At 47.4% G+C, this 70,950-nt stretch overlaps 1 protein-coding gene across 1 annotated transcript; it reads left to right on the top strand.

Moving 5' to 3' along the window:
• The first annotated feature begins 42,774 nt into the window (after positions 1 to 42,774).
• LOC144484537 (uncharacterized) lies at positions 42,775 to 64,773 on the top strand. The gene is made up of 4 exons (XM_078203052.1): positions 42,775 to 42,864; positions 45,162 to 45,656; positions 53,463 to 53,591; positions 64,411 to 64,773. The coding sequence occupies exons 1-4, from the start codon at positions 42,775 to 42,777 to the stop codon at positions 64,741 to 64,743; spliced, it is 1,047 nt and encodes a 348-aa protein (XP_078059178.1). The 3' UTR covers positions 64,744 to 64,773.
• Positions 64,774 to 70,950: the final 6,177 nt, after the last annotated feature.

Raw genomic sequence — 70,950 nt, 5'->3', positions numbered from 1 at the left:
GTGTGTCACTGTGTGTGTATGTGTGTCAGTGTGTGTGACTGTGTGTGTATCAGTGTGAGTGTCAGTGTCCATGTCTGTGTCAGTGTGTATCACTGTGTGTGTGTGGGTCAGTGTGTCACTGTGTGTGTGTGTATCACTGTGTGTATGTGTGAGTCTGCCAGTGTGTGTCATTGTGTGTGTGTGTGGTGGGTCAGAGTGTGTCACTCTGTGTGTGTGTGTCAGTGTGTGTGACTGTGTGTGTGCATCAGTGTGTGTGAGTGTCAGTGTCCATGTCTGTGTCAGTGTGTATCACTGTGTGTGTGTGTCTGCGTCAGTGTGCGGCACTGTGTGTGAGTGTGTATCACTGTGCGTGTGTGTGAGTCTGTCAGTGTGTATCACTGTGTGTGTGTGGTGGTTCAGTGTGTGTCATGTGTGTGTGTGGGTCAGTGTGTGTCACTGTGTGTGTGTGTGGGTGGGTCAGAGTGTGTCACTGTGTGTGTGTGTTGGTCAGTGTGTGTCACTGTGTGTGTGTGGTGGGTCAGTGTGTGTCACTGTGTGGGTGGGTCAGTGTGTGTCACTGTGTGTGTGTGGGTGGGTCAGAGTGTGTAACTGTGTGTGTGTCTGTGGGTCAGTGTGTGACACTGTGTGTGTGTATCACTGTGTGTGTGTTTGGGTCAGTGTGTATCACTGTGTGTGTCAGTGTGTATCACTGTGTGTGTGTGTGTCAGTGTGGTTCACTGTGTGTGTATGTGTGTCACTGTGTGTGACTGTGTGTGTGTATCAGTGTGTGTGAGTGTCAGTGTCCATGTCTGTGTCCATGTGTATCACTGTGTGTGTGTGGGTCAGTGTGTGTCACTGTGTGTTAGTGTGTATCACTGTGTGTCAGTGTGTATCACTGTGTGTGTGTGGGTCAGTGTGTGTCACTGTGTGTTAGTGTGTATCACTGTGTGTGTGTGATTCTGTCAGTGTATGTCAGTGTGTATCACTGTGTGTGTGTGTGGGTCAGTGTGTGTCACTGTGTGTTAGTGAGTATCACTGTGTGTGTGTGAGTCTGTCAGTGTGTGTCACTGTGTGTGTGTGTGTGGGTCAGTGTGTGTCACTGTGTGTGTGTGGGTCAGTGTGTGTCACTGTGTGTGTGTGAGTTGGTCAGAGTGTGTCACTGTGTGTGTGTGTGTGGCTCAGTGTGTGTCATGTGTGTGTGTATCACTGTGTGTGTGTTTGGGTCAGTGCGTATCACTGTGTGTGTCAGTGTGTATCACTGTGTGTGTGTGAGTCAGTGTGTGTCACTGTGTGAGTGTGTATCACTGTGTGTTTGTGAGTCAGTGTGTGTCATGTGTGTGAGTGTGTATCACTGTGTGTGTGAGTCTGTCAGTGTGTGTGTGTGTGACGGTCAGTGTGTGTCACTGTGTGTGTGTGGTGGGTCAGTGTGTGTCACTGTGTGTGTGTGGGTGGGTCAGAGTGTGTCACTGTGTGCGTGTGTGTGGGTCAGTGTGTGTCTGTGTGTGTGTATCACTGTGTGTGTGTGTGTGGGTCAGTGTGTATCACTGTGTGTGTATGTGTGTCAGTGTGTGTGACTGTGTGTGTATCAGTGTGAGTGTCAGCGTCCATGTCTGTGTCAGGGTGTATCACTGTGTGTGTGTCAGTGTGTATCACTGTGTGTGTGTGTGTGGGTCAGTGTGTCACTGTGTGTGAGTGTGTATCGCTGTGCGTGTGTGTGAGTCTGTCAGTGTGTGTCATTGTGTGTGTGTGTGTGGAGGGTCAGCGTGTGTCACTGTGTGTGTGTGGGGGTCAGTGTGTGTCACTGTGTGTGTGTGGGTGGGTCAGAGTTTGTCACTGTGTGTGTGTGTATCAGTGTGTGTGAATGTCAGTGTCCATGCCTGTGTCAGTGTGTATCACTGTGTGTGTGTGTGGTGGGTCAGTGTGTGTGTGTGTGTGCATCAGTGTGCGGCACTGTGTGTGAGTGTGTATCACTGTGCGTGTGTGTGAGTCTGTCAGTGTGTGTCACTGTGTGTGTGTGTGGTGGGTCAGTGTGTGTCATGTGTGTGTGTGGGTCAGTGTGTGTCACTGTGTGTGTGTGGGTGGGTCAGAGTGTGTCACTCTGTGTGTGTGTGTCAGTGTGTGTGACTGTGTGTGTGTATCAGTGTGTGTGAGTGTCAGTGTCCATGTCTGTGTCAGTGTGTGTCACTGTGTGTGTGTGGGTGGGTCAGAGTGTGTCACTGTGTGCGTGTGTGTGTGGGTCAGTGTGTAACACTGTGTGTGTGGGTGGGTCAGAGTGTGTCACTGTGTGCGTGTGTGTGGGTCAGTGTGTGTCACTGTGTGTGTGTATCACTGTGTGTGTGTGTGTGTGTGTGTGGGTCAGTGTGTATCACTGTGTGTGTATGTGTGTCAGTGTGTGTGACTGTGTGTGTATCAGTGTGAGTGTCAGTGTCCATGTCTGTGTCAGTGTGTATCACTGTGTGTGTGTCAGTGTGGATCACTGTGTGTGTGTGGGTCAGTGTGTCACTGTGTGTGAGTGTGTATCACTGTGTGTGTGTGTGAGTCTGCCAGTGTGTGTCATTGTGTGTGTGTGTGGTGGGTCAGCGTGTGTCACTGTGTGTGTGTGGGTCAGTGTGTGTCACTGTGTGTGTGTGTCAGTGTGTGTGACTGTGTGTGTGTATCAGTGTGTGTGAGTGTCAGTGTCCATGTCTGTGTCAGTGTGTATCACTGTGTGTGTGTGTGTGCGTCAGTGTGCGGCACTGTGTGTAAGTGTGTATCACTGTGCGTGTGTGTGTCTGTTAGTGTGTATCACTGTGTGTGTGTGGTGGGTCAGTGTGTGTCATGTGTGTGTGTGGGTCAGTGTGTGTCACTGTGTGTGTGTGTCTGTGGGTCAGTGTGTGTCACTGTGTGTGTGTGGTGGGTCAGTGTGTGTCACTGTGTGTGTGTGTGGTGGGTCAGTGTGTGTCACTGTGTGTGTGTGGTGGGTCAGTGTGTGTCATGTGTGTGTGTGGGTCAGTGTGTGTCACTGTCTGTGTGTGTCTGTGGGTCAGTGTGTGTCACTGTGTGTGTGTGTGGTGGGTCAGTGTGTGTCACTGTGTGTGTGTGGGTGGGTCAGAGTGTGTAACTGTGTGTGTGTGTCTGTGGGTCAGTGTGTGACACTGTGTGTGTGTATCACTGTGTGTGTGTTTGGGTCAGTGTGTATCACTGTGTGTGTCAGTGTGTTTCACTGTGTGTGTGTCAGTGTGGTTCACTGTGTGTGTATGTATGTCACTGTGTGTGACTGTGTGTGTGTATCAATGTGTGTGAGTGTCAGTGTCCATGTCTGTGTCAGTGTGTATCACTGTGTGTGTGTGGGTCAGTGTGTGTCACTGTGTGTGTGTCAGTGTGTATCACTGTGTGTGTGTGGGCCAGTGTGTGTCACTGTGTGTTAGTGTGTATCACTGTGTGTGTGTGTGAGTGAGTCTGTCAGTGTGTGTCAGTGTGTATCACTGTGTGTGTGTGGGTCAGTGTGTGTCACTGTGTGTTTGTGTGTATCACTGTGTGTGTGTGTGTGTGTGTGAGTCTGTCAGTGTGTGTCAGTGTGTATCACTGTGTACGTGTGGGTCAGTGGGTGTCACTGTGTGTTAGTGTGTATCACTGCGTGTGTGTGTGAGTCTGTCAGTGTGTGTCACTGTGTGTGTGTGTGGGGGGGTCAGTGTGTGTCACTGTGTGTGTGTGGGTCAGTGTGTGTTACTGTGTGTGTGTGTGTGGCTCAGTGTGTGTCATGTGTGTGTGTATCACTGTGTGTGTGTTTGGGTCAGTGTGTATCACTGTGTGTGTCAGTGTGTATCACTGTGTGGGTGAGTCAGTGTGTGTCACTGTGTGTGTGTCAGTGTGTATCACTGTGTGTGTGAGTCAGTGTGTGTCACTGTGTGTGAGTGTGTATCACTGTGCGTGTGTGTGAGTCTCAGTGTGGGTCACTGTGTGTGTGTGGTGGGTCAATGTATGTCATGTGTGTGTGTGGGTCAGTGTGTGTGACTGTGTGTGTGTGGGTGGGTCAGAGTGTGTCACTGTGTGTGTGTGGGTGGGTCAGAGTGTGTCACTGTGTGCGTGTGTGTGGGTCAGTGTGTGTCACTGTGTGTGTGTATCACTGTGTGTGTGTGTGTGGGTCAGTGTGTATCACTTTGTGTGTATGTGTGTCAGTGTGTGTGACTGTGTGTGTATCAGTGTGAGTGTGAGTGTCCATGTCTGTGTCAGTGTGTTTCACTGTGTGTGTGTCAGTGTGTATCACTGTGTGTGTGGGTCAGTGTGTCACTGTGTGTGAGTGTGTATCACTGTGTGTGTGTGTGAGTCTGCCAGTGTGTGTCATTGTGTGTGTGTGTGGTGGGTCAGCGTGTGTCACTGTGTGTGTGTGGGTCAGTGTGTGTCACTGTGTGTGTGTGGGTCAGTGTGTGTCACTGTGTGTGTGTGTGGGTGGGTCAGAGTGTGTCACTGTGTGTGTGTGTATCAGTGTGTGAGTGTCAGTGTCCATGTCTGTGTCAGTGTGTATCACTGTGTGTGTGTGTGGTGGGTCAGTGTGTGTGTGTGTGTGCGTCAGTGTGCGGCACTGTGTGTGAGTGTGTATCACTGTGCATGTGTGTGAGTCTGTCAGTGTGGGTCACTGTGTGTGTGTGTGTGGTGGGTCAGTGTATGTCATGTGTGTGTGTGGGTCAGTGTGTGTCACTGTGTGTGTGTGGGCGGGTCAGAGTGTGTCACTGTGTGTGTGTGTGTGTGTTTGGTCAGCGTGTACCACTGTGTGTGTGGGTGGGTCAGAGTGTGTCACTGTGTGCGTGTGTGTGGGTCAGTGTGTGTCACTGTGTGTGTGTATCACTGTGTGTGTGTGTGTGGGTCAGTGTGTATCATTGTGTGTGTATGTGTGTCAGTGTGTGTGACTGTGTGTGTATCAGTGTGAGTGTCAGTGTCCATGTCTGTGTCAGTGTGTATCACTGTGTGTGTGTGTCAGTGTGTATCACTGTGTGTGTGTGGGTCAATGTGTCACTGTGTGTGAGTGTGTATCACTGTGTGTGTGTGTGTGAGTCTGCCAGTGTGTGTCATTGTGTGTGTGTGTGGTGGGTCAGCGTGTGTCACTGTGTGTGTGTGGGTCAGTGTGTGTCACTGTGTGTGTGTGGGTGGGTCAGAATGTGTCACTGTGTGTGTGTGTGTGTGTGTGTCAGTATGTGTGACTGTGTGTGTGCATCAGTGTGTGTGAGTGTCAGTGTCCATGTCTGTGTCAGTGTGTATCACTGTGTGTGTGTGTGCGTCAGTGTGCGGCACTGTGTGTGAGTGTGTATCACTGTGCGTGTGTGTGAGTCTGTCAGTGTGTATCACTGTGTGTGTGTGTGGTGGGTCAGTGTGTGTCATGTGGGTGTGTGGGTCAGTGTGTGTCACTGTGTGTGTGTGTGGGTGGGTCAGAATGTGTCACTGTGTGTGTGTGTTGGTCAGTGTGTGTCACTGTGTGTGTGTATGTGGTCGGTCAGTGTGTGTCACTGTGTGGGTGGGTCAGTGTGTGTCACTGTGCGTGTGTGGGTGGGTCAGAGTGTGTCACTGTGTGTGTGTCTGTGCGTCAGTGTGTGGCACTGTGTGTGTGTATCACTGTGTGTGTGTTTGGGTCAGTGTGTATCACTGTGTGTGTCAGTGTGTATCACTGTGTGTGTGTGTCAGTGTGGTTCACTGTGTGTGTATGTATGTCACTGTGTGTGACTGTGTGTGTGTATCACTGTGTGTGTGGGTCAGTGTGTCACTGTGTGTGAGTGTGTATCACTGTGTGTGTGTGTGAGTCTGCCAGTGTGTGTCATTGTGTGTGTGTGTGGTGGGTCAGCGTGTGTCACTGTGTGTGTGTGGGTCAGTGTGTGTCACTGTGTGTGTGTGGGTCAGTGTGTGTCACTGTGTGTGTGTGGGTGGGTCAGAGTGTGTCACTGTGTGTGTGTGTATCAGTGTGTGAGTGTCAGTGTCCATGTCTGTGTCAGTGTGTATCACTGTGTGTGTGTGTGGTGGGTCAGTGTGTGTGTGTGTGTGCGTCAGTGTGCGGCACTGTGTGTGAGTGTGTATCACTGTGCATGTGTGTGAGTCTGTCAGTGTGGGTCACTGTGTGTGTGTGTGTGGTGGGTCAGTGTATGTCATGTGTGTGTGTGGGTCAGTGTGTGTCACTGTGTGTGTGTGGGCGGGTCAGAGTGTGTCACTGTGTGTGTGTGTGTGTGTTTGGTCAGCGTGTACCACTGTGTGTGTGGGTGGGTCAGAGTGTGTCACTGTGTGCGTGTGTGTGGGTCAGTGTGTGTCACTGTGTGTGTGTATCACTGTGTGTGTGTGTGTGGGTCAGTGTGTATCATTGTGTGTGTATGTGTGTCAGTGTGTGTGACTGTGTGTGTATCAGTGTGAGTGTCAGTGTCCATGTCTGTGTCAGTGTGTATCACTGTGTGTGTGTGGGTCAATGTGTCACTGTGTGTGAGTGTGTATCACTGTGTGTGTGTGTGAGTCTGCCAGTGTGTGTCATTGTGTGTGTGTGTGGTGGGTCAGCGTGTGTCACTGTGTGTGTGTGGGTGGGTCAGAATGTGTCACTGTGTGTGTGTGTGTGTGTGTCAGTATGTGTGACTGTGTGTGTGCATCAGTGTGTGTGAGTGTCAGTGTCCATGTCTGTGTCAGTGTGTATCACTGTGTGTGTGTGTGCGTCAGTGTGCGGCACTGTGTGTGAGTGTGTATCACTGTGCGTGTGTGTGAGTCTGTCAGTGTGTATCACTGTGTGTGTGTGTGGTGGGTCAGTGTGTGTCATGTGGGTGTGTGGGTCAGTGTGTGTCACTGTGTGTGTGTGTGGGTGGGTCAGAGTGTGTCACTGTGTGTGTGTGTTGGTCAGTGTGTGTCACTGTGTGTGTGTATGTGGTCGGTCAGTGTGTGTCACTGTGTGGGTGGGTCAGTGTGTGTCACTGTGTGTGTGTGGGTGGGTCAGAGTGTGTCACTGTGTGTGTGTCTGTGCGTCAGTGTGTGACACTGTGTGTGTGTATCACTGTGTGTGTGTTTGGGTCAGTGTGTATCACTGTGTGTGTCAGTGTGTATCACTGTGTGTGTGTGTCAGTGTGGTTCACTGTGTGTGTATGTATGTCACTGTGTGTGACTGTGTGTGTGTATCAGTGTGTGTGAGTGTCAGTGTCCATGTCTGTGTCAGTGTGTATCACTGTGTGTGTGTGGGTCAGTGTGTGTCACTGTGTGTTAGTGTGTATCACTGTGTTTGTGTGGGTCTGTGTGTGTCACTGTCTGTAAGTTTCTATCACTGTGTGTGTGTGTGAGTCTGTCAGTGTGTGTCAGTGTGTATCACTGTGTGTGTGTGCGTCAGTGTGTGTCACTGTGTGTTAGTGTGTATCACTGTGTGTGTGTGTGAGTCTGTCAGTGTGTGTCACTGTGTGTGTGTGTGTGTGTGTGTGGGTCAGTGTGTGTCACTGTGTGTGTGTGTGTCAGTGTGGTTCACAGTGTGTGTATGTGTGTCACTGTGTGTGACTGTGTGTGTGTATCAGTGTGTGTGAGTGTCAGTGTCCATGTCTGTGTCAGTGTGTATCACTGTGTGTGTGTGGGTCATTGTGTGTCACTGTGTGTTAGTGTGTATCACTGTGTGTGTGTGGGTCTGTGTGTGTCACTGTCTGTAAGTTTCTATCACTGTGTGTGTGTGTGAGTCTCTCAGTGTGTGTCAGTGTGTATCACTGTGTGTGTGTGGGTCAGTGTGTGTCACTGTGTGTTAGTGTGTATCACTGTGTGTGTGTGTGAGTCTGTCAGTGTGTGTCACTGTGTGTGTGTGTGTGTGTGGGTCAGTGTGTGTCACTGTGTGTGTGTGGGTCAGTGTGGGTCACTGTGTGTGTGGGTTGGTCAGAGTGTGTCACTGTGTGTGTGTGTGTAGCTCAGTGTGTGTCATGTGTGTGTGTATCACTGTGTGTGTGTGTTTGGGTCAGTGTGTATCACTGTGTGTGTCAGTGTGTATCACTGTGTGTGTGTGAGTCAGTGTGTGTCACTGTGTGTGTGTCAGTGTGTATCACTGTGTGTGTGTGAGTCAGTGTGTGTCACTGTGTGTGAGTATGTATCACTGTGTGTGTGTGAGTCTGTCAGTGTGTGTGTGTGTGTCGGTCAGTGTGTGTCACTGTGTGTGTGTGGTGGGTCAGTGTGTGTCACTGTGTGTGTGTGGGTGGGTCAGAGTGTGTCACTGTGTGCGTGTGTGTGGGTCAGTGTGTGTCACTGTGTGTGTGTATCACTGTGTGTGTGTGTGTGGGTCAGTGTGTATCTCTGTGTGTGTATGTGTGTCAGTGTGTGTGACTGTGTGTGTATCAGTGTGAGTGTCAGTGTCCATGTCTGTGTCAGTGTGTATCACTGTGTGTGTGTCAGTGTGTATCACTGTGTGTGTGTGGGTCAGTGTTTCACTGTGTGTGAGTGTGTATCACTGTGTGTGTGTGAGAGTCTGCCAGTGAGTGTCATTGTGTGTGTGTGGTGGGTCAGCGTGTGTCACTGTGTGTGTGTGCGTCAGTGTGTGTGACTGTGTGTGTGTGGGTGGGTCAGAATGTGTCACTGTGTGTGTCAGTGTGTGTGACTGTGTGTGTGTATCAGTGTGTGTGAGTGTCAGTGTCCATGTCTGTGTCAGTGTGTATCACTGTGTGTGTGTGTGCGTCAGTGTGCGGCACTGTATGTGAGTGTGTATCACTGTGCGTGTGTGTGAGTCTGTCAGTGTGTATCACTGTGTGTGTGTGGTGGGTCAGTGTGTGTCATGTGTGTGTGTGGGTCAGTGTGTGTCACTGTGTGTGTGTGGGTGGGTCAGAGTGTGTCACTGTGTGTCTGTCTGTGGGTCAGTGTGTGACACTGTGTGTGTGTATCACTGTGTGTGTGTTTGGGTCAGTGTGTATCACTGTGTGTGTCAGTGTGTATCACTGTGTGTGTGTGTCAGTTTGGTTCACTGTGTATGTATGTGTGTCACTGTGTGTGACTGTGTATGTGTATCAGTGTGTGTGAGTGTCAGTGTCCATGTCTGTGTCAGTGTGTATTACTGTGTGTGTGTGGGTCAGTGTTTGTCACTGTGTGTTAGTGTGTATCACTGTGTGTGTGTGTGAGTCTGTCAGTGTGTGTCACTCTGTGTGTGTGAGTCTGTCAGTGTGTGTCACTTTGTGTGTGTGGTGGGTCAGTGTGTGTCACTGTGTGTGTGTGTGGGTCAGTGTATGTCACTGTGTGTGTGTGGTTGGGTCAGAGTGGGTCACTGTGTGTGCTTGTGGCTCAGTGTGTGTCACTGTGTGTGTGTATCACTGTGTGTGTGTGTGTGTGGTTCAGTGTGTCACTGTGTGTGAGTGTGTATTACTGTGTGTGTGTGTGAGTCTGCCAGTGTGTGTCATTGTGTGTGTATGTGGTGGGTCAGCGTGTGTCACCGTGTGTGTGTGTGTGGGTCAGTGTGTGTCACTGTGTGTGTGTGGGTGGGTCAGAGTGTGTCACTGTGTGTGTGTGTGTCAGTGTGTGTGACTGTGTGTGTGTATCAGTGTGTGTGAGTGTCAGTGTCCATGTCTGTGTCAGTGTGTATCACTGTGTGTGTGTGTGCGTCAGTGTGCGGCACTGTGTGTGAGTATGTATCACTGTGCGTGTGTGTGAGTCTGTCAGTGTGTATCACTGTGTGTGTGTGGTGGGTCAGTGTGAGTCATGTGTGTGTGTGGGTCAGTGTGTGTCACTGTGTGTGTGTGGGTGGGTCAGAGTGTGTCACTGTGTGTGTGTTGGTCAGTGTGTGTCACTGTGTGTGTGTGGTGGGTCAGTGTGTGTCATGTGTGTGGGTGGGTCAGTGTGTGTCACTGTGTGTGTGTGGGTGGGTCAGAGTGTGTCACTGTGTGTCAGTCTGTGGGTCAGTGTGTGACACTGTGTGTGTGTATCACTGTGTGTGTGTTTGGGTCAGTGTGTATCACTGTGTGTGTCAGTGTGTATCACTGTGTGTGTGTCAGTTTGGTTCACTGTGTATGTATGTGTGTCACTGTGTGTGACTGTGTATGTGTATCAGTGTGTGTGAGCGTCAGTGTCCATGTCTGTGTCAGTGTGTATTACTGTGTGTGTGTGGGTCAGTGTTTGTCACTGTGTGTTAGTGTGTATCACTGTGTGTGTGTGTGAGTCTGTCAGTGTGTGTCACTGTGTGTGTGAGTCTGTCAGTGTGTGTCACTTTGTGTGTGTGGTGGGTCAGTGTGTGTCACTGTGTGTGTGTGTGGGTCAGTGTATGTCACTGTGTGTGTGTGGGTGGGTCAGAGTGGGTCACTGTGTGTGCTTGTGGCTCAGTGTGTGTCACTGTGTGTGTGTATCACTGTGTGTGTGTGTGTGTGGTTCAGTGTGTCACTGTGTGTGAGTGTGTATTACTGTGTGTGTGTGTGAGTCTGCCAGTGTGTGTCATTGTGTGTGTATGTGGTGGGTCAGCGTGTGTCCCCGTGTGTGTGTGTGTGGGTCAGTGTGTGTCACTGTGTGTGTGTGGGTGGGTCAGAGTGTGTCACTGTGTGTGTGTGTGTCAGTGTGTGTGACTGTGTGTGTGTATCAGTGTGTGTGAGTGTCAGTGTCCATGTCTGTGTCAGTGTGTATCACTGTGTGTGTGTGTGCGTCAGTGTGCGGCACTGTGTGTGAGTATGTATCACTGTGCGTGTGTGTGAGTCTGTCAGTGTGTATCACTGTGCGTGTGTGTGAGTCTCAGTGTGGGTCACTGTGTGTGTGTGGTGGGTCAATGTATGTCATGTGTGTGTGTGGGTCAGTGTGTGTGACTGTGTGTGTGTGGGTGGGTCAGAGTGTGTCACTGTGTGTGTGTGGGTGGGTCAGAGTGTGTCACTGTGTGCGTGTGTGTGGGTCAGTGTGTGTCACTGTGTGTGTGTATCACTGTGTGTGTGTGTGTGGGTCAGTGTGTATCACTGTGTGTGTATGTGTGTCAGTGTGTGTGACTGTGTGTGTATCAGTGTGAGTGTGAGTGTCCATGTCTGTGTCAGTGTGTTTCACTGTGTGTGTGTCAGTGTGTATCACTGTGTGTGTGGGTCAGTGTGTCACTGTGTGTGAGTGTGTATCACTGTGTGTGTGTGTGAGTCTGCCAGTGTGTGTCATTGTGTGTGTGTGTGGTGGGTCAGCGTGTGTCACTGTGTGTGTGTGGGTCAGTGTGTGTCACTGTGTGTGTGTGGGTCAGTGTGTGTCACTGTGTGTGTGTGTGGGTGGGTCAGAGTGTGTCACTGTGTGTGTGTGTATCAGTGTGTGAGTGTCAGTGTCCATGTCTGTGTCAGTGTGTATCACTGTGTGTGTGTGTGGTGGGTCAGTGTGTGTGTGTGTGTGCGTCAGTGTGCGGCACTGTGTGTGAGTGTGTATCACTGTGCATGTGTGTGAGTCTGTCAGTGTGGGTCACTGTGTGTGTGTGTGTGGTGGGTCAGTGTATGTCATGTGTGTGTGTGGGTCAGTGTGTGTCACTGTGTGTGTGTGGGCGGGTCAGAGTGTGTCACTGTGTGTGTGTGTGTGTGTGTTTGGTCAGCGTGTACCACTGTGTGTGTGGGTGGGTCAGAGTGTGTCACTGTGTGCGTGTGTGTGGGTCAGTGTGTGTCACTGTGTGTGTGTATCACTGTGTGTGTGTGTGTGGGTCAGTGTGTATCATTGTGTGTGTATGTGTGTCAGTGTGTGTGACTGTGTGTGTATCAGTGTGAGTGTCAGTGTCCATGTCTGTGTCAGTGTGTATCACTGTGTGTGTGTGTCAGTGTGTATCACTGTGTGTGTGTGGGTCAATGTGTCACTGTGTGTGAGTGTGTATCACTGTGTGTGTGTGTGTGAGTCTGCCAGTGTGTGTCATTGTGTGTGTGTGTGGTGGGTCAGCGTGTGTCACTGTGTGTGTGTGGGTCAGTGTGTGTCACTGTGTGTGTGTGGGTGGGTCAGAATGTGTCACTGTGTGTGTGTGTGTGTGTGTGTCAGTATGTGTGACTGTGTGTGTGCATCAGTGTGTGTGAGTGTCAGTGGCCATGTCTGTGTCAGTGTGTATCACTGTGTGTGTGTGTGCGTCAGTGTGCGGCACTGTGTGTGAGTGTGTATCACTGTGCGTGTGTGTGAGTCTGTCAGTGTGTATCACTGTGTGTGTGTGTGGTGGGTCAGTGTGTGTCATGTGGGTGTGTGGGTCAGTGTGTGTCACTGTGTGTGTGTGTGGGTGGGTCAGAGTGTGTCACTGTGTGTGTGTGTTGGTCAGTGTGTGTCACTGTGTGTGTGTATGTGGTCGGTCAGTGTGTGTCACTGTGTGGGTGGGTCAGTGTGTGTCACTGTGCGTGTGTGGGTGGGTCAGAGTGTGTCACTGTGTGTGTGTCTGTGCGTCAGTGCGTGGCACTGTGTGTGTGTATCACTGTGTGTGTGTTTGGGTCAGTGTGTATCACTGTGTGTGTCAGTGTGTATCACTGTGTGTGTGTGTCAGTGTGGTTCACTGTGTGTGTATGTATGTCACTGTGTGTGACTGTGTGTGTGTATCACTGTGTGTGTGGGTCAGTGTGTCACTGTGTGTGAGTGTGTATCACTGTGTGTGTGTGTGAGTCTGCCAGTGTGTGTCATTGTGTGTGTGTGTGGTGGGTCAGCGTGTGTCACTGTGTGTGTGTGGGTCAGTGTGTGTCACTGTGTGTGTGTGGGTCAGTGTGTGTCACTGTGTGTGTGTGGGTGGGTCAGAGTGTGTCACTGTGTGTGTGTGTATCAGTGTGTGAGTGTCAGTGTCCATGTCTGTGTCAGTGTGTATCACTGTGTGTGTGTGTGGTGGGTCAGTGTGTGTGTGTGTGTGCGTCAGTGTGCGGCACTGTGTGTGAGTGTGTATCACTGTGCATGTGTGTGAGTCTGTCAGTGTGGGTCACTGTGTGTGTGTGTGTGGTGGGTCAGTGTATGTCATGTGTGTGTGTGGGTCAGTGTGTGTCACTGTGTGTGTGTGGGCGGGTCAGAGTGTGTCACTGTGTGTGTGTGTGTGTGTTTGGTCAGCGTGTACCACTGTGTGTGTGGGTGGGTCAGAGTGTGTCACTGTGTGCGTGTGTGTGGGTCAGTGTGTGTCACTGTGTGTGTGTATCACTGTGTGTGTGTGTGTGGGTCAGTGTGTATCATTGTGTGTGTATGTGTGTCAGTGTGTGTGACTGTGTGTGTATCAGTGTGAGTGTCAGTGTCCATGTCTGTGTCAGTGTGTATCACTGTGTGTGTGTGGGTCAATGTGTCACTGTGTGTGAGTGTGTATCACTGTGTGTGTGTGTGATTCTGCCAGTGTGTGTCATTGTGTGTGTGTGTGGTGGGTCAGCGTGTGTCACTGTGTGTGTGTGGGTCAGTGTGTGTCACTGTGTGTGTGTGGGTGGGTCAGAATGTGTCACTGTGTGTGTGTGTGTGTGTCAGTATGTGTGACTGTGTGTGTGCATCAGTGTGTGTGAGTGTCAGTGTCCATGTCTGTGTCAGTGTGTATCACTGTGTGTGTGTGTGCGTCAGTGTGCGGCACTGTGTGTGAGTGTGTATCACTGTGCGTGTGTGTGAGTCTGTCAGTGTGTATCACTGTGTGTGTGTGTGGTGGGTCAGTGTGTGTCATGTGGGTGTGTGGGTCAGTGTGTGTCACTGTGTGTGTGTGTGGGTGGGTCAGAGTGTGTCACTGTGTGTGTGTGTGTGTTGGTCAGTGTGTGTCACTGTGTGTGTGTATGTGGTCGGTCAGTGTGTGTCACTGTGTGGGTGGGTCAGTGTGTGTCACTGTGTGTGTGTGGGTGGGTCAGAGTGTGTCACTGTGTGTGTGTCTGTGCGTCAGTGTGTGACACTGTGTGTGTGTATCACTGTGTGTGTGTTTGGGTCAGTGTGTATCACTGTGTGTGTCAGTGTGTATCACTGTGTGTGTGTGTCAGTGTGGTTCACTGTGTGTGTATGTATGTCACTGTGTGTGACTGTGTGTGTGTATCAGTGTGTGTGAGTGTCAGTGTCCATGTCTGTGTCAGTGTGTATCACTGTGTGTGTGTGGGTCAGTGTGTGTCACTGTGTGTTAGTGTGTATCACTGTGTTTGTGTGGGTCTGTGTGTGTCACTGTCTGTAAGTTTCTATCACTGTGTGTGTGTGTGAGTCTGTCAGTGTGTGTCAGTGTGTATCACTGTGTGTGTGTGCGTCAGTGTGTGTCACTGTGTGTTAGTGTGTATCACTGTGTGTGTGTGTGAGTCTGTCAGTGTGTGTCACTGTGTGTGTGTGTGTGTGTGTGGGTCAGTGTGTGTCACTGTGTGTGTGTGTGTCAGTGTGGTTCACAGTGTGTGTATGTGTGTCACTGTGTGTGACTGTGTGTGTGTATCAGTGTGTGTGAGTGTCAGTGTCCATGTCTGTGTCAGTGTGTATCACTGTGTGTGTGTGGGTCATTGTGTGTCACTGTGTGTTAGTGTGTATCACTGTGTGTGTGTGGGTCTGTGTGTGTCACTGTCTGTAAGTTTCTATCACTGTGTGTGTGTGTGAGTCTCTCAGTGTGTGTCAGTGTGTATCACTGTGTGTGTGTGGGTCAGTGTGTGTCACTGTGTGTTAGTGTGTATCACTGTGTGTGTGTGTGAGTCTGTCAGTGTGTGTCACTGTGTGTGTGTGTGTGTGTGTGGGTCAGTGTGTGTCACTGTGTGTGTGTGGGTCAGTGTGGGTCACTGTGTGTGTGGGTTGGTCAGAGTGTGTCACTGTGTGTGTGTGTGTAGCTCAGTGTGTGTCATGTGTGTGTGTATCACTGTGTGTGTGTGTTTGGGTCAGTGTGTATCACTGTGTGTGTCAGTGTGTATCACTGTGTGTGTGTGAGTCAGTGTGTGTCACTGTGTGTGTGTCAGTGTGTATCACTGTGTGTGTGTGAGTCAGTGTGTGTCACTGTGTGTGAGTATGTATCACTGTGTGTGTGTGAGTCTGTCAGTGTGTGTGTGTGTCGGTCAGTGTGTGTCACTGTGTGTGTGTGGTGGGTCAGTGTGTGTCACTGTGTGTGTGTGGGTGGGTCAGAGTGTGTCACTGTGTGCGTGTGTGTGGGTCAGTGTGTGTCACTGTGTGTGTGTATCACTGTGTGTGTGTGTGTGGGTCAGTGTGTATCTCTGTGTGTGTATGTGTGTCAGTGTGTGTGACTGTGTGTGTATCAGTGTGAGTGTCAGTGTCCATGTCTGTGTCAGTGTGTATCACTGTGTGTGTGTCAGTGTGTATCACTGTGTGTGTGTGGGTCAGTGTTTCACTGTGTGTGAGTGTGTATCACTGTGTGTGTGTGAGAGTCTGCCAGTGAGTGTCATTGTGTGTGTGTGGTGGGTCAGCGTGTGTCACTGTGTGTGTGTGCGTCAGTGTGTGTGACTGTGTGTGTGTGGGTGGGTCAGAATGTGTCACTGTGTGTGTCAGTGTGTGTGACTGTGTGTGTGTATCAGTGTGTGTGAGTGTCAGTGTCCATGTCTGTGTCAGTGTGTATCACTGTGTGTGTGTGTGCGTCAGTGTGCGGCACTGTATGTGAGTGTGTATCACTGTGCGTGTGTGTGAGTCTGTCAGTGTGTATCACTGTGTGTGTGTGGTGGGTCAGTGTGTGTCATGTGTGTGTGTGGGTCAGTGTGTGTCACTGTGTGTGTGTGGGTGGGTCAGAGTGTGTCACTGTGTGTCTGTCTGTGGGTCAGTGTGTGACACTGTGTGTGTGTATCACTGTGTGTGTGTTTGGGTCAGTGTGTATCACTGTGTGTGTCAGTGTGTATCACTGTGTGTGTGTGTCAGTTTGGTTCACTGTGTATGTATGTGTGTCACTGTGTGTGACTGTGTATGTGTATCAGTGTGTGTGAGTGTCAGTGTCCATGTCTGTGTCAGTGTGTATTACTGTGTGTGTGTGGGTCAGTGTTTGTCACTGTGTGTTAGTGTGTATCACTGTGTGTGTGTGTGAGTCTGTCAGTGTGTGTCACTCTGTGTGTGTGAGTCTGTCAGTGTGTGTCACTTTGTGTGTGTGGTGGGTCAGTGTGTGTCACTGTGTGTGTGTGTGGGTCAGTGTATGTCACTGTGTGTGTGTGGTTGGGTCAGAGTGGGTCACTGTGTGTGCTTGTGGCTCAGTGTGTGTCACTGTGTGTGTGTATCACTGTGTGTGTGTGTGTGTGGTTCAGTGTGTCACTGTGTGTGAGTGTGTATTACTGTGTGTGTGTGTGAGTCTGCCAGTGTGTGTCATTGTGTGTGTATGTGGTGGGTCAGCGTGTGTCACCGTGTGTGTGTGTGTGGGTCAGTGTGTGTCACTGTGTGTGTGTGGGTGGGTCAGAGTGTGTCACTGTGTGTGTGTGTGTCAGTGTGTGTGACTGTGTGTGTGTATCAGTGTGTGTGAGTGTCAGTGTCCATGTCTGTGTCAGTGTGTATCACTGTGTGTGTGTGTGCGTCAGTGTGCGGCACTGTGTGTGAGTATGTATCACTGTGCGTGTGTGTGAGTCTGTCAGTGTGTATCACTGTGTGTGTGTGGTGGGTCAGTGTGAGTCATGTGTGTGTGTGGGTCAGTGTGTGTCACTGTGTGTGTGTGGGTGGGTCAGAGTGTGTCACTGTGTGTGTGTTGGTCAGTGTGTGTCACTGTGTGTGTGTGGTGGGTCAGTGTGTGTCATGTGTGTGGGTGGGTCAGTGTGTGCCACTGTGTGTGTGTGGGTGGGTCAGAGTGTGTCACTGTGTGTCAGTCTGTGGGTCAGTGTGTGACACTGTGTGTGTGTATCACTGTGTGTGTGTTTGGGTCAGTGTGTATCACTGTGTGTGTCAGTGTGTATCCCTGTGTGTGTGTCAGTTTGGTTCACTGTGTATGTATGTGTGTCACTGTGTGTGACTGTGTATGTGTATCAGTGTGTGTGAGCGTCAGTGTCCATGTCTGTGTCAGTGTGTATTACTGTGTGTGTGTGGGTCAGTGTTTGTCACTGTGTGTTAGTGTGTATCACTGTGTGTGTGTGTGAGTCTGTCAGTGTGTGTCACTCTGTGTGTGTGAGTCTGTCAGTGTGTGTCACTTTGTGTGTGTGGTGGGTCAGTGTGTGTCACTGTGTGTGTGTGTGTGGGTCAGTGTATGTCACTGTGTGTGTGTGGGTGGGTCAGAGTGGGTCACTGTGTGTGCTTGTGGCTCAGTGTGTGTCACTGTGTGTGTGTATCACTGTGTGTGTGTGTGTGTGGTTCAGTGTGTCACTGTGTGTGAGTGTGTATTACTGTGTGTGTGTGTGAGTCTGCCAGTGTGTGTCATTGTGTGTGTATGTGGTGGGTCAGCGTGTGTCCCCGTGTGTGTGTGTGTGGGTCAGTGTGTGTCACTGTGTGTGTGTGGGTGGGTCAGAGTGTGTCACTGTGTGTGTGTGTGTCAGTGTGTGTGACTGTGTGTGTGTATCAGTGTGTGTGAGTGTCAGTGTCCATGTCTGTGTCAGTGTGTATCACTGTGTGTGTGTGTGCGTCAGTGTGCGGCACTGTGTGTGAGTATGTATCACTGTGCGTGTGTGTGAGTCTGTCAGTGTGTATCACTGTGTGTGTGTGGTGGGTCAGTGTGAGTCATGTGTGTGTGTGGGTCAGTGTGTGTCACTGTGTGTGTGTGGGTGGGTCAGAGTGTGTCACTGTGTGTGTGTTGGTCAGTGTGTGTCACTGTGTGTGTGTGGTGGGTCAGTGTGTGTCATGTGTGTGGGTGGGTCAGTGTGTGTCACTGTGTGTGTGTGGTGGGTCAGTGTGAGTCATGTGTGTGTGTGGGTCAGTGTGTGTCACTGTGTGTGTGTGGGTGGGTCAGAGTGTGTCACTGTGTGTGTGTTGGTCAGTGTGTGTCACTGTGTGTCTGTGGTGGGTCAGTGTGTGTCATGTGTGTGTGTGGGTCAGTGTGTGTCACTGTGTGTGTGTGGGTGGGTCAGAGTGTGTCACTGTGTGTCTGTCTGTGGGTCAGTGTGTGACACTGTGTGTGTGTATCACTGTGTGTGTGTTTGGGTCAGTGTGTATCACTGTGTGTGTCAGTGTGTATCACTGTGTGTGTGTCAGTTTGGTTCACTGTGTATGTATGTGTGTCACTGTGTGTGACTGTGTATGTGTATCAGTGTGTGTGAGCGTCAGTGTCCATGTCTGTGTCAGTGTGTATTACTGTGTGTGTGTGGGTCAGTGTTTGTCACTGTGTGTTAGTGTGTATCACTGTGTGTGTGTGTGAGTCTGTCAGTGTGTGTCACTCTGTGTGTGTGAGTCTGTCAGTGTGTGTCACTGTGTGTGTGTGTGGTGGGTCAGTGTGTGTCACTGTGTGTGTGTGTGGGTCAGTGTATGTCACTGTGTGTGTGTGGGTGGGTCAGAGTGTGTCACTGTGTGTGCGTATCACTGTGTGTGTGTGTGTGTGTGGGTCAGTGTGTATCACTGTGTGTGTATGTGTGTCAGTGTGTGTGACTGTGTGTGTATCAGTGTGAGTGTCAGTGTCCATGTCTGTGTCAGTGTGTATCACTGTGTGTGTGTGTGTGTGTGTGTGGTTCAGTGTGTCACTGTGTGTGAGTGTGTCTTACTGTGTGTGTGTGTGTGTGAGTCTGCCAGTGTGTGTCATTGTGTGTGTATGTGGTGGGTCAGCGTGTGTCACCGTGTGTGTGTGTGTGGGTCAGTGTGTGTCACTGTGTGTGTGTGGGTGGGTCAGAGTGTGTCACTGTGTGTGTGTGTGTCAGTGTGTGTGACTGTGTGTGTGTATCAGTGTGTGTGAGTGTCAGTGTCCATGTCTGTGTCAGTGTGTATCACTGTGTGTGTGTGTGCGTCAGTGTGCGGCACTGTGTGTGAGTATGTATCACTGTGCGTGTGTGTGAGTCTGTCAGTGTGTATCACTGTGTGTGTGTGGTGGGTCAGTGTGAGTCATGTGTGTGTGTGGGTCAGTGTGTGTCACTGTGTGTGTGTGGGTGGGTCAGAGTGTGTCACTGTGTGTGTGTGTTGGTCAGTGTGTGTCACTGTGTGTGTGTGGTGGGTCAGTGTGTGTCATGTGTGTGGGTGGGTCAGTGTGTGTCACTGTGTGTGTGTGTGGGTGGGTCAGAGTGTGTCACTGTGTGTCTGTCTGTGGGTCAGTGTGTGACACTGTGTGTGAGTATCACTGTGTGTGTGTTTGGGTCAGTGTGTATCACTGTGTGTGTCAGTGTGTATCACTGTGTGTGTGTGTGTCAGTGTGGTTCACTGTGTGTGTATGTGTGTCACTGTGTGTGACTGTGTGTGTATATCAGTGTGTGTGAGTGTCAGTGTCCATGTCTGTGTCAGTGTGTATCACTGTGTGTGTGTGGGTCAGTGTGTGTCACTGTGTGTTAGTGTGTATCACTGTGTGTGTGTGTGAGTCTGTCAGTGTGTGTCACTGTGTGTGTGTGTGGGTCAGTGTGTGTCACTGTGTGTGTGTGGTGGGTCAGTGTGTGTCACTGTGTGTGTGTGGGTCAGTGTATGTCACTGTGTGTGTGTGGGTGGGTCAGAGTGTGTCACTGTGTGTTTGTGGCTCAGTGTGTGTCACTGTGTGTGTGTATCACTGTGTGTGTGTGTGTGTCAGTGTGGCTCACTGTGTGTGTGTGTCAGTGTGTGTGACTGTGTGTGTGTATCAGTGTGTGTGATTGTCAGTGTGTAGGGCTGTGTGTGTGTGAGTCAGTGTGTGTCATTGTGTGTGTGTGTGTGTGTGTGGGTCAGAGTGTGTCGCTGTGTGTGTGTGTCAGTGTGCGTGACTGTGTGTGTGTATCAGTGTGTGTGAGTGTCAGTGTCCATGTCTGTGTCAGTGTGTATCACTGTGTGTGTGTTTGCATCAATGTGCGGCACTGTGTGTGAGTGTGTATCACTGTGTGTGTGTTTGCGTCAATGTGTGTCACTGTGTGTGAGTGTGTATCACTGTGTGTGTGTTTGCGTCAATGTGTGTCACTGTGTGTGAGTGTGTATCACTGTGTGTGTGTGTGTGTGGGTCTGTCAGTGTGTGTCATTGTGTGTGTGTCATGTGTGTGTGTGGGTCAGTGTATGTCACTGTGTGTGTGTGGGTGGGTCAGAGTGTGTCACTGTGTGTGTGTGTGTGTGTAGGTCAGTGTGTGTCACTGTGTGTGTGTAGGTCAGTGTGTGTCACTTTGTGTGTGTGGGTCAGTGTATGTCACTGTGTGTGTGTGGGTGGGTCAGAGTGTGTCACTGTGTGTTTGTGGCTCAGTGTGTGTCACTGTGTGTGTGTATCACTGTGTGTGTGTGTGTCAGTGTGGCTCACTGTGTGTGTGTGTCAGTGTGTGTGACTGTGTGTGTGTATCAGTGTGTGTGATTGTCAGTGTGTAGGGCTGTGTGTGTGTGAGTCAGTGTGTGTCATTGTGTGTGTGTGTGTGTGTGTGTGGGTCAGAGTGTGTCGCTGTGTGTGTGTGTCAGTGTGCGTGACTGTGTGTGTGTATCAGTGTGTGTGAGTGTCAGTGTCCATGTCTGTGTCAGTGTGTATCACTGTGTGTGTGTTTGCATCAATGTGCGGCACTGTGTGTGAGTGTGTATCACTGTGTGTGTGTTTGCGTCAATGTGTGTCACTGTGTGTGAGTGTGTATCACTGTGTGTGTGTTTGCGTCAATGTGTGTCACTGTGTGTGAGTGTGTATCACTGTGTGTGTGTGTGTGGGTCTGTCAGTGTGTGTCATTGTGTGTGTGTCATGTGTGTGTGTGGGTCAGTGTATGTCACTGTGTGTGTGTGGGTGGGTCAGAGTGTGTCACTGTGTGTGTGTGTGTGTGTAGGTCAGTGTGTGTCACTGTGTGTGTGTGTGTAGGTCAGTGTGTGTCACTGTGTGCGTGTGTGTGGGTCAGTGTGTCACTGTGTGTGTGTGTCACTGTGTGTGTGTGTGTGTGGGTCAGTGTGTATCACTGTGTGTGTCAGTGTGTATCACTGTGTGTGTGTGTCAGTGTGTGTCACTGTGTGTGTGTGTGTGTGTGTCACTGTGTGTGTCACTGTGTGTGTCTCTGTGTGTGTCACTGTGTGTGTCTGTGTGTGTGTCAGTGTGTATCACTGTGTGTGTGTGTCAGTGTGTATCACTATGTGTGTGTCAGTTTGTATCACTATGTATGTGGGTGTCAGTGTGTATCAATGTGTGTGCAGGTCAGTGTGTATCACTGTGTGTGCAGGTCAGTGTGTATCACTGTGTTTGTGTGGGCCACTGTGCATCAGTGTGTGTGTGTGTGTGTGTGTGTGTCAGTGTGTGTCAGTGTGTGTGTGTCAGTGTGTGTCAATGTGTGTGTCAGTGTGTGACAGACCTAGTCCTGGGAAATGAGCCCGGTCAGGTTGTCAACGTTTCGGTAGGGGAACATGTGGCAAATAGAGACCACAAGTCTGTTAACTTTAGGATAGGAATGGACAAGGATGAGTGCTGTCCTCCGGGCAGGGTGCTAAATTGGGGTAATGCTAACTATAGCCGGATTCGGCAGGAATTGGTGGACGTTGATCGGGAGAGGCTGTTCAAGGGTAAGTCCGCGTCTGGCTTGTGGGAGTCTTTTAAGGAACAATTGATAAGGCTGCAGGACAGGCATATGCCTGTAAAAAGGAAAGATAGGAAAGGTAGGATTCGAGAGCCGTAGATAACCAGGGAAATTGAGGATCTGATTAAAATGAAAAGAAGAAACAACAAAGAACAATACAGCACAGGAACAGGCCCTTCGGCCCTCCAAGCCCGTGCCCCTCCCTGGTCCAAACTAGACCATTCTTTTGTATCACTCCGTTCATATGGCTATCTAGATAAGTCTTAAACGTTCCCAGTGTGTCATCCTCCACCACCTTGCCTGGCAGCGCATTCCAGGCCCCCACCACCCTCTGTGTAAAATATGGCCTCCTGATATCTGTGTTAAACGTCCCCCCCCCCCTTCACCTTGAACCTATGACCCCTTGTGAACGTCACCACCGACCTGGGGAAAAGCTTCCCACCGTTCACCCTATCTATGCCTTTCATAATTTTATACACCTCTATTAAGTGTCCCCCTCATCCTCCGTCTTTCCAGGGAGAACAAGCCCTGTTTACCCAATCTCTCCTCATAACTAACCCCCTCCATACCAGGCAACATCCTGGTAAACCTCCTCTGTACTCTCTCCAAAGCTTCCACGTCCTTCTGGTACTGTGGCGACCAGAACTGGACGCAGCATTCCAAATGCGGCCAAACCAACGTTCTATACATCTGCAACATCAGACCCCAACTTTTATACTCTATGCCCCGTCCTATAAAGGCAAGCATGCCATATGCCTTCTTCACCACCTTCTCCACCTGTGACGTCACCTTCAAGGATCTGTGGACTTGCACACCCAGGTCCCTCTGCGTATCTACACCCTTTATGGTTCTGCCATTTATCGTATAGCTCCTCCCTACATTATTTCTACCAAAATGCATCACTTCGCATTGATCAGGATTGAACTCCATCAGCCATTTCTTTGCCCAAATTTCCAGCCTATCTATATCCTTCTGTAGCTTCTGACAATGCTCCTCACTATCTGCAAGTCCTGCCAATTTTGTGTCGTCCGCAAACTTACTGATCACCCCAGTTACAACTTCTTCCAGATCGTTTATGTTAATCACAAACAGAGTTTTTTGAGGCAGTGACTAAATGGGAGGCGTACGGTAAGTCCAGGCAACTGAAAACAGATAGAGCTCTGGAGGAAAACAGAGGGACTAGGAAAGAACTCAAACGGGGAGTTAGAAGGGCAAAAAGAGGTCACGAGATGTTCTTGGCAGGCAGGATTAAGGAGAATCCTAAGGCATTCTATTCATACGTTGGGAACAAAAGAGTTGTCAGGGAGAAAATCGGACCTCTCAGGGACAAAGGAGGGAAATTATGCTAAGAACTCAAAGGAATAGGGGAGATCCTAAATGAATACTTTGCATCGGTATTCACGAAGGAGAGGGGCGTGTTAACCGGGAGTGTCTCGGAGGGAGGTGTTGACCCGTGAGAGAAAATCTCCATTACAAGGGAGGAAGTGTTAGGTTTTTTAGGGAGCATTAAAACTGACAAAGACCCAGGGCCTGATGGCATCTATCCTACACTGTTCAGGGAGACGAGAGATTAAATTGCTGGGCCTCTGACGGAAATATTTGTTGCTTCTTTGGACACAAGTGAGGTCCCTGAGGATTGCAGGATTGGGAATGTGGTCCCGTTGTTTAAGAAGGGTAGTAGTGATAACCCAGGAAATTATAGGTCGGTGAGCTTGACGTCCGTGGTAGGGAAGTTGTTGGAGAGGATTCTTAGAGACAGGATTATGTGCATTTAGAACGGAACAATTTCATTAGTGTAAGACAGCATGGTTTTGTAAGAGGGAGGTCGTGCCTTACAAATTTGGTGGAGTTTTTTGACGTAGTGACAAAAACGGTTGACGAAGGAAGGGCCGTGGATGTCGTCTATATGGAATTCAGTCAGGCATTTGACAAAGTCCCTCATGGCAGGTTGGTTAAGAAGGTGAAGGCTCATGGGGTACAAGGAGAGGTGGCTAGATGGGTAGAAAACTGGCTTGGCCACAGGAGACAGAGGGTAGCGGTTGAAGGGTCTTTTTCCGGCTGGAGGTCTGTGACCAGTGGTGTTCATGATGTGGAGATGCCGGCGTTGGACTGGGGTAAACACAGTAAGAGTTTTAACAACACCAGGTTAAAGTCCAACAGGTTTATTTGGTAGCAAATACCATTAGCTTTCGGAGCGCTGCTCCAAAAGCTAATGGTATTTGCTACCAAATGAACCTGTTGGACTTTAACCTGGTGTTGTTAAAAGTCTTACCAGTGGTGTTCCCCAGGGCTCGGTACTGGGACCTCTGCTATTTTTGAGATATACATAAATGATTTGGAAGAAGGTGTAACTGGTGTTATCAGCAAGTTTGCGGATGGCACGAAGATGGCTGGACTTGCGGATAGCGATGAGCATTGTCGGGCAATACAGCAGGATCTAGATAGGCTGGAAAATTGGGCGGAGAGATGGCAGATGGAATTTAATCCAGATGAATGCGAAGTGATGCATTTTGGATGAAATAATGTAGGGAGGAGTTATACAATAAATGGCAGAGCCATCAAGAGGAGAGAAACACAGAGGGACCTAGGTGTGCAAGTCCACAAATCCTTGAAGGTGGCAACACAGGTGGAGAAGGTGGTGAAGAAGGCATATGGTATGCTTGCCTTTATAGGACGGGGTATAGAGTATAAAAGCTGGAGTCTGATGATGCAGCTGTATAGAACCCTGGTTAGGCCGCATTTGGAGTACTGCGTCCAGTTCTGGTCGTCGCACTACCAGAAGGACGTGGAGGCATTGGAGAGAGTACAGAGAAGGTTTACCAGGATGTTGCCTGGTATGGAGGGTCTTAGCTATGAGGAGAGATTGGGTAGACTGGGGTTGTTCTCCTTGGAAAGACGGAGAATGAGGGGAGATCTAATAGAGGTATACAAGATTATGAAGGGTATAGATAGGGTGAACAGTGGGAAGCTTTTTCCCAGGTCGGAGGTGACGATCACGAGGGGTCACGGGCTCAAGCTGAGAGGGGCGAAGTATAACTCAGACATCAGAGGGACGTTTTTTACACAGAGGGTGGTGGGGGCCTGGAATGCGCTGCCAAGTAGGGTGGTGGAGGCAGGCACGCTGACATCGTTTAAGACATACCTGGATAGTCACATGAGCAGCCTGGGAATGGAGGGATACAAACGATTGGTCTAGTTGGACCAAGGAGCGGCACAGGCTTGGAGGGCCGAAGGGCCTGTTTCCTGTGCTGTACTGTCCTTTGTTCTTTGTTAATACAGCTCCCTCACACTGTCACTCAGTAGCCCCTCTCCCCCAGCTCCCTGTGTTACTGACTGTATCTGTACTGATGTTAATCCAGCTCCCTCACACTGTCACTCAGTCACCGCTCTCCCCCCAGCACCCTGTGTTACTGACAGTAGCTCTACTGATGTTAATCCAGCTCCCTCCACACTGTCACTCAGTAATACCTCTCCCCACAGTACACTGAGTGACTGACAGTGTGTCTGTACTGATGTTAATCCAGCTCCCTCACACTGTCACTCAGTAGCCCCTCTCCCCCAGCTCCCTGTGTTACTGATTGTATCTGTACTGATGTTAATCCAGCTCCCTCACAATGTCACTCAGTCACCGCTCTCCCCCCAGCACCCTGTGTTTCTGAGAGTAGCTCTACTGATGTTAATCCAGCTCCCTCACACCGTCACTCAGTAACCCCTCTCTCCCCAGCGCCCTGTGTTACTGACTGTATCACGACTAATGTTAATCCAGCTCCCTCACACTGTCACTGAGTAACCTCTGTCCCCGAGCACCCTGTGTTACTGAATGCATCTGTACATATGTAAATGCAGGTCCCTCACACGGTCACTCAGTAACCACTCTCTCCCCAGCACCCTGTGTTACTGACTGTATCTCTACTGATGTTAAACCAGCTCCCTCACAATGACACTAAATAACCCCTCTCACCCCAGCACCCTGTGTGACTGTGTCTGTACTGATGTTAATGCAGCTCCCCCACACTGTCACTCAGTAATACCTCTCCGTTCGCACCCTGTGTGACTGACTGTATCTGTACTGATGTTAATCCACCTCCCGCACACTGTCACTCAGTAACGCACCCCCCCTTCTCCCCAGCACCCTGTGTTACTGACTGCATCTCTACTGATGTTAATCCAGCACCCTCACACTTTCACTCAGTAACCCCTGTCCTGAGCGCCCTGTGTTACTGACTGTATTTCTTCTGATGTGACTCCAGCTCCCTCACCCTGACACTCAGTAGCCCCTCTCCCCCAGCACCCTGCGTTACTGACTTTATCTGTACTGATGTGAATCCAGCTCCCTCACACTGTCACTCAGTAACCCCTCTCCCCCCAGCACACGGTGTTACTGACTGTATCACTTCTGATGTTAATCCAGCTCCCTTACACTGTCACCAAGTAACCCCTATTCCCCAGCACCCTGTGTTACTGACTGTACCTCTACTGATGTTAATCCAGCTCTTTCACATTTCACTCAGTAAACCCCTCTCCCCGAGCGACCTGTGTTACTGACTGTATCTGTACTGATGTTAATCCAGCTCCCTCACACTATCACTCAGTAATCCCTCTCCCCCCAGCACCCTGTGTGACTGACTGTATCTGTACTGATGTTAATCCAGCTCCCCCACACTTTCACTCAGTCACCCCTGTCCCGCGCGCCCTGTGTTACTGACTGTATATGTACTGATGTTAATCAAGCTCCCTCACACTGTCACTCAGTAATACCTCTCCCCAGCACCCTGTGTTACTGACTGTATCACTCCTGATGTGAATCCAGCTCCCTCACACTGACACTCAGTAGCCCCTCTCCCCGAGCATCCTGTGTTACTGATTTTATCTCTACTGATGTTAATCCAGCTGCCTCACACTCTCACTGAGTAACTCCTCAACCCCAGCACCATGCATTACTGACTTTATCTGTACTGATATTAATCCAGCTCCCTCACACTGTCACGCAGTAACCCCTCTCGCCCCACCACCCTGTGGTACTGACTGTACCTGCACTGATGTTAATCCAGCTCCTTCACACTGCCACTCTGTAACCCCTCTCACTCCAGCACCCTGTGTGACTGACTGTGTCTGTACTGATGTTAATCCAGCTCCCTCACACTGTCACTCAGTAATACCTCTCCCCCAGTGCCCTGTGTGACTGACTGTATCACTCCTGATGTTAATCCAGCTCCCTCACACTGTCACTCAGTAACCCCTCTCCCCCAGCACCCTCTGTTACTGACTGTATCTCTACTGATGTTAATCCAGCTCCCTCACCATGTCACTCAGTAACCCCTCTCCCCCCAGCACCCTGGGTTACTGACTGTATCTGTACTGATGTTAATCCAGCTCCCTCACACTGTCACTCTGTAACTCCTCACCAGCAGCACCCTGGGGTACTGACTGTATCTCTACTGATGTTAATCCAGTTCCCTCACACTGTCACTCAGTAACCCCTCTCCCCCAGCGCCCTGTGTTACTGACTGTATCTGTACTGATGTTAATCCAGCTCCCTCACACTGTCACTCAGTAACCCCTCTCTCCCCAGCAACCTGTATTACTGACTGTATCTGTACTGATGTTAATCAAGATCCGTCGCACTGTCACTCAGTAACCCTCTCCCCCCAGCACGCTGTGTTACTGACGGCATCTCTACTGATGACATTTAGCTCCCTCAGACTGTCACTCAGTAATACCTCTCCCCCCAGTACCCTGTGTTACTGACTGTATCACTCCTGATGTCAGTCCAGCTCCCTTACACTGCCACTCAGTAACTCCACTTCTCCAGCGCCCTGTGTTACTGACTGTATCTGTACTGATATTAATCCAGCTCCCTCACACTGTCACACAGTCGCCGCTCTCCCAAGGCAAATTGTGTGACTGACTGTATCTGTACTGATGTTAATCCAGCTCCCTCACACTGTCATTCAGTATCCCCTCTCCCCCCAACGCCCTGTGTTACTGACTGTATATGTACTGATAATCCGGCTCCCTCACACTCTCACTCAGTACGGCATCTCCCCCCAGCATCCTGTGTTACTGACTGTATCTGTACTGATGTTAATCCAGCTCCCTCACACTGTGACTCAGCAACCCCTCTTCCCCAGCACCCTGTGTTACTGACTGTTGCTCCGCTGATGTTAATCCAGCTCCCTCACACTTTCACTCAGTAACCTCTCTCCCCGCAGTACCCTGCTCTACTGACTGTATCACTCCTCAAGTTAATCCAGCTCCCTCACACTGTCACTCAGTTTCCCCTCACTCCCAGCACACGGTGTTACTGACTGTATCTGTACTGATGTTAATCCAGCACCCTCACACTGTCACTCAGTAGCCCCTCTCCCCCAGCACCCTGTGTTACTGACTGTATCTCTACTAATGTTAATCCAGCTCCCTCTAATTGTCACTCAGTATCCCCTCTCTCTCCAGCACCATGTATTACGACTGTATATGTACTGATGTTAATCCAGCTCCCTCACGCTGTCACTCAATAAGCCCTCTCCCCCAGTGCCCTGTGTTACTGACTGTATCTGTACTGATGTTTATCCAGCTCCATCACACTGTCACTCAGTAACCCCTCTCCCCCAGTGCCCTGTGTTACTGACTGTATCTTTACTGATGTTAATCCAGCTCCCTCACACTGTCACTCTGTAACCCCTCTCCCCCAGCATCCTGTGTTACTGACTGTATCTCTACTGATGTTAATTCAACACCCTCACAACGTCACTCAGTAATACCTCTCCCCCCAGCACCCTGTGTTACTGACTGTACCTGTACTGATGTTAATCCAACTCCCTCACGCTGTCACTCAGTAACCCCTCTCCCCCAGCAACCTGTGTTACTGAGTGTATCTGTACTGATGTTAATCCAGCTCCCTCACACTGTCACTCAGTAACCCCTGTCCCCCCCAGCACCCCGTGTTACTGACTGTATCTGTACAGATGTTAATCCAGCTTCCTCACGCTGTCACTCAGTAACCCCTCTGTTGTGGGAAATGTGCCACTGAGTCAGGCTTGAAGGTTTATTTTATTTATTATGGACGTTAACATGCTTATGTCTGTATCTGTCTGTATTTGTCCATAACGATGTGTTAACGATCGATCATCTACTTGATTACAACGATGTGATAATGGCTAGATGTCCGGTCCATCTATTGTGCAAAGGGTATAAAGATGGACCGCTCCGATTGTCTCATTGAGAGAAGGTTTGCTGCTTGTTCGTGCCTTTTCTCCACGAAGCTTCGTTAAAATAAATAAAATAAACCTTCAAGCCTGACTCAGTGGCACATTTCCCACAACAGAGGGGTTACTGAGTGACAGCGTGAGGAAGCTGGATTAACATCTGTACAGATACAGTCAGTAACACGGGGTGCTGGGGGGGACAGAGGTTACTGAGTGACAGTGTGAGGGAGCTGGATTAACAGTAGAGAGACAGTCAGTAACACAGGATGCTGGGGGGAGCGGTATTACTGAGTGACAGCGTGAGGGAGTTGGATTATCGTTATGGACAAATACAGACAGATACAGACATAAGCATGTTAACGTCACATTGTTCTATGAATGGATACATTTCCTACGTCAGTGACCAGCAATGGCGTTAGTTTCAGTCTATTCATATAGTAATTTACAGTAATTGGTTTTCCTGCAGTTATGTATTCCCGATCCTACCTGTAGCTAATCTCTTTACCCAACCCTATTGTCCTTATCCTGAAGAGTGCCTCAAGCCCTGGCTGGCTTCCTGCAGGATCTGATTCCTGCATGTTTAACTTTAAATAGCTGTCTGTCCTTTATGTTTTAATCTCGGGTGTTTGTCTGTACTAAAAGTCAGTGCATGTTTAATGTCTCTTTCCCAGGTGACTGTTTATGTGCCAGGCCATTCTTTTTTGAAATGTACTCATCTGTATATTTTTCCCACTTCAGTCCCGACTTCTGGTCGGATTATGAGTTTAATAATCCCTCGACGAACAGGTTTATATGTGTAATTCTTTGTTCTTCTTCTTTCCTTCTTCGTTTCTTCTGATGTCTTTGAGGATTTTCATCAGGGTTTCATCTTCGATGTATACACTGGCTCCTGGCACAATTCTTGTCACCATCACCTTGGAAAAGACTTTCAGGCAACCAACAATTAGACAACAGACAATTACAATTGAGATGAGTATGACCAATCCATGTAAGAACTAAGATTCCCAGGACCCCCCCAGTAGCCATTCCAGCCAGTTACTTCCTTTCGTGGGTCCCTGTCTGAAGCTATCAAGTTGTTCTCTGATGCTATTGATGACCTGTGTAATGTTATAGGACTCGTCTGTGACATGGGTTATGCAGTTATTGCCTATAATTGTACACACTCCCCCTTGTTGTGCTAACTGATAGTCCACTGCATATCGTGTCTGTTGTGCATATAATCTCAGTTCAGCCATTTCTTGGTTAACAGCCCAGGACTGTTAGTCCACAAACAATATGATTCCTATTCTTTGCACTGATCACTCCTGCTGCCCCCCCCTCCCCCTCCCCCCAGAGATAAGGCTCCAAGGAACCCATATCCCAGTGAGGATCCCATTGTGCCCGGGGCTTCTCAATCAGCGCAGAATTCTTTGCTAATAGCCCGAGTTACTATTCTCCTCCGAATATGCCCCTTCTGGGGGCATGGAACAGTCAGTCGTCCGATTGTTCCTACTGCAAAATGGTTTGGGAGGTTTGGTGTTTCTGTCACGTAAGTACCATTGAAGAGGAACATGTGATCTGGTACAAACTAATAATGGCATGATGGGAAAAGTGGCTCCTTGCTCGAGGTGATACTAACAAAAAACCACAGAACAAAGCAGCTGCTAAACCATGTGACCCTCGCCCAAACTAGTAAGGTTAAACTAAGACTGACTCTGCTTATCTGAGGGAAGGGAAGTAATAATATAAGGCCAACTGGCCTGACCTCAGGGTGTTTTGACAAGTGCCCTAGAACAACGTACATAAAACAAGGCCAACTGGCCTGATCTCAGGGTGTTTTGAGAAATACTTTAGAACTACGTACAGAAACAAGATAAGGTCGGAGGTGAGGGAGTCATCGAACCATTTTGTTCCTTCAAAGGACAAGATAATGTTATTATTGATAAGACCGAGGGGCCTCGGAAGTCACGGTGAGATGCCACTTGTATTGACGTTGCTACTAATTGTTTTATTGCTCATTTTCCTGCGTAAGCCTTTGTCACAAAACCTGATATCGATTTTGTATAAATTGTGGACTGTTTCTGGGGCTCAGCGCGGACTTGGTGGAGGGATTAGCAGCTGTACCAACTGCTCTCTGACATCAAATCTTAGCCATCTTCTGCATGCAGAGCTTCGTTATTAAATGCTTGTTATTTTGACGAGAACGAATTTGTAGAGTCTGTCTTCTACAAGTAATTAGCAGGAAAAAAGTTACACTTCAACATTTGGCGCTGCTGAGCCGACACAAATACCCTGGGTGAATTCCGTAGGGGACCGAAGAAGCGATCAAGCCACGACCCGGAGGGCAGAGACGGACGCCGGCACAAGGTAAGATTCACCTTCGTCTCTCTCTCTCTCTCGCATCGGTGCTACGACCCCTCTTCCCCGACGGAGGACGCTGACAGGTGACGGTGCTCGAACCTAGATTAGACTGTAAGTGGTGTTTAGAGTTAGGCACTCAGTTGTACCTAGCCTAAGGTCTGGGACCCCTTGATCTCGTGTGCGATTCCGGGTCAGGGTAACATCGGCTTAGTTTGGGTCAGGGACCCGATTGTTGTTAGCCTACGGTCAAGGACCCCTTGATATAGAGTTGGATTCGGATCAGGGTTATATAGGCTTAAGTTTGGGCCAGGGACCCTGCGGTTTTTATTTTGGTACCAGTATTTCTTTTTATTGAGACTTTTTTTTTGCCAGGGGCACAGTATACTGTAAGTATGGGACAAGGTTTAGATAAAACAGCCGGCAATTCTCCTTTGTTTTTTTATGTGTTCTCAAAAACGTAGCTTACGTCGTCTGTCCGCAGGCTTTGAACAGTAAATTGGGTAATGATATTTGGCCACTAGGCGGCACGTGGAACCTAGAAAATTGGACTGCCGCAGAAAAAGCTATTTGGACCAAAAATGTAGGTTCCAAATAGAAAAAAAATAATTTCTGAATGGAAAAAAGAGTCGGATAGGCGCCATGAACATTCACTATTAATGAGTGGAGGGATATTGCATGTAGAAGAGGGATTGATGTAGAAGAGGGATTGCATGTAGAAGATGGGAAATCAAAGGATGGGGAAACGTTGAAATTGAAATTGGAATGTGACCTTTGGGAGAGTAACTACGATAAGGCAAAAAGGCAGTGTGAGGATAGGAAACCATCGGGTGATAAACAAGTTGGGCGAGCCCATCAGGTTAAACTTCAGGAGGATCCTCCCAGTTTCTCTGGCATGCCGCTGTTTCCCTATTCAGGTGATACGGAGGAAGAGGAGGAGTTGACCCCTAGCTTTGGGTTAAAAATCTCCTCGAAGCTGTTCAGCTTTCTCGTCAATTGGCTGTTATTAAATGTGCTGCACGCACAAAGGGGGGACACTCCTGTGCAATTACGGAATGCCCGTGCTGATTCAGCTGCCAAGGAGGCAGCTATATCGGCCTCTGTCATTGTTCCCACTGGGGGTAATCAGGCTCTAAATCGAGTGCCCGCATTGGGGACCAAGGGCATGCCAGAGACAACTGAGGTTCAACAATGACAGAGGGACGCCTCTGATTCTGAGTGCACAATATGGAAGTCAATGGGATGTTCGCACTCCTTGGCACAAGACCTCTGGCTTACTCCAGTTGGTCAAGTGTGTATTCCGGATTCTTTTATTGCCACTGCTTATTGACTATATGCATTCTTGTACCCATCTAGGCAAGGAGGGAATGGTACAGTTACTTCTAAAAACTTGGTGGCACCCAGATTTGAATACAGCAGCACAAACGTGGCTGGATCGATGCCTCATTTGCATGAGAAATAATAAGGGTGAAGGCATTAAATGCCCTCCCGGAACCACTCCCTTGCCAGATGGACCTTTTGCCTGTATACAGCTTGATTTTATTGAACGACCAAAAGTACATTGCTATAAATATTGTTTAGTAATAATCGATGTGTTTACTAAATGGAATGAAGCCTTTCCCACCACGAATTGTACTGCACATACGGTGGTGAAGTTATTATTGACAGAAGTTATTCCCCTTTTTCGGGGTACCCAAAATGGTGAGTTCAGATAATGGACCACATTTTGCGGCTCGGATCAATACTGAATTGTGTGAAGCACTCGTAATTAAACAACAACTGCAATGCACGTATCACCCACAGGCAGCAGGAATTGTGGAAAGAGCCAATGGGACTTTAAAAGAAAAAATATCTAAATTGACTGAAGAAACTGGGTTTAATTGGCGAAAGGTATTGCCCTTGGCACTGTTTCACATGCGGGTGACTCCACATTCGCGTACCGGACTGTGAGCTGCAGAGATAGTCTACCGTCAGCCAATGAGGACTCCCTGGGATGCCCATGAAAAACCCCTGGATGGAGTAGACCTCCATGTGATGGGGGAACAGTGGCAGAATTATTTGAAGTAATTAACATTTTCTCTGAAGTTTCTTCACTCACAGGTGAGACAAGCACATATTCCAGTAACCACAGGGACGCACATCTCTCGATATCCCATTATCAAACCTGGCGACTTCGTACTAGTGAAGAACTGGGAAAGACTGAAGCTGGGACAGCACTGGATCGGGCCCTTCCAAGTGCTACTAACAACACCGACTGCCGTCAAGCTTGGTACAACTGACATATTGTAAGAAGATAACCTCCGACTCAGAGACAAATACCAGATGAAGATCTTCAGCATATTTTTTGGACTGTGTGGACTATTTGGACTTGATGGACACATAGTAGTAAAAAGACAAGCTAACCAGAGACTGCATGCTAATACTTATCTGCATATGTCATATGTTTATGCTGAAAGAGTGAATGTAAGTAAACTTTGGGTTTGTACTCACATCCCCGTCCATTCCAAAGAAGGGATACCTCTCCAATCCCTCCCATTCCATTTAGCAAAGACCGTGGAATGGATTTTACGACAAAACCAATCAGGGATAGGTGGGGCTATGATAGAATGGGAATTGGCTGGCTATGAAATGACTAGGTTTTCGGCCTGGTACCAGCCCGTATATAATCATGTCTTGCCCTCCCCCTCCCTTACCGTCCTCTCGTGTGATGTGCAAGGGTCCCTATGTCTTAGTAAATCAGGAAGAGGAAAGAAGGTGGGGCAAAGTAAATGTAACCTTACAACTGAATGGCAGGGACCAGTAGCAGGCCTATCTGATAAGGGTATGTTTGTCCCTGATTTCTCCCGTGTCTGGAACCTCACCTCTAATAGCTCTTGGGCACATACCACCCCTATACCCTGGATGACATTGGCTGAAGATTTTACGGCCAATAATGGAACATATTTCATTTATGGCACAAGAGCCTATGCGTGGCTCCCTGCCAATTGGATTGGATCCTGTTACCTGGGATATGTCGCCCCTTACATGCACCACCTGCCCTCCCTTCAGCACCACCCCTGGCGAATCAGAAGGACCATCAGCGGAACCGAATGGTTCTTTACGATAGCCTTTCCACCCGATGGAAGAGCCAAGGCTGCAAACAAACTGATTCTTATGGCCTCGCCATTGGAACAACTGGCAAACATAACAGCAGAAGAAGCTAGGGCAACTGGACAGGCAATGGCCGAGGTCTCGGCTCAGATAGTGGCTGTCCGGACTGTGGCCTTACAAAATCGAACGGCTTTAGACTATCTGTGAGCCTCGCAGGGAGGAACGTGTGCAATTATAGGTCAGGAGTGCTGTACTTATATCCCAGATGCCTCTGAAAATATCAGTACCCTGGCTGACCACATTAAAAAGCAGGCAGATCAGCTTCAAGAGGTTGGCCAAGAGTTTCATGATTATAACCCGCCCGGCTGGCGAGGATGGCTGGGACATGGGTTGTTTGATTGGATCTTTAAGGCCTTCTTACTCTTGCTCCTATCGCTACTGGGGATAGGATTGCTTGGCTGTTTGTGCAAATGCATTGTCAATCGAGTTATGGATATACCTATTTAGATAGTTGTCATGATATGACAACAGGAGGGAATGTGATATGGTACAAACTAATAATGGCATGATGGGAAAAGTGGCTACTTGCTCGAGGTGATACTAACAAAAAACCACAGAACAAAGCAGCTGCTATACCATTTGACCCTCGCCCAAACTAGTAAGGTTAAACTAAGGCTGACTCTGCTTATCTGAGGGAAGGGAAGTAATAAAACAAAACAAGGCCAACTGGCCTGATCTCAGGATGTTTTGAGAAATACTTTAGAACTACGTACATAAACAAGATAAGGTCAGAGGTGAGGGAGTCATCGGACCATTTTGTTCCTTCAAAGGACAAGATAATATTATTATTGATAAGACCGAGGGTCCTCGGAAGTCACGGTGAGATACCACTTGTATTGACGTTGCTACTAATTGTTTTATTGCTCATTTTCCTGCGTAAGCCTTTGTCACAAAACCTGATACTGATTTTGTATAAATTGTGGACTGTTTCTGGGGCTAGGCGCGGACTTGGTGGAGGAATTAGCAGCTGTTCCAACTGCTCTCTGACATCAATTCTTAGCCATCTTCTGCATGCAGAGCTTCGTTATTAAATGCTTGTTATTTTGACGAGAACAAATTTGTAGAGTCTGTCTTTTACAAGTAATTAGCAGGAAAAAAGTTACACTTCAACAGGAGGAGAGTTCAGGGTGTGAAGTTGTTGAATTCAATGCTGAGTCCAGAAGGCTGTAAAGTGCCTCATCGGAAGATGAGGGGTTGTTCGTCCAGCTTGTGTTGGGCTTCTCCGGAACATTGCAGCAGACTAAAGACAGTAATGTGAGCATGAGAGCAAGGTGACGAATTCCAGTGGCAAGCAAGCGGAAGGTCAGGTCATGCTTGTGGACTGAGCGGAGGCGTTCCACAAAGAGGGCAGGGAACGGGTGACAGATGAATTAAAGCGAAACCATTTGGGTCCAGAACATTGTGAACATCCTTTTACTCTGGTTGTCTTTGATCCTCAAGTCATTTTCTGTTTGTTTTAACCATGTTCTGTTTCATTAATAAACTTTTATCAGTAAAGGTATTTGATTTTTCTGGACTTTTCCTGATGAGATTGATGCACTTTAGGGAAAGTGGGTGAGAGGGGTTGGCAGGCTCTTTAACAGAAAGTGAGTCCCTCTCAGGTAATTGGCAAAAGAGCCAGAGGGGAGATGATATTTTATTTTATTTTTTGACACAGCGAGTTGTCCTGATCTGCCTGAAAGCAGATTCAATAGGATCTTTCCAAAGGGTAAAGACTTGAAAGGGAAGAATTTGCAGGGCTGTGGGGAAAGAACAGAGCAGTTGGATGAATGGGAGAGTACTTTCAAAGAGATAGCAGGGGCACGCTGGGCTGAATGGTCTCCTCTTGCAGCCTGTCAATCTCAGTCTCCTGCTTTTGTGCAGGTTAAAAGGGACAGATTTCATTGCAGCCTGTTCCCTGTATATGTATTTAAAGAGACAGGTTCTCTTTAGTTCTGAGTGACCGATATAACAATTGGTTGGAGGCCCATTTCCCACTTAGTCTTCCAGCACCTTCCTGTCTCTCTATTACTGCGATGCCCATGGCAGTTTCCAAATTCTCAGTTACATTCAGCCCTCAGCTCCGTCATCTGGCTGTCATTGACAGGAGCAATAGGGAGACAAAGGTGCCCCAGGCTCAAATGGGAAGTCAAAACTTGTGGCTTTAAATGAACTGCTTGGATCACTGTGACAATCAATAATTTTGAAAAACTGAATTCTAAATCCAGTGAACAGATGACAGAATCACATGAAAGATCTTAAAATTTTCTGACTTTTAGTCTAACAAACTGGAAGCAACAATGACTAAACACAGGGAACATAGTCCTTAAACTGTAAAATTGAATTTATCCTTTTACACTGAACACAATCAAATATCCCACTCAACGGTTATGTTTTACTCTGTCTTGGACACTCAATTATTCAAAACCAGTCCAAAGTAATTCTTCACTCCCCGAGGGTTTATTTCTATTGTTTTCCTTTTCCAGTCTGGCAACCGTTAATCTCAGGACTGTCTTTCACAGTGATGGTTCCCCAGGCATTTTCCCATTAACAAAAGCAAGGCGAATTTTCCAGCCTTGTTTCACAATTCTCAGGAATTTGTGACCAACATTGAATATAGGAGCAGAACTAGGCCATTTGACCCTTTGAGTCTGCTCCACCATTTATTTGGATTATGGCTGATCTATTTGTGTTGCATTCCACATTCTCGTTCTACACCCGATACTTTTGATTCTCTTACCCAACAAGAATTGGTACAAAGGCAAAATTCTGCTTTTGTTGGAATCTGAAACAAAAACAGAAAATGCTGGACAATCTCAGCAAGTCTGACAGCATCTGTAGAGAGAGAATAGAGACAACATTTTGAGTCAGGATGACCTTTGTCAGAGCTGAAGACAAGGAAAATCGGACAAAATTTATCCTGTGAGGGTCAAGAATTGGGAAGCAAACTATTAAACCTCCTCTGAACCACTTTCAATGCATTTGTATCATTTCTTAAATAGGAGACTAAGCTGCACCCAGTGTTCAAGGTGCAGTCTCAGCAACGCCCTGCATAACTGAAGCATAGTAAGGAGTCTAACAACACCAGGTTAAAGTCCAACAGGTTTATTTGGTAGCAAACGCCACTAGCTTTCGGAGCACTGCTCCTTCATCAGATGGAGTGGAAATCTCTATTTGGTAGCAAACGCCAGTCCTTACTGTGTTTACCCCAGTCCAAGCCGGCATTTCCACATCATAACTGAAGCATAACATCTTTACTCCAATGTTCAATTTCTCTCGTAATAAAGAATAGCATTCCATTTGCAAGAACGTTGATTTATTTGGACTAAGATTTATGGGTGTTCTCTTGTATACAATAACCTTCCTAATCGTAAATCACACCAGGTTCCAGTGACTTAACCATATGGCAAGAAAGAACAGTTTAAATCGTGAATTCAGAAAGTTTATTAATCAGTAAAAATGTAACAAGTCAGAAAGATAAAAACAGAGTGTCGATTAACAGTTAATAGAGAAAGCTTAACATTAACAATTGAACAGACTTCTCTCCATCCCTCTCAGACCAGGACATGAAATGACGGCTCTGAAAACGTGGATAACTTGTAAAACCAACTGCTCTCAACACCTCTCTGTAAACATATCTCCCTCCACCTCTCTCTACCAAATTGCCTTCTCAAGATCACTTTTTTATACTTTAAAAATGCTGAAAGCCCATCTTAGCCAATTCCCATAAATCTTCAATTCTAAACTAAAATAGACATGAGTTTCAGATGATTTGAAAACAAATGAACTGTCTGCTGAAAGGGTTAACTTTTCCTCAGAAACTGAAGGGGTGGGGAGTGAGCAGAAAAAACTTGGCACACAATAATACCACTTTACACAAGTTTAAAAATCAAAACAAACTAGATTGTAAACTTCATCTCTGAATTTTTTTGTTATATTCCATAACTTAATTATTTTTATTTGATCAGTTTATTTAGGGATGGATAACATCTGTTCTTTATAAACTGCTTCACTCATTTTGTTGATTCTACATGAGCTCGGAGAATCAGAACCCAGACTTTATCATCCTTATCCTTTTTCCCTTTTCCCACCACTCCCACTGTTTTGCAGGAAGGTGGTGGGGTTTCCAATCAGACCGAATCATTTTATCATAAAAGTTAAATACTGCGGATGCTGGAATCTGAAACAACAACAGAAAATGCTGGAAAAGCTGAGCAGGTCTGACAGCATCTGTGGAGACAGAATGGAGCCAATGTTTCAGGTATGGATGACCCTTCATAAGAGCTGTTATGAAATGTCTTAAGACTCGAAAAGTTGGCTGTATTCTCGAATAATTTTATCAATAAGTTTCTTGTTCTCAGTTTCCAAATAGCAGGTAAGAGCTCTGATTTTTCACTGGCCATGCTTGGGTCGGATTATAACCATTAGAATCTACTCTCAGAGGTCTGCTTTTCAGTCCAGTGCTACTTGGAGTATATCGTCACTTCACTGAATATCGGATCACAAGTCCCTCACAGTTCTGATCACAAATTTGGAATATAATAATTTAAACAATGCGGTAGAACGCTTTTTAACTTCTTAACCAACTATCTACCACTGTTTGTTGATTGGTCAGACCTCCTGTTCACAGATTCAGGAATCTCAGCCGCTGAACACCAGCGGTGCTGGAATAAGATTAATTCTAACTCATTCTGAGTACATATTCTCACCAGGTCCTCTGTCAGGGCCCTACTAAGCAGCTTTAATGGTCCGTGATTGCAGAAACTGAGCAGTCACAGGAATGTGGTCAAGATAGTCCAGTCCCACAATGCCTCACATTCAATCTGCAGTCCTTCAGTTATAACAGAATATGTGGCTGTCTGTCGCTGCCTCGGCCGTGGTCAACCCCAACACTGCCTTCCTGAAGTGCGACAATGCCCGAGGTGTAAGTACACCGTAAGAAGTCTCAGAACACCAAGTTAAAGTCCAACAGGTTTATTTGGTAGCAAACGCCACTAGCTTTCGGAGCGCTGCTCCTTCATCAGGTGAGTGGGAGTTCTGATCATAAAAAATCCTGTTTTGTGAACAGAACTCCCACTCACCTGACGAAGGAGCTAGTGGCGTTTGCTACTAAATAAACCTGTTGGACTTTAACTTGGTGTTGTTAAACTTCTTACTGTGTTTACCCCAGTCCAACGCCGGCAACCCCACATTGTGTAAGTACATTCGCAGTGATATTAGGGAAAGATTTCCAGCTACACATTCCAGACTTTCACTGGACTGAAGGTGGATACCACATTGATATATTCCATTCAACCACTCCCAAGATGCGTTATTCCAATTCCTTTATTGTCCAGGACAATATATTCACAATATCTTTAAAACAGAATTTAAACATTCCCATTTGATTTCAGGTATTAACATATTCTGTTAGTTTGTTCATTATTGTCGATGTCAGGCTGGGGTTGGTCCTCTTGGAGCAAAGATGAACAATGATGAACAAAGCATCGTAGCTGTGAGGGACAGCTCGGTGGATAGGATATTAGGATGTAGATAGGCTGGAAAATTGGGCGGGGATCCTGGATTTAGGATTCAATCCTGGACCGGGGAGCGGCGCGGGCTTGGAGGGCCGAAGGGCCTGTTCCTGTGCTGTATTGTTCTTTGTTCTTTGTTCAAAGGAGGTTGAGGGGAGATTTGATAGAGGTGGACAAAATTCTGACAGGTTTAGGTAGGGTGGACAAAGGAAAGCTGTTCCCATTAGTTGATGGGACAAGGATGAGGGGGGTCACAGATTTATGGTTTTGGGTCAGAGATGCAGGGGGGGATGTGAGGAAGAATATTTTGATGCAGTGAATGGTAATGATCTGGAACTCACTGCCCACGAGGGTGGAGGAAGTGGAGACAATAAACAATTACAAAGGAAATTGGATGAGCAGTTGGGAAATTTCAAACAGAAATAGTAACTCTTAACTTCCTAACACCCTGTCACTCTGTGATCCGTGTGAAATTTGAAACCAGGTATTCGCAACAAGACTCAAAGAGCATCAGCCCACTGGAGGCAAAGTCTTGAGACCGGCCAGTCCAGCAGAAAGAAACCCTCCGACCCTCCCCATTGACCAACTGTGAGAATGAACAAAATGCAGTCCTGGATGTAATTGAGAGCAGAAACAATAACAGCAGGATCCAACCCCTGTGAACTTGTTGGTGCCTCAGCAGCTGTGATGAAATTCTGAACCCTTTTTATACACTCAGCGGGTGGACGGTTTCTCCCCAGTGTAACCTCACGGATGTCTCAGCAGGTGGGATAACTGAGTGAATTCCTTCCCACACCGAGAGCAGGTGAATGGCCTCTCCCCATGTGAACTCGCTGGTGTCTCCACAGGTTGGATAACTGACTGAAACCCTTCCCACACTGAGAGCAGGTAAACGGCCTCTCCCCGCTGTGAATGCGCTGATGTGTCCGCAGGACGGATGACCAAGTGAATCCCTTCCCACACTGAGAGCAGGTGAACGGCCTCTCCCCAGTGTGAACTCGCTGGTGTCTCTGCAGGTCGGATTACCAAGTGAATCTCTTCCCACACTGAGAGCAGGTGAATGGCCTCTCCCCAGTGTGAACTCGCTGGTGTCTCTGCAAGGCGGATGACACAGTGAATCCCTTTCCACACTGAGAGCAGGTGAATGGCCTCTCCCCAGTGTGAACGCGCTGATGTGTCTGCAGGTCAGATGACCGAGTGAATCCCTTCCCAAACTGAGAGCAGATGAATGGCCTGTCCCCAGTGTGAATTCGCTGGTGTGTCCATAGATTGGATAACTGGTTGAATCCCTTCCCACACTGAGGGCAGGTGAACGGCCTCTCCCCAGTGTGAATTCGATGGTGTCTCTGCAAAGTGGATAACACAGTGAATCCCTTTCCATACTGAGAGCAGGTGAATGGTCTCTCGCCAGTGTGAATTCGCTTGTGTGACTGCAGGTGGGGGAACCGAATGAATCCCTCCCCACACTGAGAGCAAATGAATGGCCTCTCCCCCGTGTGGTTGCGCCGATGAGCATCCAGCAGACATGGGGCTCAGTATCTCTTTCCACAGTCCCCACATTTCCATGGTTTCTCCATGATGCAGGTGTCCTTGCCTCTGCCTTGGGTGGACAATCAGCTGAAGCCTCATCCACACACACAACACGTGTACAGTGTCTCCCCGCTGTGAATGGTGTGATATTTATTCAGGCTGTGTAACTGGTTAAAGCTCTTCAGTCAGTGCACTGGAACACTCTCACTTGAATGTGGAAGTGTGTTGGTGCTTTTCCAGTGAGATTGATGTTTGAAATCTTTTCAAATCTTCCAGATTCAATGGCCGATGATATTCAGGTCCCAAGGAATATGACTCTGCCAGATCTAGACGTGACGTTTGAGATTTTAGCCTGTGATTCCTCTTTCAATATCCTGTAAAACAAGTTGACACAAGTCATCAGTGTCAGTACAGGATAGAAATTCAGAACAGACAATTCCAGTTTCTATGGAACATTCTTTCTCTCTCATTCCCCAAAAGCTGTAAATCTCCATCCCACACACTCTCCCTCCATTCTCACTCTGCTGTATCTAATATTCACCCTTCCAATTCTCCTGAAGGTGCTGGTTGAGGCTGATTGATAGATCCATGCTCACGGCTTCCTGTCCTGGACACAGAGAGCTGAAAATCTCCATGCAGGCGGCCAGACAGATCTATGCCCATATGACTGGACTAAAAATGTGTGGAATATACAGACTGGATTCACTTCCTTCCCCTTCAGTTGCTGCAAGTCCCCAATTTCCCCCAGAATCTTAGAAATCCTACAGCACAGAAAGAGGCCATTCGGCCCATCGAGTCTGCACCGACCACAATCCCACCCAGGCCCTACCCCCATATCCCTACATATTTACCCACTAATCCCTCTAACCTACGCATCCCAGGACACTAAGGGCAATTTTTTAGCATGGCCAATCAACCTAACCCGCACATCTTTGGACTGTGGGAGGAAACCAGAGCACCCGGAGGAAACCCACGCAGACAGTGACCCGAGCCGGAAATTGAACCCAGGTCCCTGGAGCTGTGAAGCAGCAGTGCTAACCACTGTGCTACCGTGCCGCCCATGAGAATGAGAAAAGAAATGGAAAGGGGGAAACACTGATTTCCTCCCAGACGTTGCAGAAGCGGAAGGTTTAATCTGAAGCTCATTGGCCAATTTCCGCATTGTGGCGTCACAATAGAGCCCTGCCTGAATCAGCCAATAGGAATCTCGCTGCTCTCCGGTGACGTCACTGCGGTTCCAATGCGCAGGCCCGGCCGTCCCCACTCATTTTTCCCCTCCCCCTCCTCCAGCCAAGGTTTCCAGGTAACCGGCTGACGGCTCCGGCCAGAGCGAGAAGCCGCTCGGTGATCTCCTCCCGCCGGCCCGGACTGCGCATGTTCAAGGGAGAGGGCAGCTGCACATGTGCGGGGGAGAACCCACCCTCTGACAGACATACTGAGATTTTGACCAATTGGAAGAGTTGGAGGACCGCAAGGTCCTCCAGCCAATCAGAGCTCCCCATTGTCTGAATGCGGAAGTTGGTTGGCCAATGAGCTTCAGACCAAACCTCCTCCTCTCGGCAACATCTGTGAGGAAACCCAAAGGTGTTCTGTCAGTATATTAAGAGCAGGAGGTATCGCTTCTCGGCCTTTTTGCTAAGATCCAGTGTAGTATTGACATGCTGTGCTTGGTTGAAGTCATTTGGTTACATTTTAGCTTCAATTGAAGCAGTTTTTAAAAGCGGCATCTCGGAATGCACAATGAATAGTCAGATCCTCGGAGGTACAGAGGATCAGCGGGACCTTGGTGCGTATGTTCATATATCTCTGAAGACAGCTGACGACACCAAGGTAGGTGGTGTTGTGGATAGTTTGGAGGGATGTCAGAAGTTGCAGCGAGACATAGATAGAATGCAAGACTGGGCGGAGAAGTGGCAGATGGACTTCAACCCGGATAAGTGTGTGGTGATCCATTTTGGCAGATCCAATGGGATGAAGCAGCAGTATAATATGAAGGGTACCATTCTTAGCAGTGTAGAGGATCAGAAGGACCTTGGGGTCCGGGTCCATAGGACTCTTAAATCGGCCTCGCAGGTGGAGGATGCGGTCAAGAAGGCGTACGGCGTACTGGCCTTCATTAATCGAGGGATTGAGTTTAGGAGTCGGGAGATAATGCTGCAGCTTTATAGGACCCTGGTTAGACCCCACTTGGAGTACTGCGCGCAGTTCTGGTCACCTCATTACAGGAAAGATGTTGAAGCCATTGAAAGGGTGCAGAGGAGATTTACAAGGATGTTGCCTGGATTGGGGGGCATGCCTTATGAGGATAGGTTGAGGGAGCTTGGTCTCTTCTCCCTGGAGAGACGAAGGATGAGAGGTGACCTGATAGAGGTTTACAAGATGTTGAGAGGTCTGGATAGGGTAGACTCTCAGAGGCTATTTCCAAGGGCTGAAATGGTTGCTACGAGAGGACACAGGTTTAAGGTGCTGGGGGGTAGGTACAGAGGAGATGTCAGGGGTAAGTTTTTCACTCAGAGGGTGGTGGGTGAGTGGAATCGGCTGACGTCGGTGGTGGTGGAGGCAAACTCGTTGGGGTCTTTTAAGAGACTTCTGGATGAGTACATGGGATTTAATGGGATTGAGGGCTATAGATAGGCCTAGAGGTGGGGATGTGATCGGCGCAACTTGTGGGCCGAAGGGCCTGTTTGTGCTGTGGCTTTCTATGTTCTATGTTCTATGACAGCGACATAAGGTGGTTCAGAAGGCACATGGGATACTTGCCTTCATTAACCGAGGCATTGAATATAAGAGCAGGGAGCTTATAATGGAGCTATACAAAACGCTGGTTGGCCACACTATGGTGGAGTACTGTGTGCAGTTCTGGTTGCCACACTATAGGAGGGATGTAATTGCACTGTAGATGGCGCAGAGGAAATTCCCCAGGGTGTTGCCTGGGCTGGAGTGTTTCAGCTATCAAGAGAAACTGGATAGGCTGGCGTTGTTTTTCTTGGAGCAGAGAAGGGTGAGAGGGACCTTATTGAGGTGTATAAAATTCTGAGGGGCACAGATGGAGGGGGACAGGAAGGAACTTTTCTCTTTAGTAGAGGGGGCAATAACCAAAGGCATGGATTTAAGTTCAGGGGCAGTAGGTTTAGAGGAGATGTGAGGAAAAACCTTTTCACTCAGACGGTGGTGGGAATCTGGAACTCACTGCCTGAAACATTTGAGAAGTATTTAGATGAGCTCTTGAAATGCCATAGCATACAAGGTTACGCACCAAGAGTGGAAAATGGGATTAGAATAGAAAGGTGTTTGATGGTCGGCGCAAACACGATAGGCCGAAGGGCCTCTTTCCATGCTGTCAAACTCTATGACCACCCTCACAGGCAGCAAGTTCAAGACCATCATCAATCACAACCCCCTGTATCTTCACTAACTGAAACAATCCATTTAAAACATTCTGAGTCGAGGAATATAGTCATATTTCTGTTCGGCCGGAAGCCTGCATGGAGATTTTCAGCTCTCTGTGTCCAGGACAGGAAGCAGTGGGCATGGATCTATCAATCAGCCTCAATCAGCACCTTCAGGAGAATTGGGAGGGCGAATATTAGATACAGCAGAGTGAGAATGGAGGGAGAGTGTGTGGGATGGAGATTCACAGCTTTTGGGGAATGAGAGAAGAAAGAATGTTCCATAGAAACTAGAATTGTCTGTTCTGAATTTCTATGCTGTACTGACACTGATTAATTTTTCAAACTCGTTTTACAGGATATCAGAAGGTGAGGATTTACAGACAAAAACTCAAAACAAACATCACGTCAGCATTCAATTTATCAGGACCTGAATATCACTGACCTTTGATTCTAGAAGGTGAAATGTTTCACTGTTCTTTCTGCTTCAGAAGATTCTCAACATCAGTGTGACTGGAAAAGCACCGAGACACACACACACCCGAGTGAGAGTGTTCCAGTGCACTGAGTGTGGAAAGAGCTTTAACCAGTTACACAGCCTGAAAATACATCGCAGCATTCACAGCGGGAGAGACTGTACCCGTGTTCTGTGTGAGATTTAACTGATTGTTTCACCTGGAGAGTCACAAGGACACCCGCATCAGGGGAAAACCGTGGAAATGTGGGGACTGTGGAAAGGGATTCAATGTCCCATCAGAGCTGGAAATTCATCGACGCAGTCACACTGGAGAGAGACCGTTCAGCTGCTCTGATTGTGGGAAGGGATTCACTCAGTCATCCAGCCTGCAGAGACACCAGCGAGTTCACACCGGGGAGAGACCGTTCACCTGCTCTCAGTGTGGGAAGCGATTCACTCGCATTTCCCACCTGCTGAGTCACAAAGTCACTCACACCAATGAGAGACCCTTTAAATGTACTGACTGTGGGAGTGGATTTAAAAGTTCTCGAGAACTGATGTCCCACCAACGCACTCACACTGTGGAGAGACCGTTCAGCTGCCCTGACTGCACAAAGAAGTTTAGAACGTCATTTCACCTGCGGGAACACCAGCGAGTTCATACTGGGGAGAGGCCATTCACCTGCTCTGTGTGTGGGAACGGGTTCACTCAGCTATCCATCCTGTTGAGACACAATCTCATTCACACCAATGAGAGACCCTTTAAATGTTCTGACTGTGGGAGCAGATTCAAAAGCTCACGGGATCTGGTGTCCCACCAGCGCATTCACACTGAGGAGAGACCGTTCAGCTGCTCTCATTGCACAAAGAGATTTAAATGGTCATCTGCACTGCGGATACACCAGCGAGTTCACACTGGGGAGAGGCCGTTCGCCTGCTCTGTGTGTGGGAAGGAATTCACTCGGTCATCCAACCTGCAGAGACACCATCGGATTCACCAATGATTATCGAGTTGGTTTCTGCTGTTATTGCTGCTGTTAATCACATCCAGGACTGAACCATGTTCATTCTGACAGTTGGTGAAGTGGAAGGTTGAAGGGTTTTCTTTCTGCTGGACTGGCTGGTTTCACCCCTCTGCTTCCAATGAGCTGATGCTCTTTGAGCCTGGGAGAGCACATTTCCAATGAAATAAGAACAAAGAAAATTACAGCACAAGAACAGGCCCTCCGAGCCTGCATTGATCATGCTGCCTGACTTAACTAAAACCCCCTACCCTTCCGGGGACCATATTCCCCTATTCCCATCCTATACATGTATTTGTCCAGATGCCCCTTAAAAGTCACTACCGTATCCTCTTCCACTACCACCCCCGGCAGCGAGTTCCAGGCACCCACCACCTTCTGTAAAAAATCTGCCTCGTACATCTCCTTTAAACCTTGCCCCTTGCACCTTAAAGCTGTGACTCTTCCACCCTGGGAAAAAGCGTTTCACTATCCATTCTGTCCATGCCCCTCATAATATTGTAGACTTCTATCAGGTCGCTCCTCAACCTCTGTTGTTCCAGTGAGAACAAACCAAGTTTCTCCAACCTCTCCTCATAGCTAAACAAACAAATAAACAAAATGATCCACAAAAACTGATGAAAGACATTTACTTTATCCTGGATAGTAAATAGTGTTTTTCCTCCACTGCAGGTAGATCTAAAATAAATACAGAAAGAACTGGAAAAACACAGGTCTGGCAGCATTTGTGGAGAGGGAAACTGAGTTAATGTTTCACATCCAATGTAACTCTACTTCAGAACTAGAGGGAGAAATGTGATGGGTTTGATACCGGTGAGAAAGAGGGGAGGGTCAGGTCGAACAAAAGGGAAAGTCAGGGATTGGTTAGAGGGTGACGAGATTAAATGTCAAAAATGTCCTGGAACTAAAGGCAAAGGGAGAGGTAATGGTTGTAGTGAAGAAAGAAAGCAGTTTTGTCACTAGATTAATTGTATCCTCAATTACTTGCCCCATTTTCTGTCATTATCAGGAATACAATAGAATAATTTCACACCATCCCTTTATCTGATTCTATACAATCCCTGTACAAATGTTGAGGCTAATCAGAGCCGGAAGGTCTCTCTCGCCAGTACATTTATCTTCACTGCACATTCTTTACATACACAGCAATTAAGCTTTTACATTTGACTGCAAATAAAACTCAATCTTTCATTACAACTACTGACTTATTATTGATTCATTAACTTTAACTCAATTATGGCTCACTACTTATTCACCCATCTGTTACTGACTGGTAGCTAATTGTTACAGTAATCTTTAATTAATACATTTGATTAATACAAGATACAATGGTTCAAAAATATACTTTGTGAAAGACACAAAGCTTTCTTACTAATCTTGATCAGGTTGAACAATCAGCCTCATTCTTGAGCCAGACTTTAGCAGAATATAATGTCCTCTAACTTATCAAAATGATTGAAGAATTCCTTAATTGCTTGCTCAGCCGTGTCTCGAGGCTTTTAGCTTTATGATATAAAGTTCTCATCACATGTTAGAGTTTAACATGGCTTCCTTGACCTAGTTATATTTAACTGTTAATACAGATGAAAGTGATCATTTTCATTTCTGAGGCACCCCTACAGTTCCCCACATCACAACAGTGACCACACTTCAAAATAACTTGACCGTAAAACACTTTCCAAGATCTTGTGGTCATGCAAGAAGCTGCAGAAATGTAATTTCCTTTTTAGAAATAGTCTCCAACTTGGATACATCACACTCAGTCCGCTCATGGAGATCATTAATAAAGACTGAGTCTTAATTTTGAGTAACAACCATGTCTTTCACTCCGTTTACAAATCCCCTGTGAAAATCCAAACACAATATATCGTGAAATTATTTGGTTTAAAACAGAACGAGTTGTTATGATTTGGAATTGACTGCCTGAAAATGGTGCAGGAAGCAAATTAAACTGGATCTTTCAAAAGGGAATTGGACAGATTCGAAATGAAATATGGGATTAATGGAAGAGCTTGTTCAAAGGGATATCATGGGTACAATGGCTGGAATGGCTTCCTTCTCTGTTCTCAGATTCATTTGCATCTGATGAAAGTGGTAAATATCTGGAACCCACTTCCGGCAAGGGGGAGAAGCAGAGATGATGGAATCTTTCCAAAAGGAAATTGGATGGGCAATTGAGGGAAATAAACCGACAGGGGTATGGGGATCGACGGGGCAATGGTTTGATTCACAGGGAACGAGCATGGACTTAATGGGGCAGGTGGCCGCATTCATGACCCTAATTCCTGACTGATCTAAAGAGAGTACAACCTGATGTGTAACCATAAAGCAAATGAAGACAGCAGCAAAGGCTGATGGTTAGAAGAGCTAACTCTGTATCAGGCTGAGTACTGTGGGAGGATCAGGCTGAAGGAATTCTGCACTGAGGAATGGACACAGGAGATCATTGATTGGGGGCAGTCGCTCTGCCTCGAACAGACATTGAGTGAACATAGACCCTTGTGTGTTGTGCTCCTGAGAGAAATGCCACCCCCTGAGAGAGGCATGACTCCCTCAGCCTTTGTGACTAAAAGACAGTGATCCATATGACCATAAGATATCAGAGCAGAATTAGGCCATTTGGCCCATCGAGTCTGCTTTGCCATTCAATCATGGCTGACATGATTCTCATCCCCATTCTCCTGCCTTCTCCCCATAACCTTTGTTCCCCTTATTGATCAAGAACCTATCCATCTCTGTCTTAAAGACACTTAATGACCTGGCCTCCACAGCCCTCTGTGGCAATGAGTTTCACATTTGCCACCCTCCTCTCAAGAAATTCCACCTCATCTCAGTTTTAAAGGAGTGTCCCTTCACTCTGAGGTTGTGACCTCGAGTTCTAGTCTGTCCCACTAGTGGAAACATCCTCTCCACGTCCATTCTATCTCGGTCTCTCAGTATTCTGTAAGTTTCAATTAGATCCCCCCATATCCTTCTGAACTCCATCGACTAGAGACCCAGACTCCTCAACTGCTCCTCATATGACAAACCCTTCATTCCTGTGATCATTCCTGTGAACCTCCTCTGGACCCCCTCCAAGGTCAGCACATCCTTCCTTAGGATGGGGCCCAAAACTGCTCACAATATTCCAAATGGTGTCTGATCAGAGCCTGATACTGCCTCAGCAGTACATCATTGCTCTTGTTTTCTAGCCCTGTAGAAATGAATGCTCGCATTGAATTTGCCTTCGTAACTGCCAACTGAACCTGCATGTTAACCTTAAGAGAGTCCAGAACCAGGGCTCCCAAGTCCCTTTGTGCTTGAGATTTCCGAAGCCTTTCACCATTTGGAAAATAGTCTACGCCTTTATTCTTCCGACCAAAGTGCATAACCTCACACTTCCCCACATTATATTCCATCTAGCACTTCTTTGCCCATTTGCCTAGCCTGTCCAAGTCATTCTGCAGCCTCCCGACTTCCTCAACACTACCAGTCCCTCTACATATCTTTGTATCATCCGCAAATTTAGAAAGGGTCAAGACCTTCACGTTTTTAGGTGTCCAGATCACGAACAACCTGTCCTGGTCCCCCAATGCTGACACTATAGTTAAGAAAGCCCACAAATGCCTCTACTTTCTCAGAAGACTGAGGAAATTTGGCATGTCAGCTATGACTCTCACCAATTTTTACAGATGCACCACAGAAAGCATTCTTTCTGGTTGTATCATAGCTTGATATGGCTCCTGCTCTGCCCAAGGTCACAAGGAACCATAAAAGGTCGTAGTGTAGCCCAATCCATCATGCAAACTAAGCTGCCATCCATTGACTGTCTACATTTCCCGCTGCCTCGGCAAAGCAGCCAGCATAATTCAGGACCCCACGCACCCCGGATATTCTCTCTTCCACCTTCTTCCATTGGGAAAATGATGCAAAAGCCTGAGGTCACATACCAACTGACTCAAGAACAGCTTCTTCCCTGCTGCCATCAGACTTTTGAATGGACTTACCTTGCATTAAGTTGCTCTTTCTCTATACCCGAGCTATGACTGTAACACTACATTCTGCACTCTCTCATTTCTTTCTCTATGTACGGTATGCTTTGTGCGTATAGCGCACAAGAAACAGTACTTTTCACTGTATGCTAATACATGTGACAATAATAAATCAAATCGAAACAAAATCAAATCAAATTAAATTTAGCAATTATGCCCTCATTCCATCTTCCAGATCATTAATGTGTAACAGTGCATGTTCTGTGAATATGTGACTGAAAGCACATCTCAGCCAGTGAGACCCCGAGCAGAAAAAGGTAAAGGAGATTTGCCAGTGTTGACCTGCAGGAACAACCAAAGCACAAAGAAAGGTCCCCAAGTCTGGGACTCAGAAATATTGGAACAAAAGCCTATCGGCAGGGAGCCTGATCAATTTGCCTTTTTGGTTTGATTTGATTTACTATTGTCACATGTATTAACATACAGTAAAAAGTTTTGTTTCTTGTGCGCTAAACAGACAAAACATACCATTCATAGAAAAGGAAATGAGAGAGTGCAGAATGTAGTGTTACAGTCATAGCTTGGGTGTCGAGAAAGATCAACTTAATGCAAGGGAAGTCCATTCAAAAGACTGACAGCAGCAGGGAAAAATCTGTTCTGTTGGTCCGTGACCTCAGACTTTTGTATCTTTTTCCCAACGGAAGAAAGTGGAAGAGAGAATGTCCGTGGTGCGTGGGGTGCTTAATTATGCAGGCTGCTTTTCCGAGGCAGCGGGAAGTGCAGACAGAGTCAATGGATGGGAGGCTGGTTTGTGTGATGTATTGGGCTACATTCACGGCCTTTGGTAGTTCCTTGTGGTCCTGGGCAGAGCAGGAGCCACACCAAGCTGTGATATGGTGCATCTGTAAAAGTTGGTGAGAGTCGTAGCTGACATGCCAAATTTCCTTAGTCTTCTGACAAAGTAGACGAGTTCCTTGCACTGGGTAGTATTTGAGTCCAAGCTGTGAGTTTTGTGTTTTTTAATCAGTATTTTAGCAAGTGCTGAGTAAAAAGGCAGTTTAAATGGTTTTTGAATGTTCGAAGATAATCGGCTTCCAGAAAGTTAAGAAAGGAATAGTTCATTGGTGAACCCTTCAGCATGCAGGTCAGCGGGAGCACCCCCGCACATGCGCAGCTTCCCCTCTCCCTTGGACATGCGCAGTCCCGGGCCGGGGGGAGGGGGCGATCACCGAGCGGCTTCTCGCTCTGTCCGGAGCCGCCAGCCGGTTGCCCGGAAACCTTGGCTCGAGGAGGTGCAGGGGGAAGGGACCAATGGGTGGGGGCGGGGCTCCCGGGTCCGCGCGGCGGAGATCCCACCCCCTGACCTTGATGCTGAGGGGCTGACCAATGGGAAGACTTGGAGGACCGGAAGGACTCTGGTCCTCCAGCCAATCAGAACGCGGGCTTTGTGTGAATGAAGATTGAGCTTCAGACAGAATGAAACTTCCTCTGTGCAACATCTGTGAGTAAAACACTTTCTTTTCTCCCCCTTTCCATTTCTTTTCTCATTCTGGGGGAAATTGGGGACTTGCAGCAACTGAAGGGAAAGGAAATGAATCCAGGGAGGCTGCAGACTCTGGAAAGGTTGGCCCAGGTTTCTCTCTCTCTCTCAAACCAGAAAATGATCCATTTCTGCCCACTGTTTGCTGTCAGCCAATTTTCTATCCACGCCAATATGTTATCCCCACAGCATGAATTTTTATTTGCTGTAATAATCATTAATGTTTCACCTCATCAAATGTCTTCTGGAAATCTAAGTAGAGCACATCCACTGATTCCATTTATCCAATTCCCAATGGGGAATTTTAGAAAATTAAACAACACATCAACTATCTCACTCTGTTAAGACCCGAGAATGAAGCCCAGCAGGACCCGAGGACTCATCAGCCCACAGCTCCAACAGTTTGCTGAGGACCACTTCCCTGGTAATTGTGCTTTTTCAGAGTTCATCCCACACTTCTGCTTTCTGATTTCCAGCTGTTTCTGAGTTTTAACTGTATCCTCTATTGTGAAGACCGAGGCAAAATACTTGTTCAATTAATTTCCCAGCTCCTTATTTTTCATTTTTCATTGCTGGACTCACTTTCTATAAGACTCTTAAGAAATGAAGTAGGGCAAGTGAATGAAGTGACAGTCGGAGAGCACTTTGTGTCCAGTGACCAGAACACTATTAGTTTTAAAATAGTTCTGGCAAAGGTAGGAGTGATCCACAGGTTAAGGCCCTAAACTGGAGCAGGGCCAATGTTGTGGGCGTTAGGCAGGATCTAGCAGATGTTGATTATGTGAGTCTGTTTGAAGAGAAAGGAATGACTGGCTAATGGGAGGCTTTTAAAAGTGTGACATCAAGAGTCCAGGAGAAGTATATTCCTGCTCAGATGAAGGGAAAGAATGGTAAAGACACAGCCATGGAGCATTAAACTTGCCTCGCAGGGCCACTCATATCAGCGCAAAGGCAGCTGCTTTGTGAGACTGCTGGCAGCACAGACAACTCAGAGATAAGCGTGTCCTGAGAAGAGAGATTCATTGTGAAGGCTCAGGGACGGTTGATAAGATGTAAGAATTCTATTATTTTAATGAACATTCTTTCCTCTCTCGTTCCCCAAAAGCTGTGAATCTCCATCCCACACACTCTCCCTCCATTCTCACTCTGCTGTATCTAATATTCACCCTCCCAATTCTCCTGAAGGTGCTGATTGAGGCTGATTGACAGATCCATGCTCACTGCTTCCTGTCCAGCAGTCAAAAAGCCTAAGAATTCGGAGCTGCAGTTGGCCATTCAGCTCATCGAACTGCCTCAAACATTCATGGAGAATTGGCCGATCTACCTCAGCATCATTTCCCACACTATCCCCTAGATAGAGAGCGAATAGAGCCAACGTTTCGAGTCTGCAGAGAGGAAGGAATATTCATTAGAAACTTGAATTGTGTGTTCTAAATTTCTATGCTGCACTGACACTGATGACTTCTGTAAACTCCTTTTACAGGGTATCGAAAGAGGAATCACAGGCTGAAATCTCAAACGTCACATCTAGATCTGACAGAGTCATATTCCTTGGGACCTGAATATCATCGGCCTTTGAATCTTTGAGGAGAAATGATTGTCCGGTCTGGTGACTTGAAAAGATTTCAAACATCAGTGTGACTGGAAAAGTGCCAACACGCTGCCACACTGGAGTGAGAGTGTTCCAGTGCACTGAGCTTGAACCAGTTACACAGCCTGAATAAATATCACACCATTCACAGCGGGGGTGGGGGGACTGTTCTGTGTGTGGACGAGTCTTCAACTGAAGAGAGAGGAAAGGACACCTGCACCATGGAGAAACCATGGAAATGTGGGGACTGTGGGAAGAGGTACAGATACCCATCTCAGCTGGAAGTTCATCGGCGCAGCCACACTGGGGAGAGACCATTCACCTGCTCTCAGTGTGAGAAGGGATTCACTGATTTATCCACCCTGCGGACACACCAGCGAGTTCACACTGGGGAGAGACCGTTCACCTGCTCTCAGTGTGAGAAGGGGTTCAGTCAATGAGCTAACCTGCAGAAACACCAGCGAGTTCACACTGGGGAGAAACCATTCACCTGCTCTCAGTGTGGGAAGGGATTCACTCAGTTATCCAGCCTGCAGACGCACCAGCGACTTCACACTGGGGAGAGGCCATTCACCTGCTCTCAGTGTGAGAAGGGGTTCAGTCAGTTATCCAACCTGCGGACACACCAGCGAGTTGAGTTCACACAGGGGAGAGACCATTCACCTGCTCTCAGTGTGGGAAGGGGTTCAGAGCTTCATCCCACCTGCTGAGACACCAAAACGCTCACGAGTGATTCCAGATGTTGGATTCTGCTGTTATTATTTCTGCTCTCAATTACATCCAGGACTGCATTTTGTTCATTCTCACAGTTGGTCAATGGGGAGGGTCGGAGGGTTTCTTTCTGCTGGACTGGCCGGTCTCATGACTTTGCCTCCAGTGGGCTGATGCTCTTCGAGTCTTGTTGTGAATACCTGGTTTCAAATTTCACACGGATCACAGAGTGACAGGATGTTAGGAAGTTAAGAGATATTTAGTCAGCATTTCTGTTTGAAACCTCCCAAATGCCCATCCAATTTCCTTTGTAATTGTTTACTGTCTCCACTTCCTCCACCCTCGTAGGCAGCGAGTTCCAGGTCATTACCATTCACTCCATCAAAATATTCTTCCTCACATCCCCCCCTTCCTCTCTGACCCAAAACCATAAAACTGTGACCCCCTCATCCTTGTCCCGTCAGCTAATGGGAACAGCTTTTCTTTGTCCACCTTATCTAAACCTATCAGAATCTTGTCCACCTCTATCAAATCTCCCCTCAACCTCCTTTGCTCCAAGAGGAACAACCCCAGCCTGACATTGACAATAAAGAACAAACTAACAGAATATGTTAATACCTGAAATCAAATGGGAATGTCTAATTTCTGTTTTAAAGAAATCATGAATATATTGTCCCGTACAATAAAGGGATTTGAATAACTCAGCTTGGGTGCAGTTGAATGAAATGTATCAATCTTGCATCCACCCACAGTCTAGGGGAAGTGTGGAATGTGTAGCTGGAAATCCCTCCCTAACAGCACTGTGGGTGTACTTACACCTCAGGCATTGTAGCAGTTCAGGAAGGCAGTGTTGGCGCTGATTGGGGCCGAGGCAGCTACATACAGCCACATATTCTGTTATAACTGAAGGACTGCAGATTGAATGTGAGGCATTATGGGACTGGACTATCTTGACCACGTTCCTGTGACTGCTCAGTTTCTGCAATCATGAACCATTAAAGCTGCTTGGCAAAGCCCCGACAGAGGACCTGGTGAGAATATTTACTCAGAATGAGTTAGAATTAAACTTATTCCAGGACCAGCTGGTGTTCAGTGGCTGAGATTCCTGAATCTGTAAAAAGGGGGTCTGACCAATCAACAAACAGTGATAGGTAGTTAGTTAAGAAGCGTTCTCATGCATTGTTGAAATTATTTTATCATAAATTTGTGATAAGAGCTGTGAGGGACTTGGAACCCAATAGTTGTTGAATTGACGGTAAACTCCAAGTAGCACTGGACTGAAAAGGGGGTCTGACCAAGAAGTGAAGTGATCTCAGGCATTGTTGAAATTACATCATCATTGGCCAACTTCCCCTTTGTGACGTCACAGTGGAGTTCTGCCTGAATCAGCCAATAGGAATCACTCTGCTCCACGGTGACGAATCAGGGTTCCAGTGCGCAGGCCCGGGCGCGCGGACCCGGGAGCCCCGCCCCCACCCATTGTTCCCCTCCCCCTGCACCACATCGAGCCAAGGTTTCCAGGCAACCGGCTGACGGCTCCGGCCAGAGCGAGAAGCTGCTCGGTGATCTCCCCCTCCCCACGGCCGGGGACTGCGCATGTCCAAGGGAGAGGGAAGCTGTGAATTGCAGGGCAGGTCCCACCCCCTGACCTGAGGTGTTGACCAATGGGAAGAGTTGGAGGACCGGAAGGACTCTGGTCCTCCAGCTCATCAGAGTGCCGGCTTTGTGTGAATGAAGATTGAGCTTCAGACAGACTGAAACTTCCTCCTGTCTCCAGCATCTGTGAGTGGGAAAGATTGGATTGTCCAGCCAGTCCACCATATTGGCCGTTCGCTTTGCGTGTTGGCCAGTATAGTGTGCTCCAGGCAGGGGGCGGGCAGAGGTTAAGGAGTTCAAGGCGGGCTTAATGCGCGCCTTGCGGTGAGCTTTTGGAAATGTGGCCGCTGGGAGGAACGCCTTGGTCGGCGTGAAGTTTCTGTTTCAAGTGCTTGGGTTCGTGACTTGTGCAAGAACTTTTTGTTTCGGCTGGGGCTTGTTGAATGCTGCTCTCGCTGGGATTCCTGTGCCTTGAAAGGCGTGGCCCAGGTAGATGCAATCTCGGAAGACCCAAGCCAGGGAGGAGCCATTTGGGAAATATGGTTTCGGAAGTTTCAGCCGCGGAAGGTGTGACCCCAGACGGTGCAGCCCCAGTGGGTGTGATTTTGGAAGTTCTGGCCCGGAGTGGTGGACTTTGGAGGACTGTAGTTGAGCGTTGTCGACTTCGGACGGTGGAATGTTGATGGGCGAAGCTCTGGAAGGCGATGCCTCCGAAATGTTTCACAATTGTATGGTTGTTCATGGATTGTTTGTTATTGTAATATGTGGTTTTCCTGTTATGATAGTTGGTGGTTTGTTCCGGCCCCCGTCTATTTTCTTGCGTTATTTGTGGCCTGGGGGGCATCCCCCCCTGGATAAAGTCACCCCCGGGGGGTGTGACATCCATTTGGGGAAAGTTCTGGGTGGTGAAGCCCCGGACATAGTAACACCAGAGGGATTTTTATTCTCCGGGAGAAAAATTGGGAAGGCAGGCCCGAACTGAGTACCCTGGAGAGACTCTCCCACCGCCCCGGCTGAAATTCCGGAAGGGATTCCGGATTGAGTAGGCGGGGTGGTTTCCCCATTTCCCCCCTCCGGCTGAACATCCGTAAGGTGTAACCCCCGGATATGAGTACCACTGGAGGGTTGCATCCCCCGGCAGGTGGACAAACCCAGGGGACGGTGCCCTTATGCTTCAGTGTTTATTTTTTGTTGTGTACAGTTGTAGTGTTGTTATAATGTTTGTAGATTTGTGGATTATGATTTGTAAATGGAGGTGTATTTTGAGGGCAATGCCCTGGAAAACTGTAATTGACGATGAACCCTTCCGAAATGGAAGGTAGTAATTGATAAATGGATGGTGTTAGCCATCGGTAATGTATTTTTCATGGATTGTTCGTTATTGTAATATGTGGTTTTCCTGTTATGGTAGTTGGTGGTTTGTTCCGGCCCCCGTCTATTTTCTTGCGTTATTTGTGGCCTGGGGGGCATCCCCCCCTGGATAAAGTCACCCCCGGGGGGTGTGACATCCACTTGGGGAAAGTTCTGGGTGGTGAAGCCCCGGACATAGTAACACCAGAGGGATTTTTATTCTCCGGGAGAAAAATTGGGAAGGCAGGCCCGAACTGAGTACCCTGGAGAGACTCTCCCACCGCCCCGGCTGAAATTCCGGAAGGGATTCCGGATTGAGTAGGCGGGGTGGTTTCCCCCATTTCCCCCCTCCGGCTGAACATCCGTAAGGTGTAACCCCCGGATATGAGTACCACTGGAGGGTTGCATCCCCCGGCAGGTGGACAAACCCAGGGGACGGTGCCCTTATGCTTCAGTGTTTATTTTTTGTTGTGTACAGTTGAAGTGTTGTGTTAATGCTTGTAGATTTGTAGATTATGATTTGTAAATGGAGGTGTATTTTGAGGGCAATGCCCTGGAAAACTGTAATTGATGATGAACCCTTCCGAAATGGAAGGTAGTAACTGATAAATGGATGGCGTTAGCCATTGGTAATGTATTTTTTCACATTTGTTCTTTGTGTATTTGTAATTGTTTTGTATTAACGTATTTGTAATAAACAAAAAGAAACCAGCCAGTCCACCATATTGGCCGTTCGCTTTGCGTGTTGGCCAGTATGGTGTGCTCCAGGCAGGGGGCGGGCAGAGGATAAGGAGTTCAAGGCGGGCTTAATGCGCGCCTTGCGGTGAGCTGTTGGAAATGTGGCCGCTGGGAGGAACGCCTTGGTCGGCGTGTAGTTTCTGTTTCAAGTGCTTGGGTTCGTGACTTGTGCAAGAACTTTTTGTTTCGGCTGGGGCTTGTTGAATGCTGCTCTCGCTGGGATTCCTGTGCCTTGAAAGGCGTGGCCCAGGTAGACCAATCTCGGAAGACCCAAGCCAGGGAGGAGCCATTTGGGAACTATGGTTTCGGAAGGTTCAGCCGCGGAAGGTGTGACCCAAGACGGTGCAGCCCCAGTGGGTGTGATTTTGGAAGTTCTGGCCCGGAGTGGTGGACTTTGGAGGACTGTAGTTGAGCGTTCTCGAATTCGGACGGTGGAATGTTGATGGGCGAAGCTCTGGAAGGCGATGCCTCCGAAATGTTTCACAATTGTATGGTTGTTCATGGATTGTTTGTTATTGTAATATGTGGTTTTCCTGTTATGATAGTTGGTGGTTTGTTCCGGCCCCCGTCTATTTTCTTGCGTTATTTGTGGCCTGGGGGGCATCCCCCCCTGGATAAAGTCACCCCCGGGGGGTGTGACATCCATTTGGGGAAAGTTCTGGGTGGTGAAGCCCCGGACATAGTAACACCAGAGGGATTTTTATTCTCCGGGAGAAAAATTGGGAAGGCAGGCCCGAACTGAGTACCCTGGAGAGACTCTCCCACCGCCCCGGCTGAAATTCCGGAAGGGATTCCGGATTGAGTAGGCGGGGTGGTTTCCCCATTTCCCCCCTCCGGCTGAACATCCGTAAGGTGTAACCCCCGGATATGAGTACCACTGGAGGGTTGCATCCCCCGGCAGGTGGACAAACCCAGGGGACGGTGCCCTTATGCTTCAGTGTTTATTTTTTGTTGTGTACAGTTGTAGTGTTGTTATAATGTTTGTAGATTTGTGGATTATGATTTGTAAATGGAGGTGTATTTTGAGGGCAATGCCCTGGAAAACTGTAATTGACGATGAACCCTTCCGAAATGGAAGGTAGTAATTGATAAATGGATGGTGTTAGCCATCGGTAATGTATTTTTCATGGATTGTTCGTTATTGTAATATGTGGTTTTCCTGTTATGGTAGTTGGTGGTTTGTTCCGGCCCCCGTCTATTTTCTTGCGTTATTTGTGGCCTGGGGGGCATCCCCCCCTGGATAAAGTCACCCCCGGGGGGTGTGACATCCACTTGGGGAAAGTTCTGGGTGGTGAAGCCCCGGACATAGTAACACCAGAGGGATTTTTATTCTCCGGGAGAAAAATTGGGAAGGCAGGCCCGAACTGAGTACCCTGGAGAGACTCTCCCACCGCCCCGGCTGAAATTCCGGAAGGGATTCCGGATTGAGTAGGCGGGGTGGTTTCCCCCATTTCCCCCCTCCGGCTGAACATCCGTAAGGTGTAACCCCCGGATATGAGTACCACTGGAGGGTTGCATCCCCCGGCAGGTGGACAAACCCAGGGGACGGTGCCCTTATGCTTCAGTGTTTATTTTTTGTTGTGTACAGTTGAAGTGTTGTGTTAATGCTTGTAGATTTGTAGATTATGATTTGTAAATGGAGGTGTATTTTGAGGGCAATGCCCTGGAAAACTGTAATTGATGATGAACCCTTCCGAAATGGAAGGTAGTAACTGATAAATGGATGGCGTTAGCCATTGGTAATGTATTTTTTCACATTTGTTCTTTGTGTATTTGTAATTGTTTTGTATTAACGTATTTGTAATAAACAAAAAGAAACCAGCCAGTCCACCATATTGGCCGTTCGCTTTGCGTGTTGGCCAGTATGGTGTGCTCCAGGCAGGGGGCGGGCAGAGGATAAGGAGTTCAAGGCGGGCTTAATGCGCGCCTTGCGGTGAGCTGTTGGAAATGTGGCCGCTGGGAGGAACGCCTTGGTCGGCGTGTAGTTTCTGTTTCAAGTGCTTGGCTTCGTGACTTGTGCAAGAACTTTTTGTTTCGGCTGGGGCTTGTTGAATGCTGCTCTCGCTGGGATTCCTGTGCCTTGAAAGGCGTGGCCCAGGTAGACCAATCTCGGAAGACCCAAGCCAGGGAGGAGCCATTTGGGAACTATGGTTTCGGAAGGTTCAGCCGCGGAAGGTGTGACCCAAGACGGTGCAGCCCCAGTGGGTGTGATTTTGGAAGTTCTGGCCCGGAGTGGTGGACTTTGGAGGACTGTAGTTGAGCGTTCTCGAATTCGGACGGTGGAATGTTGATGGGCGAAGCTCTGGAAGGCGATGCCTCCGAAATGTTTCACAATTGTATGGTTGTTCATGGATTGTTTGTTATTGTAATATGTGGTTTTCCTGTTATGATAGTTGGTGGTTTGTTCTGGCCCCCGTCTATTTTCTTGCGTTATTTGTGGCCTGGGAGGCATCCCCCCCTGGATAAAGTCACCCCCGGGGGGTGTGACATCCACTTGGGGAAAGTTCTGGGTGGTGAAGCCCCGGACATAGTAACACCAGAGGGATTTTTATTCTCCGGGAGAAAGATTGGGAAGGCAGGCCCGAACTGAGTACCCTGGAGAGACTCTCCCACCGCCCCGGCTGAAATTCCGGAAGGGATTCCGGATTGAGTAGGCGGGGTGGTTTCCCCATTTCCCCCCTCCGGCTGAACATCCGTAAGGTGTAACCCCCGGATATGAGTACCACTGGAGGGTTGCATCCCCCGGCAGGTGGACAAACCCAGGGGACGGTGCCCTTATGCTTCAGTGTTTATTTTTTTGTTGTGTACAGTTGTTGTGTTAATGTTTGTAGATTTGTAGATTATGATTTGTAAATGGAGGTGTATTTTGAGGGCAATGCCCTGGAAAACTGTAATTGACGATGAACCCTTCCGAAATGGAAGGTAGTAACTGATAAATGGATGGCGTTAGCCATTGGTAATGTATCTTTTCACATTTGTTCTTTGTGTATTTGTAATTGTTTTGTATTAACGTATTTGTAATAAACAAAAAGAAACCAACATCTGTGAGTGGGAAAGATTGGATTGTCCAGCCAGTCCACCATATTGGCCGTTCGCTTTGCGTGTTGGCCAGTATGGTGTGCTCCAGGCAAGGGGCGGGCAGAGGATAAGGAGTTCAAGGCGGGCTTAATGCGCGCCTTGCGGTGAGCTTTTGGAAATGTGGCCGCTGGGAGGAACGCCTTGGTCGGCGTGAAGTTTCTGTTTCAAGTGCTTGGGTTCGTGACTTGTGCAAGAACTTTTTGTTTCGGCTGGGGCTTGTTGAATGCTGCTCTCGCTGGGATTCCTGTGCCTTGAAAGGCGTGGCCCAGGTAGATGCAATCTCGGAAGACCCAAGCCAGGGAGGAGCCATTTGGGAACTATGGTTTCGGAAGGTTCAGCCGCGGAAGGTGTGACCCCAGACGGTGCAGCCCCAGTGGGTGTGATTTTGGAAGATCTGGCCCGGAGTGGTGGACTTTGGAGGACTGTAGTTGAGCGTTGTCGACTTCGGACGGTGGAATGTTGATGGACGAAGCTCTGGAAGGCGATGCCTCCGAAACGTTTCACAATTGTATGGTTGTTCATGGATTGTTTGTTATTGTAATATGTGGTTTTCCTGTTATGATAGTTGGTGGTTTGTTCCGGCCCCCGTCTATTTTCTTGCGTTATTTGTGGCCTGGGGGGCATCCCCCCCTGGATAAAGTCACCCCCGGGGGGTGTGACATCCACTTGGGGAAAGTTCTGGGTGGTGAAGCCCCGGACATAGTAACACCAGAGGGATTTTTATTCTCCGGGAGAAAAATTGGGAAGGCAGGCCCGAACTGAGTACCCTGGAGAGACTCTCCCACCGCCCCGGCTGAAATTCCGGAAGGGATTCCGGATTGAGTAGGCGGGGTGGTTTCCCCCATTTCCCCCCTCCGGCTGAACATCCGTAAGGTGTAACCCCCGGATATGAGTACCACTGGAGGATTGCATCCCCCGGCAGGTGGACAAACCCAGGGGACGGTGCCCTTATGCTTCAGTGTTTATTTTTTGTTGTGTACAGTTGTAGTGTTGTGTTAATGTTTGTAGATTTGTAGATTATGATTTGTAAATGGAGGTGTATTTTGAGGGCAATGCCCTGGAAAACTGTAATTGACGATGAACCCTTCCGAAATGGAAGGTAGTAACTGATAAATGGATGGCGTTAGCCATTGGTAATGTATTTTTTCACATTTGTTCTTTGTGTATTTGTAATTGTTTTGTATTAACGTATTTGTAATAAACAAAAAGAAACCAACATCTGTGAGTAAAACACTTTCTCTTCAACCCCCTTTCCATTTCTTTTCTCATTCTGGGGGAAATTGGGGACTTGCAGCAACTGAAGAGAAAGGAAGTGAATCCAGGGAGGCTGCAGACTCTGGAAAGGTTGGCCCAGGTCTCTCTCTCTCTTAAACCAGAAAATGATCCATTTCTGCCCACTGTTTGCTGTTAGCCAATCTTCTATCCACGCCAATATGTCATCCCCGCAGCATGAATTTTTATTTGCTGCAATAACCTTTGACGTGGCAACTCATCAAATGTCTTCTGGAAATCTAAGTACAGCGCATCCACCGGTTTCCCTTTATCCAATTCCCGATGGGGAATTTTAGAAAATTGAACAACACATCAACTATCTCACTCTGTTGAGACCCGAGAATGAAGCCCAGCAGGACCCGAGGACCCATCAGCCCACAGCTCCAACAGTTTGCTGAGGACCACTTCCCTGGGAATTGTGCTTTTTCAGAGTTCATCCCACACTTCTGTTTTCTGATTTCCAGCTGTTTCTGAGTTTTAACTGTATCCTCTATTGTGAACACCGAGGCAAAATACTTGTTCAATTCATCTCCCAGCTCCTGCTCCCTATTTTTCATTATCAATTCCTGGACTCACTTTCTATTAGACAGTTAAGAAATGAGGTGGAGCAAGTGACTGAAGTGTCAGTCAGGGAGCACTATTGGGAGCACCAATAGTTTCAAAATAGTTCTGGAAAAAGATAGGACAGGTCCACAGGTCAAGGCCCTAAACTGGAGCAGGGCCACTTTTGTGGGCATTAGGCAGGATCGAGCAGATGTCGATTAGGTGAGTTTGTTTGAAGGGAAAGGAATGACTGGCAAATGGGAGGTTTTAAAAGTGTGATATCAAGAATCCAGGGGCAGTATATTCCTGTTAAGATGAAGGGAAAGAATGGTAAATTTAAGGATCTCTGGCAGACAAGGGACATTGAGGCTCTGGTCAGGTAAAAGAAGGAAGCAGACATTGGGTTTAGGCAATCGGGGACAAGTGAATCACTCTGACTATAAAAAGTGTAAGAAAATACTGAAGAGAGAAATCAGGAGGACAGAAAGAGGGTATGATATGGATCTGGCAGGTAAGATTAAAGAAAATTCCAAGAGGTTCTAAAGCTATATTAAGAGTAAAAGGGTGGACAGAGAGAGAATAGATCCCCTTAAAAATCAGTATGGCCATCTGTGTGTGGAGCCACAGGAGATGGGTGAGATTTTTAATGAATACTTCTCCTCTGTGTTTACTGCGGAGAGCACCATGGGTGCTAAAGAAATAAGGGAAACAAGTGATGATGTCTTGGGCACACGCATGTTACTTGGGAGGAGGTATCTGCAGCCTTATAAAAGCAAATTACTGAGGATGCTGAAATCTGAAACCAAGAGAGAAAATGCTGGAAAATCTCAGCAGGTCTGGCAGCATCTGTAAGGAGAGAAAAGAGCTGATGTTTCTTGTCTAGATGACCCTTTGTCAAAGCTCTGAAACATCAGTTCTTTTCTCTCCATACAGATGCTGCCAGACCTGCTGAGAATGGGGAGAGAGTGTGTGGGATGGAGATTGACAGCTTTTGGGGAATGAGAGAGGAAAGAATGTTCCATAGAAATTGTCTGTTCTGAATTCCTATCCTGTACTGACACTGATGACTTTTGTAAACTCATTTTCCAGGATATTGAAAGAGGAATCACAGGCTGAAATCTCAAACGTCACATCGAGACGTGACAGAGTCATATTCCTTGGGACCTCAATATCATCGAACTTTCAATCCAGAAGGAGAAATGATTGTCCAGTCTGTCGATTTGAAAAGATTTGAAATGTCAGTGTGACTGAAAAAGCATCAACACACTGCCACACTTGAGTGAGAGTGTTCCAATGCACTGACTAAAGAGCTTTAACCAGTTACACAGTCTGAATAAATATCACACCATTCACAGCGGGTAGAGACTGTAATCTTGTTCTGTGTGTGGACGAAGTTTCAACTAATTGTCCACTCAAGAGAGAGGCAAGGACACCTGCATCATGGAGAAACCATGGAAATGTGCGGATTGTGGGAAGGGATACAGAGCCCCATCTAAGCTGGAAGTTCATCGGCGCAACCACACTGGGGAGAGACCATTCACCTGCTTTCAGTGTGGGAAGGGATTCACTCGGTTATCCCTCCTGCAGAGACACCAGCGAGTTCACACTGGAGAGAGGCCATTTACCTGCTCTCAATGTGGGAAGGGATTCAGTCAGTTATCCGACCTCCAGAGACACCAGCGAGTTCACACTGGGGAGAGACCGTTCACCTGCTCTCAGTGTGGGAAGGGATTCACTCAGTTATCCAGCCTGCAGACACACGAACGCGTTCACACTGGGGAGAGACCGTTCACCTGCTCTCAGTGTGGGAAGGGATTCACTCAGTTATCCACCCTGCAGACACACGAACAAGTTCACACTGGGGAGAAACCATTCACCTGCTCTCAGTGTGGGAAGGGATTCACTCGGTCATCCCTCCTGCAGAGACACCAGCGAGTTCACACTGGGGAGAGGCCATTCAACTGTTCTCAGTGTGGGAAGGGATTCACGAACTCATCCACCCTGCGGACACACGAACGAGTACAGATTGGGGAGAGACCGTTCACCTGCTCTCAGTGTGGGCAAGAATTCACTCTGTCAGCCGACCTGCAGAGACACCAGCTACGTCACTCAGGGGAGAGGCCGTTCACCTGCTCTCAGTGTGGGAAGGGATTCATTCTGTTATCCAGCCTGCGGAGACACCAGCGAGTTCACACTGGGGAGAAACCATTCATCTGCTCTGAGTGTGGGAAGGGATTCACTAACTCATCTGACCTGCAGACACACCAGCGAGTTCACACAGGGGAGAGGCCGTTCACCTGCTCTCAGTGTGGGGAGGGATTCACTCAGTCATCCAACTTGCAGAGACACCAGCGCATTCACACTGGGGAGAGACCATTCACCTGCTCTCAGTGTGGGAAGGGATTCAGAGTTTCATCCCACCTGCTGAGACACCAAGAAGTTCACGAGTGATTCCAGGGGTTGGATTCTGCTGTTATTGTTTCTGCTCTCAATTACATCCAGGACTGCATTTTGTTCATTCTCACAGTTGGTCAATGGGGAGGGTCGGGGGGTTTCTTTCTGCTGGACTGGCCGGTTTCATGACTTTGCCTCCAGTGGGCTAATGCTCTTTGAGTCTTGTTGCAAATACCTGGTTTCAGATTTCACAAGGATCACAGAGTGACAGGATGTTAGGAAGTTATAGAGGTTTAGAACATGGAAACAGGCCCTTCGGCCCAACTTGTCCATGCCGCTCAGTTTTTACCACTAAGCAAGTCCCAATTGCTCGTATTTTGCCCATATCCCTCTGTACCCGTCTTACCCATGTAACTGTCTAAATGCTTTTTAAAGACAGTATTGTACCCGCCTCTACTACTGCCTCTGGCAACTCATTCCAGACACTCACCACGACCTGAGTGAAAAACTGCCCCTCTGGACCCTTTTGTATCTCTCTCCTCTCATTTTAAACCTAAAACTAAGAACAAGAAATGTATCGATAAAATGATTAGAGAACAGAGCCAACGTTTTGAGTCTGGATGATACTTCATGAGAGCTGTTATGAAGGGTCATCCAGTATTGAAACTTTGGCTCCATTCTTCACAGATGCTGTCAGACCCGCTGAGATTTTCCAGCATTTTGTGTTTTTGTTTCAGATTCCAGCATCCGCAGTATGTTACTCTTCTGATGAAATGATTAGTTCTGATTGGAATCCCCATGACCCTCCTTCAAAACAGAGGGAGTGGTGGCAGAAGGAGAAAAATGATAAGGATGATAAAGTCTGGGTTCTGATTCTCCGAGCCCATGTAGAGTTAACAAAATGAGTGAACTAGTTTATAAAGAACAGAAGTTACCCATCCCTAACAAAAACTGATCAAATTAAAATAATTAGGTTGAGGAAGAGAACAAAAGAATTCATAGATAAAGTTTAAAATCAACTTTGTTTTGTTGTTAGAGAAGTTTTTAAAAATTATGTAAAGTGATGTAACTGTGTGCCAAGTTTCTTCTCTCACTCCCCACCCCTTTAGGTTCTGTAGAAAAGTTAACCCTTTCAGCAGACAGTTGATTTAGTCATGGAGTCATAGAGGTTTCCAGCTTGGAAACGGGCCCTTCAGCCCAACTTGTCCATGCCGCCCCTTTTTTAACCCCTGTGCTCATCCCAATTGTCCACGTTTGGCCCATATCCCTCGACACCCATCTTACCCATGTAACTGTCTAAACGCTTTTTAAAAGACAAAATTGTCCACGCCTCTACTACCTCTGGCACCTTTTTCCAGTCACTCACCACCCTCTGTGTGAAACAAGTGCCCCTCTGGACCCTTCTGTATCTCTCCCCTCTCACCTTAAACCTATGCCCTCTAGTTTTAGACTCCCCTACCTTTGGGAAAAGATATTGACTATCTAGCTGATCTATGCCCCTCATTATTTTATAGACCTCTATAAGTTCACTCCTCAGCCTCCTACATTCCAGGGAAAAAAGTCCCAGTCTATCCAGCCTCTCTTTATAACTCAAACCATCAAGTCCCGGTCGCATCCTAATAAATCTTTTCTGCAGTCTTTCTAGTTTAATAATATCCTTTCTATAATAGGGTGACCAGAACTGTACACAGTATTCCAAGTGTGGCCTTACCAATGTCTTGTAAAACTTCAACAAGACATTCCAACTCCTGTATTCAATGTTCTGACCAACATGCAGAATGCCTTCTTCACCACTCTGTCCACCTGCAACTCCATTTTCAAGGAGCTATGAACCTGTACCCCTAGATCTCTGTTCTGTAACTCTCCCCAACACCCTACCATTAACTGAGTAAGTCCTGCCCTGGTTTGATCGCCCAAAATGTATCACCTCGCATTTATCTGAATTAAACTCCATCTGCCATTCGTCAGCCCACTGGTCCAATTGATCAAGATCGCGCTACAATCCTAGATAGCCTTCTCCACTGTCCACGATGCCACCAACTTTGGTGTCATCTGAAAACTTACTACCCATGCCTCCTACATTCTCATCCAAATCATTAATATAAATGACAAATAACAGTGGACCCAGCACCGATCCTTGAGGCACACCGCTGGTCACAGGCTCCAGTTTGAAAAACAACCTTCTACAACCACCCTCTGTCTTCTGTCATCAAGCCAGTTTTGTATCCATTTGGCGAACTCAACCTGGATTTCATTAGATTTAACCTTAAGCAACAACCTACCTTGCGGTACCTTGTCAAAGGCCTTGCTAAAGTCCATGTAGACAGCATCACCTGTACTGCCCTGATCTACCTTCTTGGTTACCCCTTCAAAAAACTCAATCAAATTTGTGAGACATGATTTTCCACTCACAAAGCTATGCTGACCGTCCCTAATCAGTCCTTGTGTCTCCAAATGCCTGTTGATCCTGTCTCTCAAATACCTTCTGACAACTTACAGATGTGAATCACACCGCCCTTTAGTTCCCAGGCTTTTCCCTGAAGCCCTTTTTAAACAAAGGCTCCACATTTGCCACTCTCCAATCTTCAGGCACCTCACCCGTGACTATCGATGATTCAAATATCTCTGCTCGGAGACCCGCAATTTCCTCCCTAGCCTCCCACAGTGTTCTGGGATACACTTCATCAGGTCCCGGGGATTTATCTACCTTGATGCGCTTTATGACTTCCAGCACCTCCTTCTCTGTTATAAGTACACTCCTCAAGACATCACTTTATTTCCCCAAGTTCCCTAACATCCATGCTTTTCTCAACAATAAATAATGATGAAAAATATTCATTTATGATCTCACCCATCTCTTGTGGATCCGCACATAGATGTCCTTGTTGATCCTTAAGAGGCCCTACTCTCTCCCGAGTTACTCTTTGGCCCTTTATGTATTTATAGAACCTCTTTGGATTCTCCTTTGCCTTATCTGCCAAAACAATCTCGTGTCCCCTTTTTGCTCTCCTGATTTCTCTCTTAATTCTACTCCTACACCCTCTATACTCTTCAAGGGATCCACTTGATCCCAGCTGCCTATGCATGTCATGTGCCTCCTTCTTCTTCTTGACCAGGGCCTCAATATCTTGAGTCATCCAGGGTTCCCGACTTCTACCAGCCTTGCCCATCACTCTAAGAGCAATGTGCTTACCCTGAACCCTGGTTAAAATGCTTTTGAAAGCCTCCCACTTACCAGACGTCCCTTTGCCTTCCCACAGACTCCCCCAGTTAACTGTTGAAAGTTCCTGCCTGATACCATCAACATTAGCCTTGCCCTAATTTAGAATTTTAACTTTTGGACCTGACCAATCATTTTCCATAGGTATCTTAAAACTAATGGAATTATGGTCACTGGTCCCAAAGTGATCCCTCACGAACACTTTTGTCACCTGCCCTTCCTTATTTCCCAAGAGGAGGTCAAGTTTTGCCCCTCTCTAGTCGGGCCATCCACATACTGAATAAGAAATTCCTCCTGAATACACTCAACAAATTTCTCCCCATCCAAGCCTCTAATACTATGGCTGTCCCAGTCAATGTTGGGAAAGTTAAAATCCCCGACTATTACCACCCAATTTTTCTTGGAACTATCTGTAATCTCCTTACATATTTGCTCCTCAATTTCCCACCGACTATTTGGGGGCCTATAGTACAACCCTATCAAAGTGATTTCCCCCTTCTTCTTTCTCAGTTCACCCCTTTTGACTCAGTGGGCGAACCCTCGGATATATCCCCTCTCAGTACTGCCGTGATGTTTTCCTGAATCAAAAGTGCAACTCCCCCGCCCCCCCCCTTTCTTTCCTCCTGTTCTATCTTTCCTATGGCATCTTGTTTTTAACTTGTTTTTAAATCGCCCAGAAACTCGTGTCTATTTTAGTTTATAATTGTGTATTTATTGGAGCCAGTTAAATGTGGAAATTTTAAGCATACCCTGGAGGACTTTGGAATAACTGAGAATTTTATATTGTTGTCACCTCAACCCCAGGTAAAGAACAAAGAGTTTGCAGCTGGTAACGTGTTTGGGATTTTAAATCAACAAAGATTAGATGTTGCCGATAAAATCAGGCCTTGGAAGTTGGCTTAAAAAAGGTTCAGTTACAATGAAGGATCTTGCATCTTATTTTAATCAAGGAGTTGTGAGCTTGTAGTGCTCTGTCACTTTAAGAAGCTATAGCTGCGAGAGAGAATGCTGACGATTCATTGTTTGAAATTTACGAGCTGTGAGAATCTGTGTGTTTTGTTTGTTTTATGTGGATGTTTGTAGATGTGTTTTATCATTGTTTTGGGCTACATTTGTTTAAGTTTATCTTTCTGGAGAATTAACCTTACCTTGAGTCTTTAATTAAAGGCATTTTTGGGAGTTTAAAAACAGGATCACAAGAACGCTTAAGTAATTAATTTTGGTTATTGTTATTGTAAAGCACATGCTAAGTTTCTCTGTTTGTGTACGGACGATATTTGTGGGTTGAAAGCTTTAAGCTTTGAGTTTTTCTGTCTGTGATTTAAATCAAACAGATTTTTAAAAAAGGAAGTGTGGTTAATAAAGCTTTTTTTTTCAAAAGTTATGAACCTGGAGCCATATTTACTAGCCAGAGACAGGATTCCAGGATATTTCACTAAACATGCGGGAATTTTAATCCGAATACAATTCACTCATGTGAGAATGAGAGTTTTAATTTATAATGGTTATTTAAAATTTGGGACATGTGAAATGATTCTGACCAATCCTGTGTTGGATTGATCTTGGATTAAACTTCCTGTCAGGTCCAAAGACACAATTAACACAATGAAAAGGAAAATTCTGGAATTGGATACTGAAGAAAAGAGTTTAAAAGGAGAGATTATTAAATAGAAATGATTCCCAGACCGTGTGGTCGTTAGGTTGGAACAAAGGAAGGGTGCTGACATCCATTTGAGAACTTTTAATCCGCCCCTTTTCAAACTAAGGGAGTCTATGTACAAAGAAAGCCCCAAGGATGGTAGATAAGGGGGTCTGGAAAACATCATGATGGGGGCACCTATCTGTTCACGAGATGATCACAAAGCCCCATGATGTCCAAATACTAATTTCATTGGACCTGTCTATAATGTATGTAATCTATAACCATTCTGATTGGATTGTGTCCAGCTGGGATGGACTGAGTAACTGTACAAGAATTGATGATTTTCTTTGTTGGGTGGAGTTGTACATGGTCAGTCCCTGTGGCTTCTCCCCGCTGGCGTAACTCAATAAACTGTTTGTTGAATCAGGTTTAAGTGTTGAATGATTCTTCTGAGTTCATTCCCCCCAACACACTGGGTACATTACCACTTCATCCATGGGAGTGGTCTGATAGGCCGTGGTCCAGACTACATGTGGACTTTGGGGGGCCTTTCATGAATCACATGTGTTTGCTTGTTGTAGATGCGCATTCAAAATGCTTGGAAGCACAGATCATGAGTAATATTACAGGGCAATTAGGACTAGCTTAGTGGTAAAACTGTGCGGCATGGACAAGTTGGGCCGAAGGGCCTGTTTCCATACTGTAAACCTCTATGACTCTAACTACCTTTTTTGTGGCCTGAAGCTCCCACAATTGGAAAGCAGCCAGATTAGTTAAATAGACAGCCTTAATTGTGAGACAATTAAATAATAAATGATTCATTAATATATATGTTATGAAGACTGGAAATGTAAATTTGAACACAAGTTTATAACTTTTAGAATTATAAACACATTAAGAATGGTTAAAATGCTGTGGGAATTATCAGATGTTCCCTTCTCATGCTGACAGAATAAAAAAAGATGAAAGGACTTGTTAACATTGACTGAAGGGAATGAATCGGCTCCTGTTCAAGATGTCTCAACATTGAATGACTGATGTTAACCAATTATTGGTTGACACTCAGGCTACCCCAAGCTAAGAGATATCGTTTGAGAGAAAGAATTGTCTTAAAATTAAGACAACGTGGGCAATTAGCTAAAAACCAAACCAATGTCATTATTAACAAGTTATAGCCCAATTGGCTCATTCCCAACAATTAGCTGAGGATGGCTTTCTACATTTTGAAAGTATAAAAAGGGGGATTCGAGAAACCAATTTGGTAGAAGTTTTTAAAAGTTAACTTTGTTTATAGTTTGTTTATTAGTGTCACACATAGGCTTACATTAACATTGTAATGAAGTTACTCTGAAAATACCCCAGTCGCCACAATCTGGCGCCTGTTTGAGTAAACTGAGGGAGA

The sequence above is a fragment of the Mustelus asterias genome, unplaced genomic scaffold (assembly GCF_964213995.1).
Source record: "Mustelus asterias unplaced genomic scaffold, sMusAst1.hap1.1 HAP1_SCAFFOLD_114, whole genome shotgun sequence".
NCBI classification, from domain to species: Eukaryota; Metazoa; Chordata; class Chondrichthyes; order Carcharhiniformes; family Triakidae; genus Mustelus; species Mustelus asterias.
The sequence above is the reverse complement of the archived record's forward strand: the minus strand, read 5'-3'. Positions and strand labels throughout refer to the sequence as shown.

What these genes read in the sequence shown, in the direction of transcription:
- LOC144484537 (XM_078203052.1), top strand. Translation starts at nt 42,775, where the DNA reads ATGAATAGTCAGATCCTCGGAGGTACAGAGGATCAGCGGGACCTTGGT. An exon ending in AGACAGCTGACGACACCAAG is followed by an intron (nt 42,865 to 45,161) that starts GTAGGTGGTGTT and finishes GACTGTGGAAAG; the next exon opens with GGATTCAATGTCCCATCAGA. An exon ending in GACCCTTTAAATGTTCTGAC is followed by an intron (nt 45,657 to 53,462) that starts TGTGGGAGCAGA and finishes CTGCAGAAACAC; the next exon opens with CAGCGAGTTCACACTGGGGA.